Source organism: Ascaphus truei, unplaced genomic scaffold (genome assembly GCF_040206685.1).
Source record: "Ascaphus truei isolate aAscTru1 unplaced genomic scaffold, aAscTru1.hap1 HAP1_SCAFFOLD_1585, whole genome shotgun sequence".
NCBI classification, from domain to species: Eukaryota; Metazoa; Chordata; class Amphibia; order Anura; family Ascaphidae; genus Ascaphus; species Ascaphus truei.
The window spans coordinates 1193-73281 of record NW_027454476.1 but is presented as its reverse complement, the minus strand read 5'-3'; the positions used below and the strand labels follow the sequence as shown (position 1 = coordinate 73281).

The 72089-nt window shown below is 49.1% G+C and overlaps 2 protein-coding genes and 1 long non-coding RNA gene across 3 annotated transcripts; all 3 read right to left on the bottom strand.

Moving 5' to 3' along the window:
* Positions 1–15613: 15613 nt before the first annotated feature.
* LOC142476412 (programmed cell death 1 ligand 1-like) lies at positions 15614–22501 on the bottom strand. The gene is made up of 4 exons (XM_075581793.1): positions 22353–22501; positions 19523–19852; positions 18929–18985; positions 15614–17089 (listed from the first exon to the last, which is right to left on the bottom strand). The coding sequence occupies exons 1-4, from the start codon at positions 22396–22398 to the stop codon at positions 16986–16988; spliced, it is 537 nt and encodes a 178-aa protein (XP_075437908.1). The 5' UTR covers positions 22399–22501; the 3' UTR covers positions 15614–16985.
* Positions 22502–28533: 6032 nt separating this feature from the next.
* On the bottom strand, positions 28534–66102 carry LOC142476413 (CD276 antigen-like). Its single transcript, XM_075581794.1, has 11 exons — positions 65596–66102; positions 62352–62403; positions 60673–61017; positions 59105–59383; positions 58331–58434; positions 44697–44750; positions 37518–37566; positions 33290–33637; positions 32020–32298; positions 30754–30864; positions 28534–29710 (listed from the first exon to the last, which is right to left on the bottom strand). Exons 2-11 carry the CDS (start codon positions 62401–62403, stop codon positions 29640–29642), a joined length of 1692 nt encoding a protein of 563 aa, XP_075437909.1. The 5' UTR covers positions 65596–66102; the 3' UTR covers positions 28534–29639.
* A 2873-nt stretch (positions 66103–68975) lies between these two features.
* Positions 68976–71747, bottom strand: LOC142476411 (uncharacterized). The gene is made up of 2 exons (XR_012791655.1): positions 71377–71747; positions 68976–71184 (listed from the first exon to the last, which is right to left on the bottom strand). It is a non-coding gene; the product is annotated as an uncharacterized LOC142476411 (long non-coding RNA).
* Between the last annotated feature and the right edge of the window lie 342 nt (positions 71748–72089).

Here is a 72089-nt window from a genome sequence, read left to right as displayed (position 1 = left end):
ACACGCACACACGCACACACGCACACACGCACACACGCACACACGGACACACGGACACACGGACACACACACACACTCACACACAGGGACACACACACACACACACACACACACAGACACACACACACACACACACACAGTAGGGGGGGGTGTACATTAGCAGCATGTATAACCCGGGGGTGGGGGGGCCTCACATACCCGCCGGAGCCTCCGCCTCTTCCTCCCCGAAATCAGCCTCCACACCCGCGCGCACCTCCTCCTCTCCCCGTGTCTCCCGCGCTTTCAAACCCCCCCCCCCCCCGGCGCCGCTACAGTCAGCGGAGGAGCGAGTGCCCGGGACACAGCGCGGGAGCGGCCACAACAAGCTGCCTCCCGCCTCAGTTCCACGTGGGAGCGGCCGGACGGGTGAGGGAGCGGCCGGACGGGTGAGGGAGCGGCCTTCACCTCCCCTCACCCCCCTTCACCTCCCCTCACCCCCCTTCACCTCCCCTCACCCACCCCTCACCTCCCCTCACTCCCCTTCCCTTCACCTCCCTCCACCCCCCCTTCACCTCCCCTCCACCCCCCCTTCACCTCCCCTCCACCCCCCCCCCCTTCACCTCCCCTCCACCCCCCCCCTTCACCTCCCCTCCACCCCCCCCCTTCACCTCCCCTCCACCCCCCCTTCACCTCCCCTCCACCCCCCCCTTCACCTCCCCTCCACCCCCACCTTCACCCCCCCTTCACCTTCCCTTCACTCCCCCCTTACAACCTCCCACCACCTCCTCACCACCTCCACCCCCCTTCCCACCTCCCCCACCCCCCTTCCCAACTCCCCACCACCTCCCCCCCTTCCCACCACCTCCCCCCCACCCCCCCCTTCCCACCACCTCCCCCCCACCCCCCCCCTTCCCACCACCTCCCCCCCACCCCCCCTTCCCACCACCTCCCCCCCACCTCCCCTTCCCCCCCTCCTTCCCACCACCTCCCCCCCACCCACCACCTCCCCCCCACCCCCCCCCCCCTTCCCTGAGGCGGAGTCACGGGCCAAAGGACACACAGGGACACAAACACACACAGACACACACACACACACGTAGACACACACACACACACGTAGACACACACACACACACAGACGTAGACACACACACACACGTATACACACACACACACGTATACACACACACACGTACACACAAACACACACACGTATACACAAACACACACACATAGACACACACACATAGACACACACGTAGACACACACGTAGACACACACGTACACACACACACGTACACACACACACATGTACACACACGCACGTAGACACACACACACGTACACGTAGACACACACATGTACACGTAGACACACACACACACATGTACACGTAGACACGTACACACACACACACACACACACATGTACACGTACACACACACACACACACACACACATGTACACGTAGACACGTACACACACACACATGTACACGTATACTCACACACATGTACACGTACACACACACATGGAGACATACACACACACACATGGAGACATACACACACACATGGAGACATACACACACACATGTACACATACACACACACGTATACACTCACACACGTATACACACAGGTATACATACACATAATGTATACACACACACACATGTATACACACACATGTATACACACACACATGTATACACACACACACATGTATACACACACACACACATGTATACACACACACACATCTATACACACACACACATGTGTATACACACATGTGTATACACACACATGTGTATACACACACATGTGTACACACACACACATGTGTACACACACACATGTGTACACACACACATGTGTATACACACACATGTGTATACACACACATGTATACACACACACATGTGTATACACACACATGTATACACACACACACATGTATACACACATACACATGTATACACACACACACACATGTATACACACACACACACACGTATACACACACACACACATGTGTATACACACACATGTGTATACACACACAAACATGTGTACACACACACAAATGTACACACACACACACACACACACACTTATACACACACACACACATACAATGTATACACACAAACATGTATACACACACACAAACATGTATACACGTGTATACACACATGTGTATACACACACACGTATACACACACACAATATATACATACACACAATGTATACACACACACATGTGTATACACACACGTGTGTATACACACACACGTGTATACACACACACGTGTATACACACACACGTGTATACACACACACACACGTGTATACACACACGTGTATACACACACACGTGTATACACACACACGTGTATACACACACACACACACGTGTATACACACACACGTACACATACACACACACACACACACATGTATACACACACACACATACAATGTATACACACAAACATGTATACACACACACACCCCAGCACCACCACATCAGCACACCGGTATCCCATGCCCCCCCTGCACACTGGCATTCTCGGCTCCCCACCATTCCCAGCCCCCATCAACACCATCAGCACCCACACATCGCCACCTTTGCACCTCCCCCATCGGCACACCCACATCCGCACCCCCACATCAGCACCAAACCCTCCCAAATCAGCACACCAATACAATCACCATCAGTACAGCCACAGCAGCACTACCACCGCACATGGGCCGCGTGGACCACTCCCCACCCAAATGCCACACCCACACCACAAACATCCCGGGCAACGCCGGGGCTCTCAGCTAGTATATATATATATACACTCCTATATGCAAAAAAGTGAAATTTTATTGACTCGAGTCAATAAAAGTCACTTTTTTGCATATACAGTAGGAGTGCCTGTCCCTTTTTTCCTTTTTCCGTATCTTTGGACAGTATGCACCCTCCCTTTCCCCTTTTTTTTGTATTTTGTTTCTTTCAGGTAAATTACCCAGCTATGAAAATGTTGCAAACTGTACTTTGGGGGGTAAGTAGTATTACTGTGTTGTTATTATTACTGTAGTATCATTGCTGTAGTATTATTGCTATAGTATTATTGTGGTGGTATTATTACCGTAATGTTGTTATTATTATTAATGTAATGTTGTTGTTATTATTATTATTACTACTCTAATATTATTACTGTATTATTATTGCTGTAACATTATTACTGTATTTTTATAACCTTTTTATTATTACTGTAGCATTAATGCTGTAGTATTGTTATTGTAGTAATATTGCTGTAGTATCATTACAGTGGTATTATTGTAGTACTGGCGCTACCAACCTGTTTGCTGCCAATCCAGATCTAATTTTGTATACAGCTTTACCGAGCCGGCACCCAATCCCAGAATATACGATGTATGTGTTACCCGCGCGTTTCACCGCCGTAATACACAGGACACAGTAATATAACATAGAGGGAATAAGCGCGTCAGACATATACAGTAACATTAGGAAAAGGAGTCCCTGCTCCGAAGAGCTTACAATCTAAGTGCTGAGAGGTTACAGAGACCGCAGGAGGATGTTAACAAAATGTCATTTAACGACAACTTCTTTGGAGTTCTTTATATAATAACGTATAGTAAAAATGTCCTTTTAATTACAAAGTCTTTCCCTGAGCTGGCAAAACGCCCCTTTTTATTCTGAACCCATCTGTATTTCTTTTTGTTGCCCTTTTCCGCAGCGCCGGAGGCGAGGCGCGATCACATGTACCTGTGAGTTTCCCGTCATCTTATAGGGATTCAGGATTATGGGAAATATCCCACCTTACTTTTTTAAATGGGGACACGTGTAATACGTTAAAGGGGTAAAAAACGAGGTTATTTCGTGGGGTAACGGAGTCCTGGCACATTTTTTTTTTTGTTCAGTTATTGCACCTTTTTCTTCTTGGAGTTACGACACCTTTTTGCAGGAAATCAACTAGAAACCCTAATAATATAAATAATAATGATAACAAATAAAATAGGAAATGATTAGGAATGGTTCGGGAGCGTGGATAAATGTCATTGTTTCTTGCGGTGGAAATTAAATTAATTATGTTTATTAATGAAAGACATATGAGGACGAGTCGAGCGTAAGTCGGGCGGGAGGGCGAGTCTGGAAGGAGGACTAGTCGGGTAGAGGGAAGAGTCGGAAATAGAAGACGAGTCAGGCGAGAGGGCGAGTCGGGAAGGAGGACAAATCGGACGAGAGTGCAAGTCGGGATGGAGGATGAATTGGGCGAGAGGGCGAGTCAGGAAGGAGGACGACACGGGGAGAGGGCGACATGGAAAGTAGGGACAGTCGGGAAGGAGGACGAGTCGGACGGGAGGGCGAGTTGGGAAGAGGGCGAGTTGGGAAGAGGGCGAGTTGGGAAGAGGGCGAGTCATGCAGGAGGGCGAGTAGGGAAGTTGGATGAGTCAGGCGGGAAGGCGAGTCGGGCAGGAGGGGCAAGTCAGTCAGGCGGGGCGAGTCGGGCAAGCGGGGCGAGTCGGGCAGGCGGGGCGAGTCGGGCAGGAGGGCGAGTCGAGCATGCGGGGCGAGTCGGGCAGGAGGGCGAGTCGGGCAGGAGGGCGAGTCAGACAGGAGGGCGAGTCAGACAGGAGCGCGAGTCGGGCAGGAGGGCGAGTCGGGCAGGAGGGCGAGTCGGGCATGTGGAGCGACTTGGGCTGGAGGGCGAGTCGGGCATGCGGGGCGAGTCGGGCTGGAGGGCGAGTCAGACAGGAGGGCGAGTCGGGCAGGAGGGCGAGTCGGGCAGGAGGGCGAGTCGGGCTGGAGGGCGAGTCGGGCTGGAGGGCGAGTCGGGCTGGAGGGCGAGTCGGGCTGGAGGGCGAGTCGGGCAGGAGGATGAGGGCTAATCATTCATGCAGGGGGTTAGGAGGGTGTGGTCGCAGTTAACGCTGACACAGGGCATCACGTGGCGCCGGCCCCGGGTAACTGTATATAGTCTGAGCCGCCGTTCTGACGTTTTTTGAACGAAGATTCCCATTGACTCAGTAAGGATTTTTTAGGCTGACTCCGGCCAGAGCGGCGCTTCAGGGTTTGTACAATTACCATCTCGTGTCCAGTCTTAGTAACAATTACCGATTAAGGGCGGTACTGTGCCGGAAATCTGAATTTGTACATGTTGGGGAACAGCTATCGGGACGGTGTTTTACAAAGATTTATACAATACGTGCACTTGTTTATGGTCTAAATGTAACACAGGTTGAACTTGATGGACGGAAGTCTTTTTTCAACCTCATCTACTATGTAACTATGTAACTACTATGTAACTATGTAACTACTATGTAACTATGTAACTACTATGTAACTATGTTTTGTTTTTTTCATTCTTTTTTCTACCGTTTCTGGCAGGGAAATCATTGCAGCAGATGCTCTGGTGAATGAGCCGGAGACGTGTGTTGTGCAAGCAGCAAATGAAATGCGTGAGTCACCGTGGTGATCCTATTACGTCAGATGTACTGTATATGTATATCTTTATTTACTGTATATAGCACCCACAGCTGTACTTAGCGCTTTATCAGAGAGACAATACCGTACAGGGAATCCTGGTACAATAAGTGCAACAAATAAGATTAGACAATAGGAAAGGAAATCCCTGCCCCGGAGAGCTTACAATCTAAGTGGTAAGATGGGAGAGTTGCCGAGACAGCGGGTGAGTGAATAAGTGCTGTAGATGGCAGTGCCTGGCCTTGATGGTGGGTACATGCAGTAGATGGCATTGGTTGGCCACAATGGGAGGTAGGAGTGACTGTGGCTGTGGGACAGTGGCCATGAGTGCAGGCTGTTGGGAGGCTTCATTTAAGAGGAAAGTTTTCAGTTTCATCTTAAAGTTTGGGAGAGAGGGTGCTTGGCGTGTACTGAGTGTGAGAGAGTCCCACAGGTAAGGGCCTGTGGGGGAAAAAAAGTGTGTGTGTGTGTGTGAGTGTGTGTGTGTGTGTGTGTGTGTGTGTGTGTGTGTGTGTGTGTGTGTGTGTGTGTGTGTGTGTGTGTGTGTGTGTGTGTTGAGCATGCACATCTTAAGTGAAACTTCTTTGTCTTTTGTCACTGTTTTGTCACAGAAATTGTATTTGTGATGGTGATGTTTTCAATGAAAAATCAAAACACAATTTCAATGACAAAACGCATAGAAGTGTGACTTAGAACGTGTGTGCTCGACACACACGCCCTGCTTTAGCTATTTGCACTTCTATATTTATACTAACTGAATTTCTTGCGCGTCTCTGTGTGTGTGTCTGTGTGTGTGCCTTTATGTCTGTGTGTGTCTTTATGTCTGTGTGTGTCTTTGTGTGTGTGTGTGTGTGTGTGTCTGTGTGTGTGTGTCTGTGTGTGTGTGTGTGTGTGTGTGTGTGTGTGTGTCTGTGTGTGTGTCTCTGTGTGTGTCTCTGTGTGTGTGTGTGTCTCAGTGTGTCTGTGTGTGTGTCTGTGTGTGTGTCTGTGTGTGTGTGTGTGTGTGTGTGTGTGTGTGTGTGTGTGTGTGTGTGTGTGTGTGTGTGTGTGTGTGTGTGTGTGTGTGTGTCTGTGAGTGTCTGTGTGTGTGTGTCTGTGTGTGTGTGTGTGTGTGTGTGTGTGTCTGTGAGTGTCTGTGTGTGTGTGTCTGTGTGTGTGTCTCTGTGTGTGTGTGTGTGTGTGTGTGTGTGTGTGTGTGTGTGTGTGTGTGTGTGTGTGTGTGTGTGTGTGTGTGTGTCTCTGTGTCTGTGTGTGTGTGTGTCTGTGTGTGTGTCTCAGTGTGTGTGTCTCTGTGTCTGTCTCTGTCTGTGTGTCTGCCTGTGTGTGTGTGTGTGCCTGTCTGTGTGTGTGTCTGTCTGTGTTTCTGTGTGTGTGTCTCAGTGTGTGTGTCTCAATGTCTGTCTCTGTCTGTGTGTCTGCCTGTGTGTGTGTGTGCCTGTCTGTCTGTGTGTCTGTCTGTGTTTCTGTGTGTGTGTCTCAGTGTGTGTGTCTCTGTGTCTGTCTCTGTCTGTGTGTGTGTGTGTGTGTGTGCCTGTCTGTGTGTGTGTCTGTCTGTGTTTCTGTGTGTGTGTCTCAGTGTGTGTGTCTCTGTGTCTGTCTCTGTCTGTGTGTCTGCCTGTGTGTGTGTGTGTGCCTGTCTGTCTGTGTGTCTGTCTGTGTTTCTGTGTGTGTGTCTCAGTGTGTGTGTGTCGGTGTGTCACCTTATGCTGCTGCTGTGGAGTCCTCTGCGCATGCGTACCGTGCGTGCCAAGAGCAGGTGGTCTCTGCGCATGCGCTCCATCTGCACCGAGCATGAGAGGCCTCTGCGCACGCACGCCATGTGTGAGCGCACCTCTGCGGCGAGCGCACCATGCACGGGAGGCCTCCGAGCATGCGCGCCGAGCTACCGTCACTGACGGCCCCTTCTGCCAGCAGTGACGTCACTTCCATCACCATGAAGGCACTTTACTCCAACAGAAATGTTAGTTTGGTATGGGCCAGCAAAGAACTTTCACTTCAAAAGGTTAGGCGAGATAAAGCTGTAGAGGTGACAGGGGGGGAGAGGAGACCGTTATGGGCAGAGCGCGGGAGACGAGCAGGGGCATAGCGAGAGATCAGAGCGGATATGTAGGGAGGAGCGGATGAGGGGAGAACCTTGAAGGTAAGGAGGAGAACTTTGTAGGCAATCCGAAATGTGATGGGAAACTGAGGAGATGGATTTAAGGAGGAGATGCTGTTTTGGGAGAAAGTGAAATGATTCTAGCAGCTGAATGTTGGATAGATTGCAGGGAGAAATTTGTGAGGCAGGGAGGCCTGTTAGTAGTATGTTACAGTAATCCAGACGGGAGAGGATAAGGGCGTGCATTTGAGTTTTATCAGTAGCGTATCAGAGGAAAAGCAAGATCCTGGCAATATTATGGAGGAAGAAGTGACCAGTTTTAGCCATGGCGTGAATTTGAATGGAGAAGGAAAGGCGGGCGTCAAATATCACCCGTAGGTGACAGGATAGCTGGTAGAACCATTTAAGGTGATGGAAAAGGGGATAGGCCAGGTTTAGGGGGAAATATGAGGAGCTCAGTTTTAGACATTACGTTTCAGGCGGCGATGGACCATCCACGAGGATATATAGCCAGGAGGCAATCAGGGACTTGGGACTGGATCGCAGGAGTGAGGGGAGTGGTGGATAGATGTATCTGTGCATATATCATATGTTTAGGGATGATATCTAAGACCAGACGTGTTGATGAGGTCACCAAGTGATAGTGTGTACATAGAGAAATGGAGAGGTCTGAGAACAGAGCCCGGAGGTAGAACCAACAGACGGACCAACAGGAGACGAAGACATGTTAGCAACGGAGACAGAAAATGTGCGATGGGAGAGGTACGACGAGAACCAGGATACAGAGCTTTGATGCAGACACGGATGCATGTAAAACATCCTAGATGTAACCCCCTGTGTCTGCTATCAGCACAGGACATTGCCCCTTTAAGAATTACATTCCACTGGACCATGTGACTGTGCTTAGCCAGTGGAATGACAGTTGGTGACAGTTGGAAAGGGATTGCTGAGGGGACTGGTGTGGCAGTTTGTTTGATATGGTGAGGCTGCGGTAGAACACTCTGCAAGGGCCTGCCCGGTCCGTGGAGTGAGGAGACTGGTGGATATTTCTGGCCAGTACAAAGTACAGTGACACCTCAGGGAGCCCTGCAACAGCTAAGGGGGGAAATATCAGCATTTAAACAGCCAGAGGAAAGAAGGAGATCCCCCTGTATTGTAACAGCCAGAGGAAAGAAGGAGATCCCCCTGTATTGTAACAGCCAGAGGAAAGAAGGAGATCCCCCTGTATTGTAACAACCAGAGGAAAGGAGATCCCCCTGTATTGTAACAGCCAGAGGAAAGAAGGAGATCCCCCTGCATTGTAACAGCCAGAGGAAAGAAGGAGATCCCCCTGCATTGTAACAACCAGAGGAAAGGAGATCCCCCTGTATTGTAACAGCCAGAGGAAAGAAGGAGATCCCCCTGCATTGTAACAGTCAGAGGAAAGAAAGAGATCCCCCTGCATTGTAACAGCCAGAGGAAAGAAAGAGATCCCCCTGCATTGTAACAACCAGAGGAAAGGAGATCCCCCTGCATTGTAACAGCCAAAGGAAAGAAGGAGATCCCCCTGCATTGTAACAGCCAGAGGAAAGAAGGAGATCCCCCTGCATTGTAACAACCAGAGGAAAGGAGATCCCCCTGTATTGTAACAGCCAGAGGAAAGAAGGAGATCCCCCTGCATTGTAACAGCCAGAGGAAAGAAGGAGATCCCCCTGCATTGTAACAGTCAGAGGAAAGAAGGAAACCCCCCTGCATTGTAACAGCCAGAGGAAAGAAAGAGATCCCCCTGCATTGTAACAGTCAGAGGAAAGAAAGAGATCCCCCTGCATTGTAACAGCCAGAGGAAAGAAGGAGATCCCCCTGCATTGTAACAGCCAGAGGAAAGAAGGAGATCCCCCTGCATTGTAACAGTCAGAGGAAAGAAGGAGATCCCCCTGCATTGTAACAACCAGAGGAAAGGAGATCCCCCTGCATTGTAACAGCCAGAGGAAAGAAGGAGATCCCCCTGCATTGTACCAGCCAGAGGAAAGAAAGAGATCCCCCTGCATTGTAACAGCCAGAGGAAAGAAGGAGATCCCCCTGCATTGTAACAACCAGAGGAAAGGAGATCCCCCTGCATTGTAACAGCCAGAGGAAAGAAGGAGATCCCCCTGCATTGTAACAGCCAGAGGAAAGAAGGAGATCCCCCTGCATTGTAACAACCAGAGGAAAGGAGATCCCCCTGCATTGTAACAACCAGAGGAAAGGAGATCCCCCTGCATTGTAACAGCCAGAGGAAAGAAGGAGATCCCCCTGCATTGTAACAGTCAGAGGAAAGAAGGAGATCCCCCTGCATTGTAACAACCAGAGGAAAGGAGATCCCCCTGCATTGTAACAGCCAGAGGAAAGAAGGAGATCCCCCTGCATTGTAACAGCCAGAGGAAAGAAGGAGATCCCCCTGCATTGTAACAACCAGAGGAAAGAAAGAGATCCCCCTGCATTGTAACAGTCAGAGGAAAGAAGGAACCCCCCCCTGCATTGTAACAGCCAGAGGAAAGAAGGAGATCCCCCTGCATTGTAACAGCCAGAGGAAAGAAGGAGATCCCCCTGCATTGTAACAGCCAGAGGAAAGAAGGAGATCCCCCTGCATTGTAACAGCCAGAGGAAAGAAGGAGTGTCACGGTAACTTATGACAGGCTGTAATTTACACCAAATAACTGGGTTGAACTGGTACGAGACTTAGATATGATCAAATATAATTTATTCCTTGAAAAAGGTGAACACACGAGATATACAAATAACAGGCAAAATATGGACACTTACTTAAAGGTTAGGACAAGAAAGCCATCAGGATACAGGATGGGCCATTTCTTCCATAATTCAGTTTCAGATGTTGACATCACAGCAATACATGCAGATCATGAAGTACATGAAGGAACCCATGAAGACATGAAGACATTTGAGTAAGGGGGACTCTGGTTTATATACCATTTCCACCCTTCTCTTACACTCAAGGCGTCGAGCTGTCTAGCACAAATCTCCTTGAAGCCGAATTTGGCTTCCAGGGTAAGTGTGAAGTATCACACTTAAAAACACTCACCCTCTTTATTCTTGCCCCCAGTATAAACAATAGGGCAGTTAACTTTTTGATCACTGGGCTATGTTAATTCCTGCAGGATGCTCTTCCTGCCTATTAACATAACAGATGGAGTCTGCAGTTTCCAGAACAGACCCAAACCCCATATACATTTGAATACATACACATATTAAAGTACCCGGTTCTGGTAGGTCCAGCGGGTCCAAACTTTCCAGACCTTAATGCCGGAACTGGGACACCATATGGTCCGAGTTTCAGCCCGCTAGGACCTTGGGAACCGGAGTTACACAAATATCACATAAACCGTTTCATATTTTTTTATAAAAATCTCCGCTAAAAAGAAATCTCAGCGTTTCACTAAATCCCCATTAAAAACAACGGGCTCCGCCGCCGTGGGTTTCAATGGAACAACTCCGCCGTTGTAGTCAATGGAGTTTCCTGCCATAGACTTTCAAAGGGGAACCGCCGCCATTGAAGTCTATGAGAAAATCCACAAATCTTTACATTCGTCCACACTCCGTCTGGTTGGTCTGAGGGGGCTGGGAAGGGGCATGCATTAAAGCCGGAACCTTGGCTACATGCCACCCAAATCCCATCCCTCTGGGCATTCCAGAACTGGAGCTATGGACTTACACTTTTCAGCATTTTACACTTAGTCATTTTTCCGCCACGCGGCTTTTCCCCCATTGGAATCAATGGCAAAGGTCCCAAACTTTCAAGGGGGTCCATACTCCGTCGGGTTGGTCTAAGAGGGTCAAGGATGGTTCTGCAGCCATGCCGGAGCAGTGCCTACAGGTACCCCAAACCCTGGCCCTCTGGACCCTCGAGTGGGTGGTCGAGTGGGGGGAGGCCTAGGAACTAGGGGCACAAAGAATTTTATTTCTAGGTGCTCAAGAACTGTAGATTCCCACGCCACTTAACATTGAACTTGACTAAAGTGATTTAACTCTTTTAAAGGACATTGTATCCGCTTTGCGGTTTTGCGGTTTGGACGGCAGCCAACTCGTTCCTGGAAAGCACTGTCGAGGAATCTCCATTGAAGTCAATGAGCCCATTGACTTACAATGGGAAACCGCCGCTCCTCCTCTCGGACGCCACCTGCTGGTCTTCACGGGAAACAGATCCAAAACAGCAAGATCCGCCATTGAAATGCATTGAGCTCTAATGGCGGCCTATGGGACTCTGCAAAATGGTGCCTGAAAAGGCGGGAAAATTACACAAAGGGCTATAATCACTAAAGAAATATTAACCCTTGCCCTCCCGGATGGATCCCAGCATGTAGGTGATGCAAACACTGGCATAACGCGATACATTTACACAGGGGAATAAACATTTGGATATTGAAGCAAGGCAAAACACATTACTGGACCTCAGTCCAGTTAACCCCTTGCTTCCCTGATGAGAGTAGAGGGTGGCCAAATGGGGGTGTAACCCCTTTAATCCCGGGCCAAATACTCTCTCTCGTCACAAGGAGATCCCCCTGCATTGTAACATAATATGCATAAGTATAGATATAGGATAAAGGATCTGTCATCTAAATTTAGCATAGGTTGAACTTGATGGACGTATGTCTTTTTTCAACCTTACCTACTATGCAACTAAGTAATGCATTACTGTCCCTCGGGTACTAAAGGGGCTCAGTGTGTGAGTGTGTGAGTGTGTGAGTGTGTGTTTGTGTATGTGACTGTGTGTGTGTGTGTGTGTGTGTGAGTGTGAATGAGTGTGCGTGAGTGAGTGTGTGTAGGAGTGAGTGTGGGAGTGAGTTTGGGAGTGTGTGTGTGGGAGTGTGTGTGGGAGTGTGTGTGTGTGTGGGAGTGTGTGGGTGTGTGTGTTGGAGTGTGTGTGTGGGAGTGTGTGGGAGTGTGTGGGTGTGTGTGTGTGTGTGTGTGTGTGTGTGTGTGTGTGTGTGTGTGTGTGTGTGTCTGTGTGTGTGTGTGTGTGTGTGTGTGTGCATTCTTCCAGGTGTTATTTCTCCAGATAACCCACTTGTTAACCTTCCTCGTTACAGGCAGGTCCGTCCGTGCGAGGACTAACACTCACCCAGTGACCTCCCAGGCCAAATCTCTCTCAGAAGGTCATTACCACATGTATGGGAACGTGGTGCTGGACGCGTCTCAGGCTTGTAAGTTAAACAAACAAATGTTTCTCGTTCCTTTTCTATTTGGGGCGGTGTCAGATGTAACAAGCTTGTTTCATAGGGGGACGTTTTGTACCCCGGGATGTCATTATTTTAGATAGGAGACAAAAATCATGTCCATAGGCACATAATGTGTGTCAAGTCAATCTTCCTCTCGATAATGACCTCATATAACCGCTCCCTATAACTCCTCCTATTACCCCATATAACCGCTCCCTATAACTCCTCCTATTACCCCATATAACCGCTCCCTATAACTCCTCCTATTACCCCATATAACCACTCCCTATAACTTCTATTACCCCATATAACCGCTCCCTATAACTCCTATTACTCCATATAACCACTCCCTATAACTCCTCCTATTACCCCATATAACCACTCCCTATAACTTCTATTACCCCATATAACCGCTCCCTATAACTCCTATTACCCATATAACCACTCCCTATAATTCCTATTACTCCATATAACTGCTCCCTATAACTCCTCCTATTACCCCATATAACTGCTCCCTATAACTCCTCCTATTACCCCATATAACCTCTCCCTATAACTCCTCCTATTACCCATATAACCTCTCCCTATAACTCCTCCTATTACCCCATATAACCTCTCCCTATAACTCCTCCTATTACCCCATATAACCGCTCCCTATAACTCCTCCTATTACCCCATATAACCGCTCCCTATAACTCCTCCTATTACCCCATATAACGCTCCCTATAACTTCTCCTATTACCCATAGAATTGCTCCCTATAACTCCTTTTATTCCATATAACCTCTCCCTATAACTCCTATTACTCCATATAACCACTCCCTATAACTCCTATTACTCCATATAACTGCTCCCTATAACTCCTCCTATTACCCCATATAACCGCTCCCTATAACTCCTTCTATTACTCCATATAACCTCTCCTTATAACTCCTCCTATTACCCCATATAACTGCTCCCTATAACTCCTCCTATTACTCCATATAACTGCTCCCTATAACTCCTCCTATTACCCCATATAACCACTCCCTATAACTTCTCCTATTACCCATAGAATTGCTCCCTATAACTCTTCCTATTGCCCCATATAACCTCTCGCTATAATTCCTCCTATTGCCCCATATAGCCCCTCCCTGAAAAGCACTGGGGTAGATGGATCACTGTGTTGGTGTATGTAATAAGCGAAGCTCGTGTGCGGGACCTGGGCAACCCCCGGTCGGGCGACTCCGGGGAGACCCCAGTGACAGGACTAACGCTGCGGAGGGTCCGATGTGACAGCATGGACCCCTGCAGCAGACACTGTCTCTGGAGCCGCACATTTTTGCTGGTTTGGCCGCGGCTCCTTGGACAACGGGTCTGGCCACATTGGGCGGTATACTTTAACCCAGGGGTGCACAAACGGGGGCGCACGGGCGGGTGCAGAGGTCCCGCGCTCTTCCCCAGGGCATGTAAATTAAATGCCGGGGCACCGCGCAAGGCCTCTGCAACCTCTACTTACCGAGATTCAGCCGGCTCAGGACGCGTCCCCATGGCAACACGGCGTCAAATGACACATGGGGTCATGTGATGTCACGCCACATGACCGATGGTGTCATTTGACGCCGCGCTGCCATGGGAACGTGATGTCAAATGAAGCCGCAGGTCACGTGACATGGCATCACACGACCGCAACGTCATTTGACACTGAACTGAGGTAAGGGGGGGGGGCCGCGAGAGCGGAGGAGAGCAGGCAGGGGGGTGCAGCAAGAAAAGTTTGCACACCCCTGCTTTAACCTGTCGAGGGCCAGGCTGTCCGTTCCACGAACTGACGGGGCATCGGGATGGCAGGAAGAGGGGTGTACAAAGGGAGGGAGGGGTGGGGGGAGAGGTACAAGAAACTAACAGTTCTGTATAAACATCGGGGATGTTTCATCCTGGAATATTATCAGCTTCATGTAGCACGTGGAGAAACAGCAATGCATTGTGGTCTGAATTGGTTATTTAACACTACATCAGGGTGGTCAACTCCAGTACTCAAGGGCCAAAAACCAGCAGGTCAGGTTTTCAGGATATCCCTGCTTCAGCACAGATTGCTCAATCAGTGTCTCAATCATTATGGTGGCCCTTGAGGACTGGAGTTGGCCACCCGTGCACTACATAGATGCTCTGTCCCTGGTCCTTCTCACGGTCACTGTCCTGTTTCTCTGTCCCCGATATTGTCCCCTCTGTCCCTCGTTTCCTGCCCCGACCCTTGTGAATCTCGAGAAGGTATTACCGTCTCGTTCTCTGGTTGTGTTTTCCAGCTCTGGAACTAGACTACGTCAATGTCCCCGAATGTCTGACTACGGACAACGCAGATGTGTGAACGCCTCAACGATCACCTTCTTCTCCAGTGAAATAGAACAAATGTTCAAAAAACCCAGTGCTTCCGAGTGAGCGGCGGAAAAACCAGTGAGAGCTGACCGGGGAAGTCAGGGGAAATAATTAATGTAGATACAACTTAATTATAATGACCTTGGTATACATATTTGCCAAAAGTCTCATATGAATAATTCAGTCCATAGCTCAAATGTAGGGCTATATACACCTAACAATAAGTGGAGTATCTGAGGATAATAGAGTCAATATCTGCCTGTAAGCCTGGTTCTCCTCACCACTTGTAGGCTTTATACCTCTAGAGTATTAATAAATATTTTTCAATCTTCATCCCACGGTCATAGTGAACGAGTAACCACGGGGGCGAAACGCGCAGCGGGTACATTGTTCTGACCCCGTAGGCGCGTTTCCTGCATGATAAATATCCAGGAGTCATTCCAAAGGTTTGGAGAGAAGAAGCGGTGCACGGCAAGCAATGATGGGGCAGATATATATTAAAAACTATTTATTGGAGGCAGTGACATCATGGAGTATGGCCCAAGAAGTTACTGACGCGTTTCGCTTTCGTGGGGCTGGGAATTAGGACAGGGAAACTTCAGTACTCAAGGGCCACTGACAAGTCAGGTTTTCAGGATATCCCTGCTTCAGCACAGGTGGCTCAATCTTCGACTGAGTTGGACTGGAGTTGGCCACCCAGCTTTAGGAGATCTTTATATTTCAGTTATCTTACCTGGAATTATTTCCTGGAATATACATTTTTCACCAGTCCAAAAAATGTTCGATTTAGATCTTTACGCCTGTTTTTTTACTTAAGTAAATGTCTTTGTATATTTACAAATAAACTATATTTGTTTGTTTTTATGTGCGTGATTTGCAATTTGAATAGCAGGCGTATAGTACATGTTCAAATTCTGCCTCGCCTGAGAAGCTTACAATCTAAACTGTGCACCGTGGTCGGTGGGACATTACTATGATTAGCACTACCTTTTCGTTAACAAATTACAGTTCCGATTTTCAGTTTTTAAGAAGATGGGGGAATCATTTGAAATAGTCTCAGTTTTTTTTTTTAAGGCATAAATACTACTGAATGTAAACTGGATTCAGAGACCTTTGCCCAAAAGGTGCAGAATTTCTTGAATTTAAGCACAGCACTGGTCCCTCACCTCAAAAGCTGACCATTTAATTTGGCGCCCTAGATATTAGAAACATTTGGTGTGCATAGTAAGAGGTGAGGAAATATGTATTGTCCCACTGTGGGTATGGAAATTAATTTAAACTGATCCGGGGGTTTCCTTGGAGCTTTTTTGTGTTTTTTTAATGTTTATGGACCTGACTTCCCCTCGATTCCCCTGCTCTGGCCCAGGGCAAAATGGTGGCAGGGACAGGGCCCGGCCGGACAGCCAAGCTGCAATGTCATCTCTGCGTTCTATTCGTGACCTCGCAGCCATGTTTGTAGTCCAGCCGCCATGTTTGTAGTCCAGCCGCCATGTTTGTAGTCCAGCCGCCATGTTTGTAGTCCAGCCGCCATGTTTGTAGTCCAGCCGCCATGTTTGTAGTCCAGCCGCCATGTTTGTAGTCCAGCCGCCATGTTTGTAGTTTTGTTGTGTCAAACCCAGAACACACAAAAATACAAATATTTGGGGGACCACCGGGTCCCCCCTGGACATTGGGGGAGTACGGATAAGCTCCAAGAGGCTCCATGATCAGGTAAGATTCAGTATATTATCCTTATTGACAGAGTGATGGGATTTTGGAGCAATGACACAATATATATCCCCCACGGCTTTTCGCGTCAGTCTTAGGATGGAGTGAGATCAGTTATTCCAGGAATTCCTTCGGGACGTGTCAGCGTGGGAGGCTCTTCATCCCGCGTAGCAAAAAAACAAGATTAAAGCCACGGCGAAGACAATAGAAACCGTTCCCATGACCATCCCGATCTTTACAGGGTAACTATCCAGAGTGTTATCTGCAGAGAGATGTTAGATATGTTTCCAGTTAGAAGACCCCAAATAAATCTTCATTCAATTGCCACATCCCTAATGCCTCAAAGGAATACACCCCCTCTTGCAAGATTCTATACACAAACATTCCCCCCATTTCCCAGTATAAGCGTAACCCCCCTTTTGGAATACTAGGGCCTTAAGGGTTTAACTGTGTGGGCCCACAAAGAGTAACACCCATTCCCCCATCATAGGGCGCTTAGTGACTTATCCCTGCCCTCTTCTGCCCAGTGGTGGCGATGTCATGGCAGGATATATAGAGAGCGAAGAGGAGAGAGAGAGGAAGAGTTAGAAGACTTCTAGAAGATTAGATCCCAGGAGGAGTTGAAGAAATGGGGCCTCACTGTGAATAGTGTATATAGTTTAATAAGTATAATACATAATTGGGATCCCCTTGAGTCCTGTTAGCGTCCCACTTCGATGGCTCCACGCTGCTATAAAGGTTTGCCAAGAGACAGCCTATGCCTAGATGCGGCTCCACAGGTCGCAGCCCCTACACATAGTTGGACCAGCCCCACCGGAGGGGCTCATAACTGACTCTCACTCAGAAGGCCATGTGGTAGCTGTCGGTATACCCGATGGGGCAACTAACCCCAAACATAGAGTAGTACCTGGCCCGACGGGCCCAGTGGATAAAGAGTGCTACCGACGCTATAGAGCACAGGGACACTATAGGTAGCATGAGTTATAAAGACTTAGCACCGTCCTAGCGGGCCGGGATAGGGGCAGCAGCGGAAGCCACGCAAACAGTATAGACACAGGACATGAAGATGGAAGATGCTCTGTACATACTCCATGTGAGACTGTGTCTAAAGGATAATAAAGTTGCAGTTTGAATGAACAAAGTCCCTGGTGCCCATCATAACAAGGAGTTAACGGACATTGTGTCCGAAACGCGTAGGCGGTTGCACACCTTTGGGTGATGTTTATGGAATACAGAATTGTTACTTTTATACCACCTGGCTCCCGGCAGTGCGCGGCTCTCTTTCTTTCTTTGCTACATTTGGAAGGCAAAGTGTCTTCCCCTACGTTATACACGTCAGAGCTGTAGTGACGGTTGGCGCCCAGGAGACAGAATTTGTACGCTCACTAGAGATAATTTTTTTGTATTACTTTGCTGCCACTCCTGTTAACAAGCGGGACACATGTTTTTATCGGAGACGCGGGGTCCTGTGTGCCACACTGAGCATTAGTAATGACACTTCTGAAGCAAGTCAAGTGGGGGAGGAGGTTAGGGGCTCAACGAGAAAACTGGTACGTGAAAAGGAAGAGGTTGATGCACTAAAACATTATTTGCAGATAAGGAGCAGGGGGACCACCCAGTCACAGTTATCACGTCTCTAGATGTGCAGTCCGCTGTCTGCTTTTCTACACTACTCGTGTGTGTCCAATGCAGCATTGAAAATTCTACTGCTGTGTTAGTTCCCACCACCTCTGCTGGAAGGATGTTCTATTAATCCACTACCCTTTCCCATAAAGATCTACATTGCCTGTACTTCTTTGTAGCATGAGAAGGGGAGAGGGATTTAAATGTCTAATCTGTTAAAGTCGATTATTATATCATCAAAATTAAGCGATTTCACCCAAATAAGTGACCCAGGTAAGAATTGAACTCCCAAACATTTGCATTCCATCCCAACACCTACCAAGCAGTGAAACCCGATCCGTTGATGATGTTTGTGAGTTCGATTCCTCCATGAGACAATTAAATACACTATTTATTTTATTTTTTTGTCTTTAGCCTTCTGTGGTTTAAAAATATTGTCCCTTCTAATACCCGTACCAGCACCCAGTACGTTTCTTACCAGCATGCTCCAGGGCACGGGACGGGGCATTATATATCCAATTCTTCATCATTTCAGCTACACAGAGAGGGCAAGAAAAAAGATGTTGATAAAGAAAAGAGGAAGAAACACATAGTTGGACCAGCCCCACCGGAGGCGCCATAGCTGACTCACTCAGAAGGCCAGGTAGTAGCCGTGAGGGTAAAGAAGTGACTAAAAATCCTCGGATAAGCAAGGGTGCACATTTTACACACCTCTAAAAATGAGCACGATGCTAAATATAGCAGTAATAAGTATAACCAGTGTTCGACAAACCTATACATTTGCTCGCCCCGGGCGAGTGGATTTAACCCCCGGGCGAGTAAATATTGGCTCAAGCAGCACACGTTTGGTACTAGGTGGCGAGTAGATTTTTTTGTGTGGCGAGTAGATTTTTTGGTGATTTGTCAACCACTGAGTATCACTATACACACCCAGCAGTCTAAAGGGTGTATTCACTACATTACCATGTTTATAAGTGTGGGGCCATTAAAAAATGGCTGACTACATAATAAGGAGCACACTATGGTGTACAAATCCCCAATAAATTGTTTACAGTCGTTAGCTTCTACATACCTTCCACATTTAGGACCCTATTAACCCGGTCTGTTGTCTTCCCATACTGGACGACACAGGTATAGTTGCCGCTGTCCATCAGGGTCAGGTTAGTTAGGGTGAGAGAAGCGTTTCCCTTCTTCAGTTCTTCCACGGACAGTATAGCCCGAGAATCTTCCACCGTCTCCGTCCCTCTGCTGTATTCAACCAGCCGCCTCCCGTCACGTTCCCACCGCACCTCCAGGTCGTCCAGCCTAATGGGCAGAGGCTTCACCTTGAACAGACATTCTAGCAGGACCATGTTGGAGAGGGAAGATGCAGAAGCTTTTGTGGGAGGTTGAAGACCGCAAGCTGAATAGAAGAGAAATAAAATATCTATAAACAAATAAATATTCCAGCTGCAACAACGGGGGGGGGGGGGGAAACAATTCAGAAAACCGGGGCGAGTGAGAGGTGGGAGGGGGTGAGTGAGGAAGAGAGGGAGTAAGACGGAGGGGTGAGAAATACATTGGAAGTGGGGAGGGGGAAATAGAGGGGGCTTGTGTGATAGTGGGGGGTGATAGTGGGGGGGGGTGAAAGTGGGGGGGGGGTGATAGTGGGAGGGGTGATAGTGGGGGGGTGTGATAGTGGGGGCTTGTGTGATAGTGGGGGGGGTGATAGCGGGGGGGGTGATATTGGAGGGGTGATAGTGGGGGGGGTGATAGTGAGGGGGTGATAGTGGGGGAGGGTGTGATAGTGGGGGCTTGTGTGATAGTGGGGGGTGTGTGATAGTGGGGGGAGGTGATAGTGGGGGGGGTGATAGTGGGGGGGTGATAGTGGGGGGGTGTGTGATAGTGGGGAGGGTGATAGTGGGGGGGTGTGATAGTGGGGGGGGGTGTGATAGTGGGGGGAGGTGATAGTGGGGGGAGGTGTGATAGTGGGGGGGTGGAAGTGGGGGGGGTGATAGTGGGGGGGTGGAAGTGGGGGGTGATAGTGGGGGGGGTGATAGTGGGGGGGGTGATAGTTGGGGGGGTGATAGTGGGGGGGTGATAGTGGGGGGGGTGATAGTGGGGGGGGTGATAGTGGTGGGGTGATAGTGGGGGGATGATAGTGGGGGGTGATAGTGGGGGGGTGATAGTGGGGGGGGGTAATAGTGGGGGGGGGGTGATAGTGGGGGGGCTCGCAAGACCACATAACTCTAGTCCTGGGCCCGGGAAATCTGTCTGCGGCCCTGGCGCGGCATCTGCAACCGTGATGCATAGCGCAGCCGCGGCTGGCAGCACCGTCCCACTGCGGCACACCAGAACGCCCGATAGGGCAATCCGCCTCCGGCTGCTGATAATGACGTGCAAATGATACTGAATCCAACTGAGGCGGTATCATTCCGTCGTGTATCCACCAAAGTCCGTTAAGATTAACGCCACGTCAGTTAGGTTATACTTGGCGTTACTCACATCCAGGCCCCTGACATAGGGCTTTTATGGGGTGTGGGTGGGTGTAACCCCACAGTTAGGGGATATCGTTAACATAGCGTTATTCCCCTCTCCTCTCTTTCTCAACTTGAGCTCCAGACATATTGCAGGGTCTGGATGGGAGTATCGCTGAGACGGGATATACTTACAGATGGCACATAGAGGTGTGTGTGTGTGTGTGTGTGAGCATGTGTTATTTACACACACATAACACACGGAGGTGTGTGTGTAATATTTACACACATTACACGTGTGTGTAATATGTACACACATATAAGACACAGATGTGTGTGTGTATAAGTGTGTATGTGTGTCTGCAATATATATGTACATATAGAACATGGATATATGTACAGCACTGTATCTATGTGTGTATATATGTATATACAGTATACTTACATATAGCACATAGCAGCAGTGCCATTATTCTGATCCTCGCGCACATGTGTGTGTATATGAGTGTATATGTACAGCACTGTATGTATGTGTGTGTATATGAGTGTATATGTACAGCACTGTATGTATGTGTGTGTATATGAGTGTATATGTATGTGTGTGTGTGTATATACAGTATACTTACATATAGCACATAGCAGCAGTGCCATTATTCTGATCCTCGCGCACATGTGTGTGTATATGAGTGTATATGTATGTGTGTGTGTGTGTGTATATACAGTATACTTACATATAGCACATAGCAGCAGTGCCATTATTCTGATCCTTGGGCACGTGTGTGTATATGAGTGTATATGTATGTGTGTGTGTATATGAGTGTATATGTGTGTGTGTATATGTATATACAGTATACTTACATATAGCACATAGCAGCAGTGCCATTATTCTGATCCTTGGGCACGTGTGTGTATATGAGTGTATATGTATGTGTGTGTGTGTGTGTGTGTGTGTGTGTGTGTGTATATGAGTGTATATGTGTGTGTGTGTGTGTGTGTGTGTGTGTGTGTGTGTGTGTGTATATGAGTGTATATGTGTGTGTGTATATGTATATACAGTATACTTACATATAGCACATAGCAGCAGTGCCATTATTCTGATCCTTGGGCACGTGTGTGTATATGAGTGTATATGTGTGTGTGTGTGTGTGTGTGTGTATATGAGTGTATATGTGTGTGTATATATGTATATACAGTATACTTACATATAGCACATAGCAGCAGTGCCATTATTCTGATCCTCGGGCACATGTGTGTGTATATGAGTGTATATGTATGTGTGTGTGTGTGTGTATATATATATACAGTATACTTACATATAGCACATAGCAGCAGTGCCATTATTCTGATCCTTGGGCACGTGTGTGTATATGAGTGAATATGTATGTGTGTGTGTGTGTATATGAGTGTATATGTGTGTGTGTGTATATGTATATACAGTATACTTACATATAGCACATAGCAGCAGTGCCATTATTCTGATCCTCGCGCACATGATGATGTTGGAGCAAGTTGTTGAGTTGCTTTTCTCTGGGTGTCTGAGAGCATTGGACAGAAACTCCCAGATAACGTGCGTCTTGCAACTACTAGCGCCGATAACAGCGAGGAGGAGTCTGCTTTTAACCCCATGGAGAGTCCATTAACCTTTTCACCGCCAGAGGGATTGATGCTTCAGTTGGCCTCACTTAGGAACACTACTGGAGCACTCGGCAAGCACCCAAGTATCAAACAACCTCCACATTGCTACATCCCAAGGTCATCCCTCCCATTTCATTCTTCTTGACCTGGCTGCAGCCTTTGATACGGTTTCCCACACACTTCTCCATCACACACTCCAGTCTCCTTGTGTTCAGGACAAAGTCCTCTCCTGGTCTTCATCCTACCTCTCCAATTGTTTCACTATTCTATAAATTGCTAACTTCCTCTGCTGGTGTATCGCAAGGCTCGGTTCAGGGACCCCTGCTCTGTTCTCTCTCGATACACTCTGTCTTGGTGATCTTATTCATTTATTTGGCTTCAAATATCAGATGACACAACTGTTTGTATCCACTGAAGCTCACATCTGAGGTACCATTCCAGGTGTCCAACTATGTCCTGGTAATCTCATCCTGCAGGGCAGCAAGAGGCCTCAAACTCTGTATGTCCAAAGCGAGCTGCTCATAATCCCACCCAAATCAAGTCCCATTGGGTTCTCTCCGTCATGCTTTATAAGACTACGATCCATTCAGTTCCCCGAGCTTGTTGTTTGGGGGCCATATTTGACGTTCAGTTTCCACTCACCCTAATGCTTTTGGTAATTGTTGCCACTTTCTCCATAACATTGCTAAAATACAACCTTTTCTGTTTCTCTACTACTAAAATGCTCTCTGTTCTGGAATACTGCTCTCTGTAACTCCTCCTATTACCCCATATAACCTCTCCCTATAACTCCTCCTATTACCCCATATAACCGCTCCCTATAACTTCTCCTATTACCCAATATAACCTCTCCCTATAACTCCTCCTATTACCCCATATAACCGCTCCCTATAACTCCTCCTATTACCCCATATAACCGCTCCCTATAACTCCTCCTATTACCCAATATAACCTCTCCCTATAACTCCTCCTATTACCCCATATAACCGCTCCCTATAACTCCTCCTATTACCCCATATAACCTCTCCTTATAACTCCTCCTAATACCCCATATAACCCCTCCCTATAACTCCTCCTATTTCCCCATATAACCCCTCCCTATAACTCCTCCTATTACCCCATATAACCGCTCCCTTTAACTCCTCCTATTGCTCCATATAACCGCTCCCTATAACTCCTCCTATTACCCCATATAACCTCTCCCTATAGCTCCTCCTATTGCCCCATATAACCTCTCCCTATAACTCCTCCTATTACCCCATATAACCTCTCCCTATAACTCCTCCTATTACCCCATATAACCCCTCCATATAACTCCTCCTATTACCCCATATAACTGCCCCCTATTTCTATTACTATTACCCAATATAACTGCTCCCTATAACTCCTCCTATTACTCCATATAACCGCTCCCTATAACTCCTCCTATTACCCCATATAACCTCTCCCTATAACTCCTACTATTACCCCATTTAACTGCCCCCTATTTCTCTTCCTATTACCCCATATAACCTCTCCCTATAACTCCTCCTTTTGCCCAATATAAACGCTCCTTATAACTCCTCCTATTACCCCATATAACCGCTCCCTATAACTCGTCCTATTACCCCATATAACCGCTCCCTATAACTCCTCCTATTACCCCATATAGCCTCTCCTTATAACTCCTCCTATTACCCCATATAACCCCTCCCTATAACTCCTCCTATTGCCCCATATAACCGCTCCCTATAACTCCTCCTATTACACCATATAACCGCTCCCTATAACTCCTCCTATTACCCCATATAGCCGCTCCTTTTCTCAGTATCCTATATCACAAGCTGACACCCATTGAACTCTAATATACTGCCATATTGTCCCCATGATGGTTCATGTAACACCACTTACATTGTGACTTTTTGAGGGGTCAAATGATAAATATCGACTTAAATGAAACCAGCAAATTGTCACACAAAACTTTTTATTGGAAGTTACAATTGAGTTTGGGAAATACACACAACACATCGCTTGTTATTGTATTTAAATGTATTAATCATTTCCGGCACAAAAGCTTGCAATCAAAATCCAGCAGTCTGATTGGTCGTATATCACGTAAATCCAGCTATCTGATTGGCCAGATTTCACACAGTGCCAGCAATCTGATTGGCCGGTTGATGCATTAATAATTCGGCGACATCACACAATTCACAGCAGAATATTCAAATGAATTAAACAATCACAAGAAAAACCATGTTAGAAAAGCAGGCAAGCAAACATTGTTTTCCTTTTGCTAATGGTCTTCTGACATTTTTCCACCTGATGTCATCATTTATTAATCCAGATTTACCTGTCGGTTTGGAGCAAAAATGCTGATAAAATAATGTCACAGGATTTAAAAAATGGCCGACTATGCAAAATTATTTCAACGGGATTGCTATTTAATTATCTGTGTCCAAAGTGCTGGAACTGCAGCTGTTTAGAGGGATAAGTGCTGTAAAAATACAATGTTTCCAGGACAGTCAAAGCGGCCATTTTTAAAACAACCCAAAAATATATATTTTACTTAAAAATGTTAAGCTATGGGATAAGGTGTGACCGAGATGGGGGTAAAATGAGAAACAAGTGTTAATATGAAATGAGAGATTCAATTCACATTCAGTCACCCTAATTGTTAGTGAGAAGACAGTGAAAATTGTCAAGCAGGAAGTAGCATGGCAGGAAAGGCAGGAATCACCTTAGTCAGCATGAAAACTAGTCATCATGGGTTAATAAAATGCACTTGTGCTTGGAAAACGCAATGCTTTGTGGGCCTTGGGCAGCGGCGGGTCGTTTTATTTTGCAGATTTAGGAAGGCGTTGGGCTGAACACTTCTCCACGTCTTTGATCAGCAGGTCCAGTTTTGTGTGGATTACACCAACCTTGTCCAGAACCACGTCAACCTTCTTGTAAAGGTTTGTTTCCGAGAGGACAAAAGGCAGGTCGGCGTCTTCTTCCTTGGGCTTGGTCGGGTCTGCAAGATCACGGACACACAGATTTACAAAGTGACCGCCATATTTTATTATTCAAAACATGCTGAATATACCTCGGATTCCTGCTACGGCAAAGGATTCTGGGAGTTTGGTTTGCATAGTGAGACACTGGGATTTGAACCATGGTCACAAGGAGTAACTCTTTCAGCCCCAGACCTACAACTCCACTGACTATAAATCACAAACAATTGATAAAATCACTTAACTTTTTTTAGGTATTTTTTTAAATTAAATATTTAACATATTCATGGTAAAAAAATGATCTGGTTTTTACCATCTTTATTCCATCACTTTTGGAGATCAGACTGTTTGTCAGACCTCAGATCTACAGGTTCAATTTCTGTTCTTTGTTTGCAAAGCAATTATGACACTATCCCTTGGTCCAGCGCATAAACAGATGTAGACAAGAAACATGAATTCAGTGGACACAGAGAAAAGGGAAATATATTCATGTTTCACAGGATACAAATAAGTAAATCAGTTACTCTTAGGGGGATTGAATCTTTCCAAGACAGACAATTACACTGAGAAGTTGTCCTACTAAGTGGGACTCGTCCTTGACCCATTTGAGTGGTCCATGAGAGTAGATAGCATGTAATGGGGATCTGACCCTTTAGGGGGCCCCATGACGTACAGATCGCCTGGACCGAATCTGGCAGGGTGGGGAAACGGAAGAGGAGGACTCCCTCATCTTCCGTTCGCTTCAACAGTGACGGGCGGTCAAGAGGATCGCTTAGTGCCGGAAGAATCGTAGCCTCCTCCAGCATGCAAAGTGTTAAAGGATGATGCCTCTCTACCGGGATTTTCATTCTAACTTCTTGTCATCGTGAGATGTCCCCACCATGACCTATTTTCTTGTGTAACCTCAATAACATCGAGTGTCTCCATGGGCACTAGAGACTTAGACAACTTGGATCGGACTAGGAACTCATGATGATACAGAGTCAGGTTGGCGATGGGATGCGCTAGGTTGTTCCACTGATAGGGGGTTCAACGTATGTGGTCCACAGTGTTTGAAGATGCCACTTACCATTAACCTCCAGCACTGTCTGCTTCATGCTGCTACCTGAGGCGTAGTAGACGTAGCAGCGGTAGTTCCCGGCATGCTCGGCGGTGACAGAGGCAATGGTCAGGGTGGCGTCCCCCTTCTTCAGAGCCTCCTCAGACATGGACAGCCCCGGCTTGTCGATGGTGATCTTGTTGTCGTACTCGGCCACTTGCTTGCCACGGGTGAACCACTGAACCATGAGGTTCTTCATATCCATCGGCAGCTTCTCAACCTTGAGGAGACATTTCAGGTGCACGGCCTCTCCCGGTTTAACAACCACTGTGGAGGTGTCGGTGATAACCTCAAGTTTGGCGTCTGGATGGGAGACGGAAGGAAGAACCTGAATGAACACAACTGCCCCAAGCATGATCATAATATTATTAACAATATTGTTCTCACTAGGGGCTCACCGTGTCCCCAGGGCTGGGCCGAGAACTTCCTGGCACCACCAGCCCCTCTCTTGTGGATCCTACCCGAGGCACTGGGATATAAATGAGCTGCCCAAGGAGGTGGAACTGGGATTTGAATTCTCCCACTTCAAAGGAAGCTTTTTTTATATAAAGTGTTCTTCCCAGTAACCTGCTCCTCTAAGCCATGGATAGTTACAACATCCGCTGCTTTGATATATTCCAAATATCAGTACATTTAGACTGTAAGCTCCTTGGTTCAGGGACTCCCTTTCCTAATATGGCTGTATCGCTTATCCCCGTTATGTCGCCTATTATTATGTCACGTGTATTACTGCTGTGCAACGCTATGTACATGGATGGTGATAAACAAATACGGTAGAGATATACTATATACATATGTACAAAGCACAATGTAGTTACAATGTATCCTCCAAACGCTACCTTATAACATAGTGATACATCCGCCCTGTGTGCCTGCATATACCAGTTCCAAACCGGAGTACACCCATGTTCCTCTTCACATACTTCTGTATAGAATAGGATACGCTCACACTGTATCTCTGCAAACATCATGCCATATTTAACTGTTTGACGCCTGTATGGTCATGGGGACGGTAGACACCCCCAGTCCCGGTTTTCAACCCCCTCTACCTATAAATACGCGTGCGTTTTCACCCTCGCTGGTGGCCTGAGAAGATGCCCCCAACCCCCCGACCTCCTCCTTCTCTATCACTCTGTTCACTTTAATACACGAGTTTGTATACACAGCCACTTCTCTAATGGTATCCATTCAACTGCCTAAACCAGGGGCGGCCAACTCCCGTCCTCAAGGGCCGCCCACGTGCCATGTTTTCAGCACAGGTGGATCAACCAGTGGCTCACTCATTATGACTGAGCCACTTGTGCTGAAGCAGGGATATCCTGACAACCATAACATGTCGGTGGCCCTTGAGGACTGGAGTTGGCCACCCCTGACCTATACCATGTTAGTCGGGATGAATAATCTCCCCTGGTCGGGGGCTAGAACTTACGTGAGGCATCGAAAGCCAGGAAGAGACATAGAAGGATGAAAACCTTGTGAGCCATATCTCTCTCTCGCTCTCTCTTTTTCTCTCTCTCTCTCTCGCTCTGTCTTCTTCTCCTAGAAGGTCTGAAGTGCTGGGTTCTGCGAGATGTCTCAGCTGATATTGTCTCTGGTGTTGTTTAGGGTGTGTCATGTCAGGCCCTTATCATTACACACGTAGGGTTGCGTGTGGGCTGCATGTCAGTAGATTAGGACATGTTTACCAACTCTTGGCCATCTTCATCTCTACAGGAGGAACAACTTGTCCTAATGTATAATATATTACACCCCCTCCTGGAACATAGCAAGCGTATTTGCGGGGGTCATAGCGGGACGTTATGAGGGGATAGAGGATCGCACGCCGAAACATTGTTTGAAGAATAATGATCTATGTAAATCTAACACCAAAAATATCAAGAAACCCATCAAAGGGACCCCCCCCCCTTCCCAATAAATACAAATAATAAACAATTTCCTTTATTTGTTTGTGAAAAGAACAGAACGAAAAGGAACGATGTGTCTGTGACTTTGAAGACTGACAACGTCTGATCACCAAAAGAATTAGATACAAACCCCCCCAAACGTTTGTTTAATATGGAAATATTAAAAGTTGAAACATTATTTAAAATGACAGATTTTTTTTGTAAAGACATTAATCGCCCCCATTAAACCCAGTAAATAACTATTCCCCGGCCCTCCGCTCACTCTGCCCCTTGTTAAAACATAGTGTACACCCCCTCTGTATCTGGGAGTAGAGATGCTGACCGTATCCCACTGCAGTCGGTGAATATTTGTACCAATGTATTTTAGATGTTTGTACAGAAACGTTTGTTTCATGATTTTCATTTCATTTTTCGACATAAATGAAGATTTCCAAAGGCAGTGAATTTTGCTGAAAGAATAAAATAATGGTCACAATTTCGTGACATGTATGTATGTATGTATGTATGTGCGTGTGTGTGTGTGTATGTATGTATGTATGCGTGTGTGTGTGTGTGTGTATTTATGTATGTGCGTGTGTGTGTGTGTATTTATGTATGTGCGTGTGTGTGTATGCGTGTGTGTGTGTGTGTATGTATGTATGTGTGTGTGTGTATGTATGTATCTTTATTTCTGTATTATTAATGTACATAGTGCGTCACAGCAGTAATACACGCGACAATCATATAACAAATAATATAAATAACACATAATGGGAATAAGCGCTTCAGACATAAAAGTAACATTTAGGAAAAGGAGTCCCTGCTCCGAAGAGCTTACAATCTAATTGTATTCCCAAATCTTACACGTGACCCCTTTTTCTGACCACCACAAACCCGTCTTTATGCCCCAAATTCGATCATTTTTACATCTCAATTCAACAACAATAACATCATCGATATATTGACCCAAATGGTTTAAGGAGGAATTGTAATCGAACAACACGCAGAGGGAGACGCGCAAACAGAAGACGTGAGAACGGGCCGGACTGTATGAAGCGTCTGTTTTATTGACGGATATATCCTTTGAAGTCCCCCACTGTTTGTTAGCTGGTAATAGCAATGTTCTTGGTCACACACTTTATCTTCATGGGACCAAACCAATGGTCTGTAATTGTTTGTTCCAATATGGTGAGCAAACTGCGGGACGCCTCTGGCCTAGGAAACAGACAGAAGGAACAATTCAATGAATGGGTAATACATAGAAGCAAAGATGTCGTCAGCAATAACCTGAATGGGACCGGGGCAATATACTCTTATTTTGTATCACGCAGACAGAGTGCTGAGACGCATGAGAATAATGTTGTCGATACTCTGTCTCGGTGGAGAAAAAGTTGCGTTGTCATACGCAGTTCTACTATAGATTACAGCACGTGTATGTTCAGGGGAGGAGGGTCCCTCACAATTTAAGTGAAGGAAAGCGGAATCAGAGATCTCGTCGCGACCAAGTCACCGCCGGTGACAGGCAAGGGACCCTTTGCCACGACTGCCGGACGCTTCGCCAACCAGGTCAGTTAATTTAAGGGTTAATTTAGCAGTTAGGGCAGGGGGTTAAGGATAGCAGATTTAGGGTAAAGGGTAAAGGTTTTTAGGGTAGGGGATTTGGGTAAGGAGTTAAGGTTTTTAGAGTAGGGGATTTGGGTAAGGGTTTAGGGTATGGGATTTTAGGGTAAGGCTTTGGGCAAAGGTTTTAGGGTAAGGGGTTAAGGCTTTTAAGGATAAGGGATGAGGTTAGTATTAGGGTAAGGGTGAGGTTAGTATTAGGGTAAGGGGTGAGGTTAGTATTAGGGTAAGGGGTGAGGTTAGTATTAGGGTAAGGGGTGAGGTTAGTATTAGGGTAAGGGGTGAGGTTAGTATTAGGGTAGGGGGTAACATTAGTATTTGGGTAAGGGGTGAGGTTAGTATTAGGGTAAGGGATAACGTTAGTATTAGGGTAAGGGGTGAGGTTAGTATTAGGGTAAGGGGTGAGGTTAGTATTAGGGTAAGGGGTGAGGTTAGTATTAGGGTAGGGGGTAACGTTAGTATTAGGGTAGGGGGTGAGGTTAGGGGCTTACATTGACGGCAAAGCAGCCAGTGGAGAGACGTCCCGGTGCCAAGGTGAGTGGCGGAAAAACGTCCGCCACTAAATGTTCTAAACCGAAGTACAGACCCCAGACACACACGGCGGGTTGAATTCTGGCACGAGAGGACATGTTTCCTACCTTCCCTCCAGTGACACAGCTTCATCGTGTAAGCCACCCAGATCCCCACAAACAGAATGAGGGTCCCCAGCAGAACATAGCACGGCCCCCTGAATCTCTCCCTGCTTGGCACTGCAATATAAGAACGAGTGGTTACCCGTGGGGGACCATATCTGACACATTGCTTTATTCCCCTTTCGCTTGGCTTTTATCATTAATCGGATTATTCTATATTACAATGTTATTATTAATAATTATTGTTGTTGGTATTTCATTTATAATTAAAAGAAACAATGCCACGTAGACTTGGAAAAAATATATACATATATTGTTTGTCCAAGGAACATTTTTTTATAAATTTTGGTTTTCATCCTTGTCGCTCATTTTATTATCATGACCCGTGGGCCCTCGATAACGCGCCCCTCGCTCCAGCCCGCCACAGTGATCCCTTCTCAATCAAACGTGGACATCCTTGTATGGAGATCAGACAGGCCACCGCCTTTTTATTAACCAAGAACCAGTGAAAAACTGAGGACAGGTCAGATGGACGCCATACCACAATTAGCCCTAAACAATTTCCACTCCCACTTTTTCACCTCTGCCCCTGACCCGTTGAGCCCAGTAATACTCCATGTCTGCCTTTAAGGATGACCCCCCTGACCCACCGCTGCTGCCCCAGACTTGAGTTCTCCTCCCCCAATGAACCACCATTAGTCCAACCAATCATTCATCCCATGGTCCTCTCTGACCAGTCCGACCACCTCCCGCTGTGACAAACTTTCCGCTATTTAACATTGTAACCGGACTTCCCTGTCATCTTTGATCATTGTTTTTTTGTTGATTTTTCTTTTATTTTTGCTTTGAGTTTCTTCTTTTTCTCCCCCCCCCCTCTTTTTTTTTTAAACACAAAGTTAATATGTTTTGCCCCCCAAACCGTGCGTGACACAACCCAACAACCCAAAAATAGGACCTGAGGGATTCCTGCCAATCCTGCTGGCTTCCGTAGAGATAGGTACGTCCTCCCTCACACCTATACTATATATAGCTAAATGACACAACCCCACCTCCTGCTAAAACTCTCTCCCCACATTAACCCTATCCCTCCCTATAACCATCACCCCTCCTCCGGGGTATGGTGGGAGGGGGACAGCATGGCTGGGAAATAGTTTATATACATTATCTGCAGGGCCTATTAAAGATGGCCACCGCTGTGATTTTCCAGGAACCGGCTTACTAACTCCGGCCGGATGACTCCAGCTGTGGAATGTGCTGCCGGCAGGTACATACCTCTCAGGATGGTACAGGTGGTGTCTGTGTTGTGTAGTCGTGAGTTGGTGACGGAGCAGCAGAAGGTTTGATCTCTCTTCACCACCAGTAACAGATAACTCTTGACTTCAAACAGCTCCTCCTCACCCGGGGTATATATGGTGCTCAGGGCCTGGAAGGTCCCCTGCTTACCATCGTGCCATTTTACCAGGGCAGCAGGGTATCCTCCGTCTGTGTGACATCGTAGTAGGACAATTGGGGTCAACATCATTGTCTCGATCTGGGGGAACCTGTAGGCTGCTGAAAGTAACAAACACAGGGATCCTGTAAGGATATCTATAACTGCATACTGTACAGTTTTGTACTCTCACGTGTATTTATCTATTTATATCTTCACTCAAAACTCTTTGTCACTCGATGTACCCAACCATGAATCCACCCACTCATCTACTAATGGATCCACCCTCCCATCAATCTATTTACTAATACCCTAAGCAAGCTACCGACTCATGGATCCACTCGCTCATCCACCCTCCCATTGATTAACTTACTTATCTATAAATCAATTCCCTCTCCTACGGATCCAGTTACTCACCCACTAAAAAATCCACCTATCAAATCAAGCAATGCACCCATCAACTCACCAATTAACCATCTCTCTCCCGTTAACCAACTTACCTCTATCCATCCATGTGCCACACCATATAAGAACACATTGGAAGAATGGCTCACATGTTAAGTCACTGGCGTTTGAGGTAGGAGATTCTGGTTAAGTACAACTTGCCTGTGGCTATAGGTTTTTCAGGGTAGGAATAAATTGCCACTGCAATATTCTGATATGTTAATTGTTGGCTATGTGTGGTTATCTATCTACAGTATCTGTCTGTTGATCTATCTAAATATTGATCTTTCTATCCATCCATCTGTCCAACAATTATATGTCAATCATCTACGTATCAACCAATCTGTCTGCCACTAATACCAATGTATCCAGTAGTCTGTCTCTTACTATTTTCAATAAAAATAATAATAATAATAATATTCACCTACATGGCATGTATTGATCAATAGTTCATAATCTTTGCTTATACATCCATAAGTCATCTACATATATCTCTTCTATCTGTCAATATATCAATGTTTTCATCAGTCTATATCTTACTATTTCAAATAATAATAATTATATTCATTAATCAGTACATCTGTCCATTTCCTGACCAATAAGTAATCACTCTACATATCTGTCAATCTATCGTCTGATCGATGTATTATCTGATTGTGTCTCACCCACCTCCAACTTCCACGTCCATGTCCCTTATAACAATGCTCTTGTTGTTAATGAGAGACAGACAGATGTATCTCCCTTCATCTGCCCGCCTCACGCGCCGCAGAGTCAGCGAAGCGTCCCCCTGGTGGATCAGAATTGGGAACATCTCTGTCCGATTGCGCACGTGGCCGCTTTTCACCGGGAATCTCATCCCGTAATAGTGGTAGTAGTAAATTGGAACGTAAATGCGGCCTTCCCGGTGAAACCAGTACAGAGAAAACCAGGAGGCACCTCTCAGCTTTGTCACCTTACATGGCAGAGTGAGGTCAACACCGGAGATGGCATAAACCCTTTGTGGTTCTTTTGGGATATCTAGGAGAGACAGGAAGAAAGACATTGTTAGCGCCACACACGCTGCTAGTTGGTTACCGTGAAAGTTTAGTAGCCTTATAATAATATACTTATTAGGGTCACCCGTACTGAGGTCTGTGTCCCAGCGTAAAGGAACGTTGTTTGAATTATCTGCACCATTCTCAGCTTAACTCCTTCCTGTACACTATAACTCCTCCTACTGCTCAATATAACCGCTCCCAATAAACGCTCCTACTGCTCAATATAACTGCTCTCTATAACTCTTCCTATTGCCCCATATATGGAAAGTAGGCTAAAGCGCTCAAATGCAGGTGCAATGAATAAAATAAGCCAAACCACTAAACCAGGGTACTAATAAGAATAATATAGTACTTAATGTGCAATAGTATGGGTACTATCCTCCTGAAGACAGGTGGTAGATGGTACAAGCCCACTCACCCTCAGTCTCATCGGCAGGTTCCCCTGAAAATAAGCAATACTCACATCCTGGTGGTAGGTAGGCAAGCTGTGAAGCTACAATTATGCAATAACAGGAAAAGGGAGACCAAAAAGCGCACCAGCAAAACATGTGGTTGCGGCAAAAGATATGTGGGTAGAACGATTAGAGCTCTTAAGGTCAGGATGTTAGAGCATTTAAGGCTCATAAGATTGAAAGACACTAATCATCCTGTTTCCAAACACTTCACAGAATGTGGTCAGGGAGGAACAAGTAATTTTTCCTTCCTGGGAATTGAATTAGTTCATTGTAAATTTAGAGGAGGGGATCATGTCAACCTTCTGAACCGTAGGGAGGCGTATTGGATTTTCACTCTCCAAACGCGCTTCCCTATGGGTCTGAATATTGACTGGCAGTTAACCCATTTTTTGTAATATGCTAATTTTCATGAGTTATTTACACTTCAAGTCAATTTTGCTTAAACGACAAATGGATTGATCAAATTAGCCCTGTAAAGTTTCTTAAAGTTTCATATAGTATACAATACACTTGTTTTTGATGTCTTATGTTGATGATAGTTTTATTATACAATGTTTTATATGTACTATATGTGGACATATTTCCCTGGTTCCTAGGTTCTAGATATACATTATATGTTATGCAGTATTCATGTATTTACATGTTTTTCAAGTTATTTAGATGCTTTAAATTACTTTACTTTTCGTAAATTTGTGGCTATATGTTTTATACCTTTATTTTCCCTTTATGTCTTAGCATAAGATGTAAGTTATTATTGTTGTTTTTACATTTTCCCTTTGAATAGAATGCTTTTCTTCTTCTTTTTTCTATTTTTCTTAAACTTTTGATTTTAGTTTTGTTGATGTCTGCATCGCCGCAATGCGCATGCACAGTGATTAGCACTGCGTGTATGCGTCATAGGGATGTTTATTGTATCAGTGGGTCAGTGATTCTCTATGGCTTGCCCTTAACCAAGATGGCCACACTGCCTGTGGGACTTCCTTTGCCCTTAGAACGGCACTGGGTCGCTCTGCGCATGCGCGATGACGCGCGTAGCGTCATGACGTCATCAGGTTCCGTTTTTTGGCGCGAAACGGCCCACAGGTAAGAGGGTATTTAATGGATGTTATTACATTGTGTTTTATCCTTGAAAAAGAACGCTGTGACGTTCGAAACGCGTTGGATGGGTCTCTTGTCACATTAAAGTGCCCTTTTAATCATTTTTTCGTTTTGGGTCCTTCCTGCTCCGTTTTTGCTGGTGCGCTTTTTGGTCTCCCTTTTCCTGTTATTGCCCCATATAACCTCTCCCTGTAACTCATCATATTACCCCATATAACCGTTCCCTATAACTCCTCCTATTATCCCATATAACCCCTCCCTATAACTCCTCCTATTACCCCATATAACCCCTCCCTATAACTCCTCCTATTACCCCATATAACCTCTCCCTATAACTCCTCCTATTACCCCATATAACCTCTCCCTATAACTCCTCCTATTGCTCCATATAACCTCTCCCTATAACTCCTCCTATTACCCCATATAACCTCTCCCTATAACTCCTCCTATTACTCCATATAACCTATCCCTATAACTCCTCCTATTACCCATATAACCACTCCCTATAACTCCTCCTATTACCCCATATAACAGCTCCCTATAACTCCTCCTATTACCCCATATAACCGCTCCCTATAACTTCTCCTATTACCCCATATAACCGCTCCCTATAACTCCTCCTATTACCCCATATAACCTCTCCCAATAACTCCTCCTATTACCCCATATAACCACTCCCTATAACTCGTCCTATTACCCCATATAACCGCTCCCTATAACTCCTCCTATTACCCCATATAACCGCTCCCTATAACTCCTCCTATTAGCCCATATAACCTCTCCCTATAACTCCTCCTATTACCCCATATAACCGCTCCCTATAACTCCTCCTATTATCCCATATAACCCCTCCCTATAACTCCTCCTATTACCCCATATAACCCCTCCCTATAACTCCTCCTATTACCCCATATAACCGCTCCCTATAACTCCTCCTATTACCCCATATAACCTCTCCCTATAACTCCTCCTATTGCTCCATATAACCTCTCCCTATAACTCCTCCTATTACCCCATATAACCTCTCCCTATAACTCCTCCTATTACTCCATATAACCTATCCCTATAACTCCTCCTATTACCCATATAACCACTCCCTATAACTCCTCCTATTACCCCATATAACAGCTCCCTATAACTCCTCCTATTACCCCATATAACCGCTCCCTATAACTTCTCCTATTACCCCATATAACCGCTCCCTATAACTCCTCCTATTACCCCATATAACCTCTCCCAATAACTCCTCCTATTACCCCATATAACCACTCCCTATAACTCATCCTATTACCCCATATAACCGCTCCCTATAACTCCTCCTATTACCCCATATAACCGCTCCCTATAACTCCTCCTATTAGCCCATATAACCTCTCCCTATAACTCCTCCTATTACTCCATATAACCGCTCCCTATAACTCCTCCTATTACCCCATATAACTGCTCCCTATAACTCCTCCTATTACCCCATATAACCACTCCCTATAACTCCTCCTATTACCCCATATAACCTCTTCCTATAACCCCCCCCTATAATTTCTCCTATTACTCCATATAACCTCTCCCTATAACTCCTCCTATTAGCCCATATAACCTCTCCCCATAACTCCTCCTATTACCCCATATAACTGCTCCCTATAACTCCTCCTATTACCCCATACAACCGCTCCCTATAACTCCTCCTATTACCCCATATAACCCCTCCCTATAACTCCTCCTATTACCCCATATAACCCCTCCCTATAAATCCTCCTATTGCCCCATATAACCGCTCCCTATAACTCCTCCTATTACCCCATATAACTTCTCCCTATAACTCCTCCTATTACCCCATATAACCTCTCTATAACTCCTCCTATTGCCCCATATAACTGCTCCCTATAACTCCTCCTATTACCCCATATACCCCTCCCTATAACTCCTCCTATTACCCCATATAACCGCTCCCTATAAATCCTCCTATTAACCCATATAACTGCTCCGTATAACTCCTCCTATTACCCGTATAACTGCTCCCTATAACTCCTCCTATTACCCATATAACTGCTCCCTATAACTCCTCCTATTACCCATATAACTGCTCCCGATAACTCCTCCTATTACCCATATAACTACTCCCTATAACTCCTCCTATTACCCCATATAACCTCTCCCTATAACTCCTCCTATTACCCCATATAACCGCACTGAGTGGTGATGCTGACTTGCTAAGAGACAAAGGTCCCTCCTGCATAATAATGTGGAGCAAGCAGACTTGACTTTGTCTCCCATCCAATGTGTGTTTTGTTGTGTGCATCTGCCCCTTACCTGCACTGCAAGCCAATATCACCATGAACAAAGCAAAGATCCCTTTCATCTGTAGAAGAAATATTATTTATAAAATGGGGATAGGATTTGCATGTAACAAGAGTAAGAAATGTTACCATCCTTTTCATTTCTCATGTTTTCTGGAACACACAAATAAAAAAAAGTGCTGGCGTCTAATGCAAGCAGTATATATATATAACAGTATACGGGCGTGTGTACCTGTGTAAGTGTACTCTGTGTGTGTCAGCAAATATATATACATATTAGCTGATATACCCGGCGTTGTCCGGGATGTAAATTCGTAATAGGTAGTATTACTTATAAATGGTGGAACAATAGGTGACTATTTGTTGTAAAGGTTGGATAATAATGTTGAAAAGAAAGATGGAAGAAAATGTAATACGATGTTGTATAAAAATGGTTTATTGTAAACACACCACAGTACAATGTATATTTTGGTGACATAAGTGATGTAAAAATGTGAGGCGTGTGTCCTGCTAGGGTGTGAGCGTGTGTGAGGCGGCGGGTGGGTGTTCAGTACGGGTGGAGCGTGGGTAGTGAGTGCTGGCTGTGGGTCGGGGTCCTGCTAGGGTGTGAGGCGAGTGCGGGCGACAGCTGGTCAGTGATGTTGGTGAGTAGTGGCGGGAGGCGGCAGGTGTGTGTCGAGTGTGTGGGGTGGGTGAGAGGCGGCGGGTGTGTGTTCAGTGCGTGCGGCGGCTGTGTGGCGCAGGGGTGTGAGCGGTGGGCGGGTGAAAGGCAGAAGGGCGGGTGGGCGAAAGGCAGAGGCGGGAGTGCGGCCGAAAGGCGGTGCAGGAGGGGAGGTGAAGGGGGGGTGAGGGGAGGTGAAGAGGGGAGGGTGGGGGGGAAGGGGAGGGGGGGGTGAGGTGAAGGGGGGGAGGTGAAGGGGGGAGGGGAGGTGAAGGGGGGAGGGGAGTTGCAGGGGGGAGGGGAGGTGAAGAGGGGGGAGGGGAGGTGAAGGGGGGGGGAGGTGAAGGGGGGGAGGGGAGGTGAGGGGGGGTGAGGGGAGGTGAAGGGGGGGTGAGGGGAGGTGGTGGGGAGGGGAGGTGAAAGGGGGTGGTGAGGGGAGGTGAAGGGGGGGGAGGTGAAGGGGGGAGGGGAGGTGAAGGGGGGGGGGAGGTGAAGGGGGGAGGGGAGGTGAAGGGGGAGGGGAGTTGAAGAGGGGAGGTGAAGGGGGGGAGGGGAGGTGAAGGGGGGGTGAGGGGAGGTGAAGGGGGGGAGGGGAGGTGAAGGGAGGGGAGGTGAAGGGGGGAGGGGAGGTGAAGGAGGGGAGGTGAAGGGGAGGGTGGTGAAGGGGGGGAGGTGAAGGGGAGGAGGTGGTGAAGGTGGGGGAAGGGTGAAGGGGGGGAGGTGAAGAGGTGAAGGGGGGGAGGTAAAGGGGGGAGGTAAAGGGGGGGAGGTGAAGGGGGGGAGGTGAAGAGGTAAAGGGGGGGGAGGTGAAGGGGGGGGAGGTGAAGGGGGGGAGGTGAAGAGGTGAAGGGGGGAGGTGAAGGGGGGGAGGTGAAGGGGGGGAGGTGGGGGGGAGGGGAAGTGAAGGGGGGGAGGGGAGGTGAAGGGGGAGAGGGGAGGTGAAGGGGGGGAGGGGGGGAGGTGAAGGGGGGCGGAGGGGAGGTGGAGGGGGGGGGAAGAGGGGGGGAAGGGGAGGTGAAGGGGGGCCAGAGGAGAGGTGAAGGGGGGGGAGGTGAAGGGGGGCAGAGGGGAGGGGGGGCGGAGGGGAGGGGAGGTGAAGGGGGAAAGGGGGAGGGGGAATGGGGGAGGGGGAAGGAGGAAGGGGGAGGGGGAAGGGGGGAAGGGGGGAGTGGGAAGGGGGGAGGTGGGGGAGGGGAAGGGGGGAGGTGGGGGAGGTGGCGGAAGGGGGGAGGTGGCAGAAGGGGGAGGTGGGGGAAGGGGGAGGTGGGGGAAGGGGGAAGGTGGTGGAAGGGGGAAGGTGGGGGAAGGGGAAGGGGGGAGGTGGGGGAAGGGGAAGGGGGAGGTGGGGGAAGGGGAAGGGGGGAGGTGGGGGAAGGGGGGGGGAAGGGGGAGGTGGGGGAAGGGGGGAGGTGGGGGAAGGGGAAGGGAGAGGTGGGGGAAGGGGGGGGGAAGGGGGGGGAAGGGGGGGGAAGGGGGGGGAAGGGGGAGGTGGGGGAAGGGGAAGGTGGGGGATGGGGGGAGGTAGGGGGATGGGGGAAGGTGGGGGAGGTGTGGGAAGGGTGGGAGAAGGGGGGAGGTGGGGGAAGGGGGAGGTGAGGTGGGGGGGAGGGGAGGTGAGGTGGGGTGAGGGGAGGTGGGGTGAGGTGAAGGGGGGGTGAAGGGAGAGGTGAAGGGAGGTGGAGGGGGGGTGACAGGAGGTGGAGGGGGGGTGATGGGAGGTGGAGGGGGGGTGACGGGAGATGGAGGGGGGTGAGGAGAGGTGGAGGGGGATGAGGGGAGGTGGGATGAGGGGAGGTGGGATGAGGGGAGGTCAAGGGGGGGTTAAGGGAGGTGAAGGGGGGGTGGTGAGGGGAGGTGAAGGGGAAGGGGGAGGGGGGTAGGGGGGGAAGGGTGGGGGGGAAGGGAGGGGGGGGAGTGAGGGGGGGAAGTGATGGGGGGGTGCGGTAGGCAAGGGGGATAGGTAAGTGACAATTAATGTATCATGTGGGCGCTTGCTCCCCCTTCACCCACTGTTTGCCGGTCGTCTGTCTCCCCCCGAAACCTTCCGTCTGTTGTGGATGTCTGCAGACGGGGGCGCGTGCATGCATTGGCCGCTCCCTCACCCGTCCGCCCGCTCCCACGTGGTTCTGAGGCGGGAGGCAGTGTGTTGTGGCCACTCCCCCGGCCGTCTGTCCACTCCCCCGCTTTGTCCCGGGCGCTCGCTCCCGTGCGGCCGCTCCCCCGCTGACTCTAGCGGCCGGGGTGTGAGCTTGAAGGCAATGCGGGAAGGGAGGGCAGAGGCGCAGGGGTTGGAGGCAGCGGGAGGCACAGGGGTTTTGCGCTGGGAGGGGAGGCACAGGGGTTTTGCGTGGAAGGGGAGGCACAGGGGTGTGTGCAGGGAGGGGAGGCGCAGGGGTTGGAGGCCCCGGCGGCAGAGGTGTGCGCTGAGAGGGGAGGCGGTGGTTTAGTTACTTACCTGGGCGGGAGGTGTGTGTGTGTGTGTGTGTGTGTCACTGTTAGACCACACCGGCTAATGAGAGGTGTGCGGGGGCGGGCGGGCGGGCCAAGGGAGCCATCTCATTGGCCTGAGGCGGAGTGACAGGCCAAAGGTCCAATGCGATTGCCCCTAGACAAAGGGAGACACAGGACAAACAGACACGCATATAACGGTTTGAGAAATATATATATAGATATACAGATGCAACTGCTGGTTGTAGACTGCTTGCCAAGGAAAATTCTTGACCATCTCGCAGTAATTCGTGAGATGGTCCACAGCAGGCAGTAATGGCCCATCGGATTAACACAGCGGGGGTCCCTGCATTTGAATGGGACTCGCAGCCCGTTAGGATTCACTCAGTGTGCATTGAAAATGTACTATAATATAATATATATTATATATATATATACATATACATATATGCAGCTGCCGGTTATAGACTGCTTGCCTCGTGAATTCTGCCCTTAAACCCATCTCATGCTTCGAGATTCCTGCAGCCAGACTAATGGCCCATCAGATTAACACAGTGGGGGTCCCTGCATTTTCAATGCACACTGAGTGAATCCTACTGGGCTGCGAGTCCCATTCAAATGCAGGGACCCCCGCTGTGTTAATCCGATGGGCCATTACTGCCTGCTGTGGACCATCTCACGAATTACTGTGAGATGGTCAAGAATTTTCCTTGGCAAGCAGTCTACAACCAGCAGTTGCATCTGTATATCTATATATATATTTCTCAAACCGATATATATATATATATCAGTGTGTTTAGGCTTTGAATCAGTGTTAGTTTGTTTGTTTGTGTGTGTGTCTGAGTGTGTTAGTGTGTGTATCAGTGTGTTAATATGTGTGCACATATTTGTGTATCAATGTGTTAATGTGTGCGCATATCAGTGTATCTGTGCGTAAGTGTGTTAATGTGTGTGTCTATCAGTGAATCTGTGTATCAGTGTGCTAATGTATGTGTATCTGTGTAACAGTGTGTTAATGTGTGCGTGTGTGTATCAGTGAATCTGTGTATCAGTGTGCTAATGTATGTGTATCTGTGTAACAGTGTGTTAATGTGTGCGTGTGTGTATCAGTGAATCTGTGTATCAGTGTGCTAATGTATGTGTATCAGTGAATCTGTATATTGTTTAATGTGTTTGTGTCAGTGTATCTGTGTATCAGTGTGTTAATGTACTGTATGTGTATCAGTGTATCTGTGTAACAGTGTGTTAATGTGTGTATCAGTGTATCTGTGTTAATACAGTATGTGTGTATCAGTGTAGTGGTTAAAGAGCATCAGGTGTTAGTAAAAGGGAGTCAGAAACCTAAAAATGGCAGTCAATACCATTAACCCCTTCAATAACAAAGGGGCCAGCATTGCTCTTCGTGTTATTATATCGCTCTGCGGGTTATTATATCGCTCTGCGTGTTATTATAGTGCTCTGCAGGTTATTATATCGCTCTGCATGTTATTATATCGCTCTGCGTGTTATATCGCTCTGCGTGTTATTATATCGATCTGCATGTTATTATATCGCTCTGCGTGTTATTATATCGCTCTGTGTGTTATTTTATCGATCTGCGTGTTATTATATCGCTCTGAGTGTTATTATATCGATCTGCGTGTTATTATATCGATCTGCGTGTTATTATATCGCTCTGCGTGTTATTATATTGCTCTGCATGTTATTATATCGCTCTGCGTGTTATATCTCTCTGCATGTTATTATATCGCTCTGCGTGTTACTGTATATCACTCTGCATGTTATTATATCGCTCTGAATGTTATTATATTGCTCTGCGCGTTATTATATTGCTCTGCATGTTATTATATTGCTCTGCATGTTATTATATCGCTCTGCATGTTATTATATTGCTCTGCATGTTATTATATTGCTCTGCATGTTATTATATTGCTCTGCATGTTATTATATCGCTCTGCATGTTATTATATCGCTCTGCGTGTTATTATATCGCTCTGCGTGTTATTATATCGCTCTGCATGTTATTATATCGCTCTGCATGTTATTATATCGCTCTGCATGTTATTATATTGCTCTGCATGTTATTATATTGCTCTGCATGTTATTATATTGCTCTGCATGTTATTATATCGCTCTGCATGTTATTATATCTCTGCATGTTATTATATCTCTGCATGTTATTATATCGCTCTGCATGTTATTATATCGCTCTGCGTGTTATTATATCGCTCTGCGTGTTATTATATTGCTCTGCGTGTTATTATATTGCTCTGCATGTTATTATATTGCTCTGCATGTTATTATATTGCTCTGCATGTTATTATTTCGCTCTGTGTGTTATTATATCGCTCTGCATGTTATTATATCGCTCTGCGTGTTATTATATCACTCTGCATGTTATTATATCGCTCTGAATGTTATTATATTGCTCTGAATGTTATTATATTGCTCTGCATGTTATTTTCTCTCTCTGCATGTTATTATATTGCTCTGCATGTTATTATATTGCTCTGCATGTTATTATATCGCTCTGCATGTTATTATATTGCTCTGCGTGTTATTATATTGCTCTGTGTGTTAGTATATCGCGCTGAATGTTATTATATTGCTCTGCATGTTATTATATTGCTCTGCATGTTATTATATTGCTCTGCATGTTATTATATTGCTCTGCATGTTATTATATCGCTCTGCATGTTATTATATCTCTGCATGTTATTATATCTCTGCATGTTATTATATCGCTCTGCGTGTTATTATATCGCTCTGCGTGTTATTATATCGCTCTGCGTGTTATTATATTGCTCTGCGTGTTATTATATTGCTCTGCGTGTTATTATATTGCTCTGCATGTTATTATATTGCTCTGCATGTTATTATTTCGCTCTGTGTGTTATTATATCGCTCTGCATGTTATTATATCGCTCTGCGTGTTATTATATCACTCTGCATGTTATTATATCGCTCTGAATGTTATTATATTGCTCTGAATGTTATTATATTGCTCTGCATGTTATTTTCTCTCTCTGCATGTTATTATATTGCTCTGCATGTTATTATATTGCTCTGCATGTTATTATATCGCTCTGCATGTTATTATATTGCTCTGCGTGTTATTATATTGCTCTGTGTGTTAGTATATCGCGCTGAATGTTATTATATTGCTCTGCATGTTATTATATTGCTCTGCATGTTATTATATTGCTCTGCATGTTATTATATCGCTCTGAATGTTATTATATTGCTCTGAATGTTATTATATTGCTCTGCATGTTATTATATCGCTCTGCATGTTATTATATCGCTCTGCATGTTATTATATCGCTCTGAATGTTATTATATCGCTCTGTGTGTTATTATATCGCTCTGCGTGTTATTATATTGCTCTGCATGTTATTATATCGCTCTGCGTGTTATATTGCTCTGCGTGTTATTATATTGCTCTGCATGTTATTCTATTGCTCTGCGTGTTATATTGCTCTGCGTGTTATTATATTGCTCTGCATGTTATTATATCGCTCTGCGTGTTATTATATTGCTCTGCATGTTATTATATTGCTCTGCGTGTTATATTGCTCTGCGTGTTATTATATTGATCTGCATGTTATTCTATTGCTCTGCGTGTTATATTGCTCTGCGTGTTATTATATTGCTCTGCATGTTATTCTATTGCTCTGCGTGTTATATTGCTCTGCGTGTTATTATATTGCTCTGCATGTTATTCTATTGCTCTGCGTGTTATATTGCTCTGCGTGTTATTATATTGCTCTGCATGTTATTCTATTGCTCTGCGTGTTATATTGCTCTGCGTGTTATTATATTGCTCTGCATGTTATTATATCGCTCTGCGTGTTATATTGCTCTGCATGTTATTATATCGCTCTGCGTGTTATTATATTGCTCTGCATGTTATTATATTGCTCTGCGTGTTATTATATCGCTCTGCATGTTATTATATTGCTCTGCATGTTATTATATTGCTCTGCGTGTTATTATATCGCTGGCCCCTCCGGTAGGAAAGAGGTTACAACTTGCATTATTTTCAGTACCAGTTCTCAGAAACCAGGCAGGACTCTCTCTTACCTTACAGTTACGTCCACATGGAACCCAGATCTTAAACCTGACTGGCACATATACCTAGAAAGCAGTGGTACTGCCAGGCCGCCCGTAATGTTTAATGCCTTCTCCTTCGACAACCTCCAAGGAAGATGCTTTGCCAGTAACCATGGCAACCAGATAGAACATAGACCATAGAATCGGTATTGGCTGTTGCTAGGCAACCGATAGCTCATCTCTGTTCTTTGTTTGGCTCTCTACTCTACCTGGGGCATCTGTTTGCAATTAGCGGCCGTGAGTAAATATTTCATGGGAAACATCCCATTTAATGACATTATTCAAGATGAGAGAGAACCAATCTCCGACGTGGAATGGCGGATGCAATAGACATATTTAAGAAAAGGAAAAGTTAGACATCTTTTTAGAAAGGGACGTTATATAGGGCTGGGCCGGTTTAACCATTAGACAAACGAGGCGGTCGCCCAGAGCTGCAAACTTTGGGGGGTGGCAAGAAACTGGGGATCCCGACAGGTCCGGTTTCCAGGATGTCCCAGCTTTAGCACAGGTGTCTCAGTCAAAGCTTGAGCCTCTGATTGAGCCGCCTGCGCTGAAGCAGGGACGTATTGAGCCACCTGTGCTGAATCTTGGACTTATTGGGCCACCTGTGCTGAAGCTGGGACTCATTGAGCCTCCTGTGCTGAAGCTGGGACTGATTGGGCCACCTGTGCTGAAGCTGGGACTGATTGAGCCTCTTGTGCTGAAGCAGGGACTGATTGAGCCACCTGTACTGAAGCCGAGACTGATTGAGCCACCTGTGCTGAAGCTGGAACTGATTGAGTCACCTGTGCTGAAGCAGGGATATCCTGAAAACCTGACCTGCTGGGCGAGCTTGAGGACTGGAGTTGAGCACCCCTGGCATACGGCGTGGAATATGTTTAAAATTGTCCTTCTCACCAGCCCCCCGCCCCCAAAGTCACCCTCCCCGCCCGCTGGTGGCAGCGTTAAATCACAGATCAGATCGGATCAAGAATCTAATCCTGGGTTAATCCCGGATCTTTCTTTAATCAATTATTCGTGCCCAGGGCGGGGGTCCGCGGGAGGGGGCCCCGTCTGTCCTCTCCCCTCCGTTTATTTCTCCTGGCGTGAGCCGTTCTTTCCCTTAAAGCAACAATTCTGCTTTTTTTTGTTGTTGTCGCCGTCGTTGCGTTTCGGGCTTGAAGCCGGGGGTCTCCGGGGCGGAACCGCGTTCTTTTCGGCTTCGGGGACGCCCTGCTCCCCGAGATACGGCCCTCCTCCGTGGGGGGGGGGGGGGCGCCGGTTGCAGCCGCGCTGAGAGTCTCGCGGGCCAATCGGAAGCCGCGATGTCGTCCCTTCTTATTGGGACCTTTACACCTGCACCGCTGATACCGGCGCCCCCTACGGAGGGTCTGTATCTCGGGGAGCAGGGGGTCCCCGGGGTTGAAATTAATGGGGTTTAACGGTTTAACGGAGGGGAAATCTGTGCCGCGGGGGATCTTCTTCAAGGGCCATAAAAAGAGTAACCCGCCCCCACAAAAACATTGCCTGGGGTCACATAACCCAGGGGCGCGCAATCTTCGTGAGCCGCGCTTGCCTGCCCACCAGCCGCAGCGTTCGCGCCCCCCCCCCCCCGCCCTCCAAGGACTCTGCATCAAATTACGTTCCGTGACCCCACCAGGCAGTGCTTGGCCTTGATGGTGGGTAAGTGCAGTAGATGGCAGTGCCTGGCCTTGATGGTGGGTACATGCAGTAGAAGGCAGCGCCTGGCCTTGATGATGGGTACATGCAGTGGAAGGCAGGGCCTGGCCTTGATGGTGGGTACATGCAGTAGATGGCAGTGCCTGGCCTTGATGGTGGGTACATGCAGTAGATGGCAGTGCCTGGCCTTGATGGTGGGTACATGCAGTAGATGGCAGTGCCTGGCCTTGATGGTGGGTACATGCAGTAGAAGGCAGCGCCTGGCCTTGATGATGGGTACATGCAGTGGAAGGCAGGGCCTGGCCTTGATGGTGGGTACATGCAGTAGATGGCAGTGCCTGGCCTTGATGGTGGGTACATGCAGTAGATGGCAGTGCCTGGCCTTGATGGTGGGTACATGCAGTAGAAGGCAGCGCCTGGCCTTGATGATGGGTACATGCAGTGGAAGGCAGGGCCTGGCCTTGATGGTGGGTACATGCAGTAGATGGCAGTGCCTGGCCTTGATGGTGGGTACATGCAGTAGAAGGCAGCGCCTGGCCTTGATGGTGGGTACATGCAGTAGAAGGCAGCACCTGGCCTTGATGGTGGGTACATGCAGTAGATGGCAGTGCCTGGCCTTGATGGTGGGTACATGCAGTGGAAGGCAGCGCCTGGCCTTGATGGTGGGTACATGCAGTGGAAGGCAGCGCCTGGCCTTGATGGTGGGTACATGCAGTAGAAGGCAGCGCCTGGCCTTGATGGTGGGTACATGCAGTAGATGGCAGTGCTTGGCCTTGACGGTGGGTACATGCAGTAGATGGCAGTGCTTGACCACCATGGTAGGTAGGAGTGACTGTGGGTGTGGGACAGTGGCCAGGAGAGCAGATTATTGAAATGCTTCATTTAAGAGGCGAGTTTTAAGGTGTTACTTGAAGGTGGAGAGAGAAGGTGCTCGTGCATTCTGTGTGTGAGGGAGTCCCACAGGTAAGGGGAGGAGAGAAGGTGCTTGGTGTATTCTGTGTGTGAGGGAGTCCCACAGGTAAGGGGAGGAGAGAAGGTGCTCAGTGCATTCTGTGTGTGAGGGAGTCCCACAGGTAAGGGGAGGAGAGAAGGTGCTCGGTGCATTCTGTGTGTGAGGGAGTCCCACAGGTAAGGGGAGGAGAGAAGGTGCTCGGTGTATTCTGTGTGTGAGGGAGTCCCACAGGTAAGGGGAGGAGAGAAGGTGCTCGGTGTATTCTGTGTGTGAGGGAGTCTCACAGGTAAGGGGAGGAGAGAAGGTGCTCGGTGTATTCTGTGTGTGAGGGAGTCCCACAGGTAAGGGGAGGAGAGAAGGTGCTTGGTGTATTCTGTGTCTGAGGGAGTCTCACAGGTAAGGAAGGGGCAGAGAGGGGAAAAGCTTGAAGGCGAGAGAGAGAGCTGTAGAGGTGGAGAGGAGACAGTCCTGGGTAGAGCGCAGGAGACGGGCAGGGGCAAAGCGATGGGACCTGTTTTGTTTTGCACCACATATACCAGGATGGAGCATAGTGAGAGATTAGGGATGGGAGGTAAGGACGGGCAGAAGGGGGTAAAGCCTTAAACGTGAGGGGGAGACTTGTGTACGTGTCTGTGCCTCTGTGTGACTTTAACTAGTTAATTTACTGCAGTGTCACACTGCCAGTTACTCATTGTACACGGATTTAACGAACTTATCGTGGCGTTTGTTTGTTTGCGTATTGAGAGGTTAGAGCGTTCTTACACCGCCTGTCCCATTTATTAGACTATAAATTGTATATTTTGTATTAAAACCCCTCTTTTTGCATAAAATATAGGGGTTCTAAATGAATAAGATAGCAGTGTCAGTATCCCGTGTACAGGTTACAGAGGCAGGGTAACAGGGTAACTCCCCTCAGTATGTGTACCGGTTACAGAGGCAGGGTAACCCCCCTCAGTATGTGTACAGGTTACAGAGGCAGGGTAACCCCCCTCAGTATGTGTACAGGTTACACAGGCAGGGTAACCCCCTCAGTATGTGTACAGGTTACAGAGGCAGGATAACCCCCCTCAGTATGTGTACAGGTTACACAGGCAGGGTAACCCCCCTCAGTATTTGTACAGGTTACAGAGGCAGGGTAACCCCCTCAGTATGTGTACAGGTTACAGAGGCAGGATAACCCCCCTCAGTATGTGTACAGGTTACACAGGCAGGATAACCCCCTCAGTATGTGTACAGGTTACACAGGCAGGATAACCCCCCTCAGTATGTGTACAGGTTACAGAGGCAGGGTAACCCCCCTCAGTATGTGTACAGGTTACAGAGGCAGGGTAACCCCCTCAGTATGTGTACAGGTTACACAGGCAGGATAACCCCCCTCAGTATGTGTACAGGTTACACAGGCAGGATAACCCCCCTCAGTATGTGTACAGGTTACACAGGCAGGATAACCCCCTCAGTATGTGTACAGGTTACAGAGGCAGGATAACCCCCCTCAGTATGTGTACAGGTTACACAGGCAGGGTAACCCCCCTCAGTATGTGTACAGGTTACACAGGCAGGATAACCCCCCTCAGTATGTGTACAGGTTACAGAGGCAGGGTAACCCCCCTCAGTATGTGTACAGGTTACACAGGCAGGATAACCCCCCTCAGTATGTGTACAGGTTACAGAGGCAGGATAACCCCCCTCAGTATGTGTACAGGTTACAGAGGCAGGGTAACCCCCCTCAGTATGTGTACAGGTTACACAGGCAGGGTAACCCCCCTCAGTATGTGTACAGGTTACACAGGCAGGGTAACCCCCCTCAGTATTTGTACAGGTTACAGAGGCAGGATAACCCCCTCAGTATGTGTACAGGTTACACAGGCAGGATAACCCCCTCAGTATGTGTACAGGTTACACAGGCAGGATAACCCCCCTCAGTATGTGTACAGGTTACACAGGCAGGGTAACCCCCCTCAGTATGTGTACAGGTTACAGAGGCAGGATAACCCCCTCAGTATGTGTACAGGTTACACAGGCAGGGTAACCCCCCTCAGTATGTGTACAGGTTACAGAGGCAGGGTAACCCCCCTCAGTATGTGTACAGGTTACAGAGGCAGGATAACCCCCCTCAGTATGTGTACAGGTTACACAGGCAGGGTAACCCCCTCAGTATGTGTACAGGTTACACAGGCAGGATAACCCCCTCAGTATGTGTACAGGTTACAGAGGCAGGATAACCCCCCTCAGTATGTGTACAGGTTACAGAGGCAGGGTAACCCCCCTCAGTATGTGTACAGGTTACAGAGGCAGGATAACCCCCCTCAGTATTTGTACAGGTTACACAGGCAGGATAACCCCCCTCAGTATGTGTACAGGTTACACAGGCAGGGTAACCCCCCTCAGTATGTGTACAGGTTACAGAGGCAGGGTAACCCCCCTCAGTATGTGTACAGGTTACAGAGGCAGGGTAACCCCCCTCAGTATGTGTACAGGTTACACAGGCAGGATAACCCCCCTCAGTATGTGTACAGGTTACAGAGGCAGGGTAACCCCCTCAGTATGTGTACAGGTTACACAGGCAGGGTAACCCCCTCAGTATGTGTACCGGTTACAGAGGCAGGATAACCCCCCTCAGTATGTGTACAGGTTACACAGGCAGGGTAACCCCCTCAGTATGTGTACAGGTTACAGAGGCAGGGTAACCCCCCTCAGTATGTGTACAGGTTACACAGGCAGGGTAACCCCCCTCAGTATGTGTACAGGTTACAGAGGCAGGGTAACCCCCCTCAGTATGTGTACAGGTTACAGAGGCAGGGTAACCCCCCTCAGTATGTGTACAGGTTACACAGGCAGGGTAACCCCCTCAGTATGTGTACAGGTTACACAGGCAGGATAACCCCCCTCAGTATGTGTACAGGTTACACAGGCAGGGTAACCCCCCTCAGTATGTGTACAGGTTACAGAGGCAGGGTAACCCCCTCAGTATTTGTACAGGTTACAGAGGCAGGGTAACCCCCTCAGTATGTGTACAGGTTACACAGGCAGGGTAACCCCCCTCAGTATGTGTACAGGTTACACAGGCAGGATAACCCCCTCAGTATGTGTACAGGTTACAGAGGCAGGGTAACCCCCCTCAGTATGTGTACAGGTTACAGAGGCAGGGTAACCCCCCTCAGTATGTGTACAGGTTACACAGGCAGGGTAACCCCCCTCAGTATGTGTACAGGTTACAGAGGCAGGGTAACCCCCCTCAGTATGTGTACAGGTTACACAGGCAGGGTAACCCCCTCAGTATGTGTACAGGTTACAGAGGCAGGATAACCCCCCTCAGTATGTGTACAGGTTACACAGGCAGGGTAACCCCCCTCAGTATTTGTACAGGTTACAGAGGCAGGGTAACCCCCTCAGTATGTGTACAGGTTACACAGGCAGGGTAACCCCCCTCAGTATGTGTACAGGTTACACAGGCAGGATAACCCCCTCAGTATGTGTACAGGTTACAGAGGCAGGGTAACCCCCCTCAGTATTTGTACAGGTTACAGAGGCAGGGTAACCCCCTCAGTATGTGTACAGGTTACACAGGCAGGATAACCCCCCTCAGTATGTGTACAGGTTACACAGGCAGGGTAACCCCCCTCAGTATGTGTACAGGTTACAGAGGCAGGATAACCCCCCTCAGTATTTGTACAGGTTACAGAGGCAGGATAACCCCCCTCAGTATTTGTACAGGTTACACAGGCAGGATAACCCCCCTCAGTATGTGTACAGGTTACACAGGCAGGATAACCCCCTCAGTATGTGTACAGGTTACACAGGCAGGATAACCCCCCTCAGTATGTGTACAGGTTACAGAGGCAGGGTAACCCCCCTCAGTATGTGTACAGGTTACACAGGCAGGATAACCCCCTCAGTATGTGTACAGGTTACAGAGGCAGGATAACCCCCCTCAGTATGTGTACAGGTTACACAGGCAGGGTAACCCCCCTCAGTATGTGTACAGGTTACACAGGCAGGATAACCCCCCTCAGTATGTGTACAGGTTACACAGGCAGGGTAACCCCCCTCAGTATGTGTACAGGTTACAGAGGCAGGATAACCCCCCTCAGTATGTGTACAGGTTACAGAGGCAGGGTAACCCCCCTCAGTATGTGTACAGGTTACAGAGGCAGGGTAACCCCCCTCAGTATGTGTACAGGTTACACAGGCAGGGTAACCCCCTCAGTATGTGTACAGGTTACACAGGCAGGATAACCCCCTCAGTATGTGTACAGGTTACACAGGCAGGATAACCCCCCTCAGTATGTGTACAGGTTACACAGGCAGGGTAACCCCCTCAGTATGTGTACAGGTTACACAGGCAGGGTAACCCCCTCAGTATTTGTACAGGTTACACAGGCAGGATAACCCCCCTCAGTATGTGTACAGGTTACACAGGCAGGGTAACCCCCCTCAGTATGTGTACAGGTTACACAGGCAGGATAACCCCCTCAGTATGTGTACAGGTTACAGAGGCAGGGTAACCCCCCTCAGTATGTGTACAGGTTACAGAGGCAGGGTAACCCCCCTCAGTATGTGTACAGGTTACACAGGCAGGATAACCCCCCTCAGTATGTGTACAGGTTACAGAGGCAGGATAACCCCCCTCAGTATGTGTACAGGTTACACAGGCAGGATAACCCCCCTCAGTATTTGTACAGGTTACACAGGCAGGGTAACCCCCCTCAGTATGTGTACAGGTTACAGAGGCAGGATAACCCCCCTCAGTATGTGTACAGGTTACACAGGCAGGATAACCCCCCTCAGTATGTGTACAGGTTACACAGGCAGGATAACCCCCTCAGTATGTGTACAGGTTACACAGGCAGGATAACCCCCCTCAGTATGTGTACAGGTTACACAGGCAGGATAACCCCCTCAGTATGTGTACAGGTTACAGAGGCAGGATAACCCCCCTCAGTATGTGTACAGGTTACAGAGGCAGGGTAACCCCCCTCAGTATGTGTACAGGTTACACAGGCAGGGTAACCCCCCTCAGTATGTGTACAGGTTACACAGGCAGGATAACCCCCTCAGTATGTGTACAGGTTACAGAGGCAGGGTAACCCCCCTCAGTATGTGTACAGGTTACAGAGGCAGGATAACCCCCCTCAGTATGTGTACAGGTTACACAGGCAGGATAACCCCCCTCAGTATGTGTACAGGTTACACAGGCAGGGTAACCCCCCTCAGTATTTGTACAGGTTACAGAGGCAGGGTAACCCCCCTCAGTATGTGTACAGGTTACACAGGCAGGATAACCCCCCTCAGTATTTGTACAGGTTACACAGGCAGGGTAACCCCCCTCAGTATTTGTACAGGTTACACAGGCAGGGTAACCCCCCTCAGTATTTGTACAGGTTACACAGGCAGGATAACCCCCCTCAGTATGTGTACAGGTTACAGAGGCAGGGTAACCCCCCTCAGTATGTGTACAGGTTACAGAGGCAGGATAACCCCCCTCAGTATTTGTACAGGTTACACAGGCAGGATAACCCCCCTCAGTATGTGTACAGGTTACAGAGGCAGGATAACCCCCCTCAGTATTTGTACAGGTTACACAGGCAGGATAACCCCCCTCAGTATGTGTACAGGTTACACAGGCAGGGTAACCCCCCTCAGTATGTGTACAGGTTACACAGGCAGGATAACCCCCCTCAGTATGTGTACAGGTTACACAGGCAGGGTAACCCCCTCAGTATGTGTACAGGTTACACAGGCAGGATAACCCCCCTCAGTATGTGTACAGGTTACACAGGCAGGATAACCCCCCTCAGTATGTGTACAGGTTACACAGGCAGGATAACTCCCCTCAGTATTTGTACAGGTTACAGAGGCAGGATAACCCCCCTCAGTATGTGTACAGGTTACACAGGCAGGATAACCCCCCTCAGTATGTGTACAGGTTACACAGGCAGGATAACCCCCCTCAGTATTTGTACAGGTTACAGAGGCAGGGTAACCCCCCTCAGTATGTGTACAGGTTACACAGGCAGGGTAACCCCCCAGTATGCAGAATAGGGAATCCCCCGGGTCTGATACTGTTTCCTGGCGCTGGAGGGAGCTGCAGGTGTGTGACTAGCACAGACTGGGGGGGGGGGGGGGGGGTTATAGACAGAGGGACAGTCTACGGGTCTCTGGTGCAGGAGGGGTTAATGCCTCTCCCAGCTGCTGGTGACAGTGTAAGCCCGTTACATGTGCATATGTGTGCGGAGATTACACACACAGCCACACACAGCCACACAGACACACAGCCACACACAGCCACACAGCCACACACACACACACACACAGCCACACACAGCCACACACACACAGCCAACACACACACAGCCACACACACACACACACAGCCACACAGCCACACAGCCACACAGCCACACAGCCACACAGCCACACAGCCACACAGCCACACACAGCCACACACAGCCACACACAGCCACACACAGCCACACACACACAGCCAACACACACACAGCCACACAGCCACACACACACACACACACAGCCACACACACAGCCACACAGACACACACACACACACACAGCCACACACACACACACACACAGCCACACACACAGCCACACACACAGCCACACACACAGCCACACAGCCACACAGCCACACAGCCACACAGCCACACAGCCACACAGCCACACACACAGCCACACACACACAGCCACACCGCCACACAGCCACACAGCCCCACAACCACACAGCCACACACACACAGCCACATAGCCACACAGCCACAGCCACACCGCCTCACAGCCCCACAACCACACAGCCACACACACACAGCCACACACACACACACACACACACACACACACACACACAGCCACACAGCCACACAGCCACACCGCCACACAGCCACACACACACACACACACACACACAGCCACACACACACACACAGCCACACACACACACACACACACACACAGCCACACACACACACACACACACACACACACACACACAGCCACACACACACACACACACAGCCACACACACACACACACACACACACAGCCACACACACACACACACACACACACACACACACAGCCACACACACACAGCCACACACACACAGCCACACACACAGCCACACACACACAGCCACACAGCCACACAGCCACACAGCCACACACAGCCACACACAGCCACACACACACAGCCACACACACAGCCACACACACACACAGCCACACCGCCACACAGCGGGGTCTGTTACTGATCTGTGAGAGATAGCTCTCTGCCACTCCTACACCCCATACACACAGCCACACACACACACACACACAGACACACACACACAGAGACACACAGCCACACAGCAGGGTCTGTTACTGATCTGTGAGAGATAGCTCTCTGCCACTACTACACCCCACACACACAGCGCTCTGCCACTGCTACACCCCATACACACAGCGCTCTGCCACTGCTACACCCCACACACACAGCGCTCTGCCACTGCTACACCCCACACACACAGCTCTCTCCCACTACTACACCCCACACACACAGCGCTCTGCCACTACTACACCCCACACACACAGCGCTCTGCCACTTCTACACCCCACAAACACAACGTTCTGCCACTACTACACCCCACACACAGCGCTCTGCCACTCCTACACCCCATACACACAGTGCTCTGCCACTGCTACACCCCACACACAGCGCTCCGCCACTGCTACATCCCACACACACAGCGCTCTGCCACTCCTACATCCTACACACACAGCGCTCCGCCACTCCTACACCCCACACAAACACAGAGCTCTCCCACTACTACACCCCACACACAGCGCTCTGCCACTACTACACCCCACACACACAGCGCTCTGCCACTTCTACACCCCACACACAGCGCTCTGCCACTACTACACCCCACACACAGCGCTCTGCCACTCCTACACCCCATACACACAGCGCTCTGCCACTGCTACACCCCACACACACAGCGCTCTGCCAATGCTACATCCTACACACACAGCGCTCTGCCACCGCTACACCCCACATATAGCGCTCTGACATTCCTACACCCCACACACACAGCGCTCTGCCACTGCTACACCCCATACACACAGCTCTCTCCCACTACTTCACCCCACACACACAGCCCTCTGCCACTGCTACATCCCACACACATAGCGCTCTGCCACTACTACACCCCACACACAGCGCTCAGCCACTACTACACCCCACACACACAGCGCTCTGCCACTGATACATCCTACACACACAGGGCGCTGCCACTACTACACCCCATACACACAGCGCTCAGCCACTACTACACCCCACACACACAGCGCTCTGCCACTGATACATCCTACACACACAGGGCGCTGCCACTACTACACCCTACACACAGCGCTCTGCCACTACTACACCCCACACACAGCGCTCTGCCACTCCTACACCCCACACACAGAGAGAGCTCTTACCCCCATACACAGTGCCCCACACACCGACCTCTTACACCCCACGGACAGCGCTCTCATACCCCACGCACAGCGCTCTCATACCCCACGCACAGCGCTCTCATACCCCATGCACAGTGCTCTTGCATTACTACCCCCCCCCCCCCCCCACACACACACACACACACAGAGCTCTTACAGCACACACACGACGATCTTATATTAATAAACCCCCCACATACAGCGGTCTTACACTACTACACCTTCCTCCTCCCCCCCCCCCCCCACAGACACACACACACGCAGACACACACACGCAGACACACACACACGCAGACACACACACACGCAGACACACACACACGCAGACACACACACACGCAGACACACACACACGCAGACACACACACACGCAGACACACACACACGCAGACACACACACACGCAGACACACACACACGCAGACACACACACACGCAGACACACACACACGCAGACACACACACACGCAGACACACACACACGCAGACACACACACACGCAGACACACACACACGCAGACACGCACACACGCAGACACGCACACACGCAGACACGCACACACGCAGACACACACGCAGACACGCAGACACGCAGACAGACACGCAGACACACACGCAGACACACAGACACGCAGACACACACACAGACACACACACAGACACACACACAGACACACACACAGACACACACACAGACACACACACAGACACACACACAGACACACACACAGACACACACACAGACACACACACAGACACACACACAGACACACACACAGACACACACACAGACACACACACACAGACACACACACACAGACACACACACACAGACACACACACACAGACACACACACACAGACACACACAGACACACAGACACACAGACACACACACACAGACACACACACACACAGACACACACACACACACAGACACACACACACACAGACACACACACACACACACAGACACACACACACACAGACACACACACACACAGACACACACACACACACACAGACACACACACACACACAGACACACACACACACAGACACACACACACACAGACACACACACACAGACACACACACACACAGACACACACACACACAGACACACACAGACACACACACAGACACACACACAGACACACACACAGACACACACACAGACACACACACAGACACACACACAGACACACACACAGACACACACACAGACACACACACAGACACACACACAGACACACACACAGACACACACACAGACACACACACAGACACACACACAGACACACACACGGCTCTTATACTTAAATAACTATTCTAACAAAAATAAGAATAATGACAAATAACAGCGAAAATGCCTTTCTATTAATAACATGCCGGGCTGTGCAGGGAGTTAGATATCTGGGTGAATACTAATAGTTATAGAACTGGACAAGGACACGTTCCTGCCCCGTGCATCCCAGGTACAGGTGATTGGGGGGGGGAGGGGGAGGGACTGTAGCACGTGGTCAGAAGATCCTCAGAAATTCCCCCCAAAAGAATATTGTGGAGGTCAGGAATAGTCAGGAATCATCAGAATAAGTTCTGTAAGACAAAAGGAAGAGTGCCAAACTAATTGTATATTAAAGGTACAATTCACCCCAACCCCAACCCCTTGTCTTCTATGGAACCTACAAAGGGCTAGAACAAGATGGCCGTTGCCACGTTACATGCGTTAGAGTAGCAGCGCTCTTTTTAGGCTGCGTCCATGCCGTGTTGGTGCTGAGTGGGCATAGCGCGGTCAGCACAATCAATTATAATCTGTCCGGCCATGCTCACACCGCGCGCGGGACCGTGCGCTAGGTGCTTGCAGAGACAGATCAAATTGTGTTTGAGGCGCCCTTAAGGGTCACATGACCTCCTCATGAGCTCCTCCTTATGAGCGCGGTCAGCGGCACAGGGGGGACGCAGCCTAAGGCCTGGGACATAGTGAATAAAACAGTGCGGAGACGCGCTGAGGCTCAGGGAAAGCGGTGCTTTCCCTGGCCTTACACAGCGCACTGTCAGGGGGCGGGTCTGGGGGCGGGCCAGTGGCGTCACAGAGCTGGTTCGCCCTCATTGGGCGAACCGCTCACGTGACCGGCCCTGCGCTCCGGCAAGCGCCAAATTTGAAATCTTCCTGAGACCCACGCTTCCCCAAGCGTGCGGACGCGTGCGCGAGGCCCTGCTAAAGCCGCTCTCATTGCGGCTGCAGGGGCTCAGTGCCGAGCAGGAGCACGGGTCAGCGCATAAGCGCTGACCATGCCCGAGGCCTTAGATGTTGAACTAATCTCTCTACTTTCCCATGTCACCCATCTCATTAACATATCCTAAACATTGGGACGTCCCCCTTTCATTTACATATGCACATTAAAGGGATAGAGAAGGTGCGCGAGCTTCCTGGCTCTCAGAAGAACCCCTCACCCCTCACAGTACTGTTACTTACCCTGTTACTCACCCTCCTTACAGCCTCCAAATCTTCATCCTGCGTGCCACCCACAGGCACGCTAATACCAAGGCCGTGCCCAGCAGAAGATGACCGCTAACCCTATAACTATCCTCCCAGCGTGCTGTAATACACAGTATGAATGAGAGGGTACAGGTGTTACCTTCCTGATCCTATAGCTCCCACCCTACAGAGTTATTTATTATGAGTGAGATTCTGATTATGAGGGTGACCCCATTTAAGTCTCTTGGGGAAAAGGGCCACTGATGTTTAAGAAAGTGATCCTATAAAAGTGTATGTGTGCACCTATGTGTAACAGGACAATCCTATTGAAGTCTATGGGAGCACCTGTAGTCTATAACAGATCCTATTGAAGTCTATGGTGGAACCTGATGTGTGTAAGAGGGTGACCCTATTAAAGTCTATGGGGGAATCTGATGTGTGTAAGAGGGTGACCCTATTAAAGTCTATGGGGGGAATCTGATGTGTTTAAGAGGGTGATCCTATTGAATTCTTTATGGCAACTTATGTGTCTCAGAGTGTGAGCCTATTGACCAGGGTGATCCTACTCAAAACTGTAGGAGTACCTAGGGTGTGTTAGAAGGTGACCTTGTGTTTAAGAAGATAATTCTGGTGAAGACTATGGGAGCAGCGGATGTATAAAAGGAGTGGTGCTGGTGTGAGGTGATATATATGGGTAAATGATGTGTACAGGATGGAGATCTAGATCCTAGTCAATCAATCAGAAACAGAGGATGAAGATACCCCATTGAATAGCAACACAAGGTGTGTACCTCTTAGGGTGGTACAGGATGTGTCTGTGTGGTGAAGTCGGTAGTTGGTGAAGGAGCAGCAGACGTTTTGATCTCTCTTCACATCTAGTACCAGATAACTTCTGACCTCGAGCAGCTCCTCCCCATCCGGGGATTGTATGGTGTTCATGGCCTGGAAGGTCCCCTGTTTCCCATCGTGCCACTGTACCAGAGCAGTGGGGTATCCCCCCCTAGCATGACATCGTAGCAGGACACTGGAGCCCAACACGATGGTCTGCATCTGGGGGAACCCGTAGGGCGCTGGAACGAGAGTCAGAGAACCGGATTCTGTGAGAGAGTCCAACTAAATAGAACGTTTCTGTCCTTTTATAGTTTGGGTCAGGTGATGTTGCTCATGAAAAATGGACTATTCTCATTGTGCTTATCTATCTGTGACCCTCCCTGCCCGGCGTCTAGGGAGATTATATTGGGGTCTATTGTATGGCTACTCCATGTGGGTTACCTATACTCAGGGGCTGGATTCAGCTGGCTGGGCGAGGAGGTAGCTAGGTTTGAGAATAATGGGCGCCAGTAACTTTTGAAGTACAAATATCATTTATTCGTGTTCCCAAGCACAGGGACCGCTCATACACTTATTAATAATGTTGTATGGTATTTTATAACAGACAGACATGAAGACAGTTCTTCCATCAGTGCCCACTCTTAACTTAACTTAACTTCTCAACTTTGACCTAGTTGCTACCGAGTAAATGGGGGACCCGGCCCCCCGTACTGCTTCAGAACCATCACCGGTATCACTCTGATTATTTGGGGGCCCCTACGGGAATCCTGGTGGGTCTTTCTTACTTGACCCGGTACCTGATGCCTGATTGGGAACTGCCACTAACACACAGACTGCTGAGGAATATTAGCGCCGATCCGCGGTTAGAGTTGATCCACCGGCACCCGAGAGTCATGTTTTCTGAGGCCCTCTATGGCGTGCCGTATTCCATTCCTTCTTTCAGGGTTCCTAACTTACCGGGTGCTGTCCCTATCATACAACATAATAAACAAGGGGGCCTGATCTATATTATTATGTGATAAACATTGCCCATCTACTGTCCCCGAGGCTCCTTTCCTCATGTCTTCCTGGAACCTAACCTTCTAAAATAGTTCCTCCTCCTTATATACCCCCGCGTGACGTCTGGATCCCCATAGCAACCCAGGGTGGGGCCCAGCATATAATAGCCATGTTAGTAACCCTTTAGGGAGGGGTGTATATCTCTATCTGTGTATCTATCTCTATAATCTACCTATCCATCTACCTCTACATATATATATACTAGAGTGTTCAGTGCTATAGGCTGTGCAGTGGGTACTAATATATTTACTGACCTTCTACTCCAGGGGGGCTCAACTGCAATCCTCAAGGACCACCAAGAGGTCAGGTTTTAAGGATATCCCTGCTTCAGCACAAGTGGCTCAATCAGTGGCTCTGTCGAAGACTGCACCACCAGTGCTGAAGCTGGGATATCCTTAAAACTTGACCAGTTGGGGGTCTTGAGGACTAGAGTTGAGCACCCATGTTATAGTCTGTCCATCTCACCCACCTGAGACCTCCACCACCAGCTCATTCATCGCAACGCTCTTGTTCTTCACGAGGCACAGGCAGATGTATCTGCCCTGGTCGGCCACCCCTACGTGCAGGAGAGTGAGCGAAGCGTCCCCCTTCTGGATAAGATCTGGGAACATCTCCATCCGGTTATGCAGGCTCTCTACTTCGGGAGCAAGGCCCCAGCCGTGGTGATGGTAGGAATAAATCGGCACATGTTTGAGGGACTGAGGTTGGTGGAACCAGTACAGAGAAAACGTTGCGGTCCTACCCGTCCGGGGCACTTTGCACGGCAGAACCGCGTCCGAACCAGAGAGGGCGCTGACTATTTCTTCAGTGGCATCTGGAACATTGACTTCATTTTTACGCCTTATTGTCTCTGCTAGGTTCAACTTTTATTAACCCTTTCACTGCTGGAGAGCGCACCAGGACGATTTTAGGGATGGAGAAAAAAGATTCTCTCTCCCCAATCCTCCCTCTCTCCACCATCCTGTCTCTCTCTCTATCCCCCAATCCCTTCTCTCTCTCCCCAATCCCTTCTCTCTCTCTCTCCCCAATCCCTTTTTCTCTCTCCCCAATCCCTTTTCTCTCTCCCCAATCCCTTCTCTCTCTCTCCCCAATCCCTTCTCTCTCTCCCCAATCCCTTCTCTCTCTCCCCAATCCCTTTTCCCTCTCCCCAATCCTTTCTCTCTCTCTCTCCCCAATCCCTTCTCTCTGTCCCCAATCCCTTCTCTCTCTCTCTCCCCAATCCCTTTTCTCTCTCCACAATCCCTTCTCTCTCTCTCCCCAATCCCTTTTCTCTCTACCAAATCCCTTCTCTCTCTCTCCAATCCCTTCTCTCTCTCCCCAATCCCCTTTCCCTCTCCCCAATCCCTTCTCTCTCTCTCCCCAATCCCTTCTCGCTCTCCCCAATCCATTCTCTCTACCCAATCCCTACTCTCTCTCCCCAATTGCTTCTCTCTCCCTCTCCTCCCTCTCCCCCTCACTATCCCCAATCCTCCCTCTCCCCAATCCTCCCTCTCCCCCTCTCTATCCCCAATCCTCGCTCTCTCCCTCTCCCCCTCTCTATCCCCAACCCTCCCACTCTCCCTCTCTATCCCCAATCCTACCTATCTCCCTCTCCACCTCTCTATCACCAATCCTCCCTCTCTATCCGCAATCTTCCCTCTCCCCGTCTCTATCCCCAATCCTCCCTCTCTATCCGCAATATTCCCTCTCCCTCTCCCCCTCTCTATCCCCAATCCTCCCTTTCTATCCCCAATCCTTCCTCTCTCCCCCTCTCTATCCCCAATCCTTCCTCTCTCCCCCTCTCTATCCGCAATCCTCCCTATCTCCCTCTCCCCCTCGCTATCCCCAATCCTCCCTCTCCCCCTCTCTATCCCCAATCCTCCCTCTATTCCTCTCTCCCCCTCTCTATCCCCAATCCTCTCTCTCTCCCTCTATTCCTCTCTCCCCCTCTCTATCCCCAATCCTCCCTCTCCCCCTCTCTATCCCCAATCCTCCCTCTATTCCTCTCTCCCCAATCCTCCCTCTCCCCCCTCTCTATCCCCAATCCTCCCTCTCTCCCTCTCTCCCCAAGCCCTTCTCTTTCTTTTGATGTGTTCTCTCCTGCGATGGGAAACAGTAGCGCTGCTTTATAAAGGGTCGCTTCCCCTGGGACCGCTGAGGTACACTTACCTGCACGGCGAGTCACAATAACGAGAATCAGTGCAGGGACCATGAGCCTCATCTGTAAGAAGAGAGACCGTGCAGGAGGTGGAATCCAGACACAAACATGGCGTTTATTAAAGGAGACGGGGACCTACTGTATATCATGGGCCTGGTCACAGGTACGCAGAACGGTCACCTCTCACTGATTGTCTGTGAGTATCTCTGACTTGGAGTCAGTCTCACTGATTTTCTAGCATCAATGGAGTCTCACTAATATATAAAAAAGTACTTTCCCCCAAAAATGCTCATTTTTGATTGTATGTATGTATGTGTGATGGTGCTATGTGTGTGTGTGTATGTATATATATATATATATATATATATATATATATATATATATGTCTGTGAATTGCCTGTATTCCCCTGCTCATGTAATGTAACCATGTATTGTTATATGGACATACCGATACCTGAAAACAAGAGGTAACTCTCAATGTATTACTTCCTGGCAAAACATTTTTATAAATAAATAAATAAGTATATATACATACACATACATAACACAAACACACATGCATGCACACAAAGCACAATCATACTAGATACACACAAAGCACAATCATACTAGATACACACATACATACAACAGATACATACAGTAGCGACATCTTTTATTGCACTAAATGCCGGCGGCATGCCGGGATCTACCCCAGCTGCCGCCAGTAATAACCGCACGCCGCCGCCGCCGCGTTTCCCCCACGCACCCCCCCTCCACTTCGCGCGCAATTTACCCCCACTTCCGGACCCCGAACCCGGCTTCTGCTCTGCCCCTCTGCTTCCCCGCACCCCCGCTTACCTTAATTTGATCTCCAGGGGTGTCGGGGAAGCCTGGGGAAGACGGGGAAGCCGGGCGCGCATGTGACTGTGACGTCACAGTGCGCCGCCACGCGCCGCGGCTACCCGCTTCCCAGACGCATGCAGCCGGCGGCTTTTACTCGAATAAAAGCTGCCGCTGCTGTACACACATAGCCATCAAACATGCATGCATCTTACTATATATTTCTGAAAGCATTGTATGTTTCTCTGTCTGCACTGTCCCTAGCGGCAATCTCATTTGTCCCTTGGCCTGCCCGCCCCCGCACACCTCTCATTGGCCTGAGGCGGAGTGACGGGCCAAAGGTCCAAACACACACAGCACCTCAACTTCCACACCCCCCACCCTCCCTCTCCCGGTGCCCGAAATAATTCGGCACGGTGGGTCCCTTAGTCCCGGAGTCCCGTTGTCCGGTTGGGCCTGCGCGGTTGATGGGGGAGAGTGTGATCACTAGGAGCCGTTGGTGCGGCTGCTGTGGCGGCCGCTTGATCCCCTCCTGCTCGACGGATGCAGTGCCGCCTCCATCACAGCAGGTGGTCGGTGGTGGTTTGGCGCCAGGTTAAGTGTGCTCGGGTGGGAGCGCGTGTCTCCCGCGTGGCGGGTGGGGGCTCCGGCCGTAATCGGGGGCGGGTGCGCAGGTTCCCCCCGCGCGGTGCAGCCTCCAGCACAGCAGGAAGGCTGTGGTGGTGTGTTTGGTGTGTGGTGGGTGGCGCCGGGGGAGCCTCTGACTAACGGCCTACCCACAGGCCCTTCGTGCCGGGGACCGAGGTGGGGGGGGGGGACAAGCACCGGGACAGAATAACGCTAAGCCCACACCACTCACCGCTCACAGCCGCCCCACACGCACACAGCCACTCTGCTGTTCTCCTCACCCCGCGGGATGGGACGCCGACCGCCGCCAACCAGGGTGAGGTGGGTGAACGGTCACGCGCGCCGGAGAACGAGGTGAGGGAGGGGGGACAAGCGTCGGGAAGATTTGCGGAGCGCCGCCTTCTCCTCCTCACCTGCGGGACCGGGGAGGGGCGAGGGGGGGGGGAAGGAGTGCCGGGGACAGGGTGACCCCAGCGCCGGAGACAGGGGGGTGGGAAAACAAGCGCAGGGGACAGGGTGGGACAACCACCGGGGACAGGGGAGGGAGAATGATGAGGGCCGCAGGGGGGGGAGAGTGATGTGGGGTGTAGGGGGGGAGAGTGATGTGGGGTACAGGGGGGGGAGAGTGATGTGGGGTGCAGGGGGGGAGAGTGATGTGGGGTGCAGGGGGGGAGAGTGATGTGGGGTGCAGGGGGAGAGTGATGTCGGGTGCAGGGGGGGAGAGTGATGTGGGGTTCAGGGGGGGGGGGAGTGCCGTCTGGTGCAGGGGGGAAAGACTGATGTAAAGTGTCCCGGGGGGGAACCGAGCTGGGAAGGGGGGGGGGCAAATAAAGCTAGGAACGGGGGAGGGGAGCGGAGACAGAGGGGGAGCAGGAAAATGTACTCCCGGGCAACGCCGGGTATATCAGCTAGTATATATACAGTATACATAAACACATAGCACCGTCAAACATATATATATTATATATATATATGTCTGATGGTGCTATGTGTTTATGTATATATATGTATGCATGTTTGATGGTGCTATGTGTGTATGTATCTATGTTGTATGTATGTGTGTATGATGGTGCTATGTGTGTATCTAGTATGATTGTGCTTTGTGTGCATGCATGTGTGTTTGTGTTATGTATGTGTATGTATATATACTTATTTATTTATAAAAATGTTTTGCCAGGAAGTAATACATTGAGAGTTACCTCTTGTTTTCAGGTATCGGTATGTCCATATAACAATACATGGTTACATTACATGAGCAGGGGAATACAGGCAATTCACAGACATTTCATGGACAGATACAGTTAGACAATTGGGTACAGGGGATAAAGAGCTGGTGAGTTTCAGATTGCAATAGCTTTAACATCACCAAACATCAGCGAACGGCTCACACCCTTTAGCTGCGCCAAAGGCTGCCCGCCTTTGAGGCGACGCAGATGTATACGATAGTATTTTGTGTGTTTGTATGATGGCATTGAGGCCATTATAGAAGTAACAGGAAGGGGATTTAAAGTTCTTTTTCCAAATGAGAATTGGGAAGAACAAAAATGAATGTTTTAGATTTTTAGGAACGCGATGTTTCCCTTCTTTTCCCCAAAAGCAACGCGTCGCTGAACCCCGTGACAACCAAAGGGTTAGGGCCTGAGCCATTAAAACACCAAACCTGGAGAATTAACGACTATTTTAAAAAAGGACGATGGGTGGCCTTTATTTAACCATCGATTCGGTAAGCAGGTGCCATGAATACCGGCAGTCGGTAATGAGAGGGTAACATTTGGTGAGACAAAGGCCTACGGCTCCCGCTCTCACCTTACATCCTGCCGCACCCAGGATCCCGGGAAACGGATTGGTACTTATGATAGCGGCGGTAGTGATGCTTCCCTAAGAGATGTAACCGACTCTGCCTGGCATACACTGAGGATGCTCTGGCAGTAACCATGGCAACCAGGTAGCATCCAGACACAGCAGCGTTGCTAAGCAACAGTGGTCCACATCTTCTGGCTAAACGTGGTACAGGATATAGTGGCTAGAGAAGAAGTAGTGGCACCGTGCCTATTTTTTCTTTCGTACATTCATTAAACCCTTTCCCTGCCAAAGGGTCGAGCTTCGCAAAAAAAGAAAGTGAAACTCTAAGGGGCTTATATGTATGTGTGTGTGCGCGTACAGTATGTGTGCGTGTGTGTGTACAGTATGTGTGCGTGTGTGTGTACAGTATGTACGTGCGTGTGTGTGTACAGTATGTGTGCGTGTGTGTATGTACAGTATGTGTGTGTGTACAGTATGGATGTGCATGTGTATGTACAGTATGTGTGTGTGTGTGTACAGTATGTGTATGCGTGTGTGTGTATGTACAGTATGTGTGTGTGTATGTACAGTGCGCGTGTGTGTGTGTGTGTATGTACAGTATGTGTGTGTGTATGTACAGTATGTGTGTGTATGTACAGTATGTGTGTGTATGTATGTATGTCTTTATATCATACTAGCTGAGAGACCCGGCGTTGCCCGGGATGTAAATGAGTAATAGGTAGTATTATTTATAAATGGTGGAACAATAGGTGACTATTTGTTGTAAAGGTTGGATAATAATGTTGAAAAGAAAGATGGAAGAAAATGTAATACGATGTTGTATAAAAATGGTTTATTGTAAACACACCACAGTACAATGTATATTTTGGTGACATAAGTGATGTGAAAATGTGAGGCGTGTGTCCTGCTAGGGTGTGAGCGTGTGTGAGGCGGCGGGTGGGTGTTCAGTACGGGTGGCGCATGGGTAGTGAGCGCTGGCTGTGGGTCAGGGTCCTGCTAGGGTGTGAGGCGGCGGTGTGTGGCGAGTGCGGGTGACAGCTGGTCAGTGATATTGTTGCGTAGGGGCAGGATGCGGCAGGTGTGTGTCGAGTGTGTGGGGTGGGTGAGAGGCGGCGGGTGTGTGTCGAGTGGCGGGTGTCTGTTGAGTGCGTGCGGCGGCTGTGTGGCGCAGGGGTGTGAGCGGTGGGCGGGTGAAAGGCAGAAGTGCGGGTGGGCGAAAGGCAGAGGCAGGAGGGCGGACGAAAGGCATTGAAGGAGGGGAGGTGAGGTCGAAGGGGTGGTGGAGGGTGGTGAAGGGGGGCGGAGGGGAGGTGAGGAGGATGGGTGGTGAGGGGGGCGGAGGGGAGGTGAAAGGGGGGCGGAGGGGAGGTGAAAGGGGGGCAGAGGGGAGGTGAAGGGGGGGCGGAGGGGAGGTGAAGGGGGGGCGGAGGGGAGGTGAAGGGGGGGCGGAGGGGAGGTGAAGGGTGGGTGAGGGTAGATGAAGGGGGGGTGGAGGGGAGGTGAAGGTGGTGGGAAGGGGGGGAGGTGGTGGGTAGGTGGGAAGGGGGGGGAGGTGGTGGGAAGGTGGGAAGGGGGGGAGGTGGTGGGAAGGGGGGGGAGGTGGTGGGAAGGGGGGGGAGGTGGTGGGAAGGTGGGAAGGGGGGGGGGGAGGTGGTGGGGAGGTGGGAAGGTGGGAGGTTGTAAGGGGGGAGTGAAGGGGGGTGGAGGGGGCGGTGAATGTGGGGGGTGAAGGTGGGGGTGGAGGGGAGGTGAAGGTAGGGGTGGAGGGGAGGTGAAGCGGGGGTGGAGGGGAGGTGAAGCGGGGGTGGAGGGGAGGTGAAGCGGGGGTGAAGGGGAGGTGAAGCGGGGGTGGAGGGGAGGTGAAGCGGGGGTGGAGGGGAGGTGAAGGGGGGTGGAGGAGGGGAGGTGAAGGGGGGAGGTGAAGGGGGGGTGAAGTGGAGGGGAGGTGAAGGGGAGGTGAAGCGGGGGTGAAGGGGAGGTGAAGCGGGGGTGGAGGGGAGGTGAAGGGGGGTGGAGGAGGGGAGGTGAAGGGGGGAGGTGAAGGGGGGGTGAAGTGGAGGGGAGGTGAAGGGGAGGTGAAGGGGGGGGGTGGAGGGGAGGTGAAGGGGAGGTTAAGGGGGGGGTGGAGGGGAGGTTAAGGGGGGGGTGGAGGGGAGGTTAAGGGGGGGTAGAGGGGAGGTTAAGGGGGGGTTGGAGGGGAGGTGAAGTGGAGGGGGGGTGGAGGGAGGGGAGGTGGAAGGGAGGGGAAGTGGAGTGAGGGGTGGGTGAGGGGAGGTGAAGGCCGCTCACTCACCCGTCCGGCAGCTCCCACGTGGATCTGGGGCGGGAGGCAGCGTGTTGTGGCCGCTCCCCCGCTGTGTCCCTGGCGCGCGCTCGCTCACTCCGCTCCCCCGCTGACTGTAGCGGCGCCGGGGGGGGTGGCGGGGAAGTGAGTGAGGGAAGGTGAAGGGGGGTGAGGGGAGGTGAAGGCCGCTCACTCACCCGTTCGGCAGCTCCCTCACCCGTCCGGCAGCTCCCTCACCCGTCCGGCAGCTCCCTCACCCGTCCGGCAGCTCCCACGTGGAGGGGGGGGGGGTGAAAGCGCGGAAACAGGGAGAGGCGGAGGAAGAGGCGGAGCCTCCGGGACCGGTGGGGAAGAGAGCGGGAGATGTGCTGCTAACACTGTGAGCCCCGCTAATGTATGTAACACCGTGTGTGTGTGTGGGGGGGTTGTGTGTGTTTAGTGATGTGTGTGTGTGTATAGTGATGTGTGTGTGTGTGTATAGTGATGTGTGTGTGTGTGTGTATAGTGATGTGTGTGTGTGTGTGTGTATAGTGATGTGTGTGTGTGTGTGTATAGTGATGTGTGTGTGTGTGTGTGTGTGTGTGTATAGTGATGTGTGTGTGTGTGTGTGTGTGTGTATAGTGATGTGTGTGTGTGTGTGTGTATAGTGATGTGTGTGTGTGTGTGTGTGTGTGTGTGTGTATAGTGATGTGTGTGTGTGTGTGTGTGTGTATAGTGGTGTGTGTGTGTGTATAGTGATGTGTGTGTGTGCGCCCCCTTCACTCCGCCTCAGGCCAATGAGAGGTGTGCGGGGGCGGGCGGCTCAAGGGAGCAATCTCATTGGCCTGGCCCAAGGTCCAATGAGATTGCCGCTAGGGACACGGGGAGGGGCACAGGGAGACACATACAGACCCGGACACATAGAACACTTTCAGAAATATATAGTAGATCCAAATCATAAACAGGCAGCATACAAATTAAATGGAGATATATTGGGGGAATCCTTGATGGAGAAGGCTTTAGGAGTGCTTGTAGACAGCAGGTTTAGCAATAGTGCCCAATGTCATGTGGTAGCTGCAAAGGCAAACAAGATCTTATCTTGCATTAAACAGGCAATGGATGGAAGGGAAGTAAACATAATTATGCCCATTTATTGGTGGTATACAATTATACAATTTGCATATTGTTAATGTATTTGTGTGTTTATACCATTAACACCTGTTTAGATAAGTTTCTCATACTATCCTATTGGATGAAAACTAATTGTTAAACAATTTTCACATTTATGTTAAGTGTTTTGTAATTGCATGTAACAGATTTTGAATTGGTAATTGCACCATGATGACATAATAGAAAGGTATAAAAAGGATTCCCCCCCCCCCCCACCCCGTCTGCGGAATTACCGCACCCCTGAGGAAGCAAAACGCGTAGGATTAAAACGCAAGGTATACTGGGACTGCTGTGACCTCTCCTCTCTCTACACTGTTACGGGAACTCGACCCGCCCCCCATCGGTGACAACATGGGCCGACTGCGCATGCAGACGGGAACTGCGGGAGACCAGTGCCGAGGAGTGGAGTCTCCGGACAACAGACCACTGGACACAGAGTGGTCAAATTGCTTTTATTTGTCGGGGAACATGTGTGTTTGTTCTTACATTGTTCCACTTACATTTCACATAAAGCTGCATTTCCGCTATGTCCTTCCTTCCTCTCTCCTTCTCGTGTACTTCAAACTGGATATCTTCTCGCCGCGCTGTTCTAATAAAGTCTGACCCCAGACATTACAGTGTAATAAAGCGGTTTATTTGCAGGTTGTGCTTTTGCAACCTGCCAATAAACCGCTTTATTACACTAATGTCTGGGGTCAGACTTTATTAGAACAGCGTGGCTAGAAGATATCCAGTTCCACGTTAAACCACGTGGCAGAAGTGGGCTCCCAGCCACTCTCCAACTGCCGGCACCTTCCAAAGAATAAGGACACCCACTACAATTATCTAAAAGGAGTGCGGTAAGATCCCAAACCTTTATTTTGTCTCCTCATATACCACGGACCGACGTACCACAGCCCACGTCTGGGACCCACTTGGACATAACACTCGCACCACGGGAGTTGAACATCTGCAGTCTTTATTAGCACTTTTATATACTGTGCTAGCATCGTTTCCTGCTGTTTTTATTTTCACATGTACCTGGAACTAACGTTTGCACTTTGTATTGGCTGCTATCCTGCCCTGGAGATGCTGAAGAGCTGCATCTTGCCCGAGGTTTTCTGTATAAATTATTATCACTTTTGTCCTTTTCATGGGACCTTAGTCACTTGATTGAAACTGAACTGGCGGTCGCTTTGCACTCGTTCTTTTTCGTTTAAATCATTCTTTAGCTGCATTTGTGCCGCAGATTGACACGCCTGCCTGCCGCCTTAACAACCTCTAATGCTGCAACCTCTTTCCTTTCAACAGGGATCCTAGGAACACTGGGGTTCCCCCGGGCACCCCTAAAGGGTTCCCTGACATTTTCTGGTCATTTGAAAATTGTATCAAATACAGAAGAATTCACAATGCATCTGATCTCAGACGCGCTATTAGAGAGGGTTGGGGTTCCTTACAATGTATCTGATCTCAGATGTGCTATTGGAGAGGGTTGGGGTTCCTTACAATGTATCTGATCTCAGACGTGCTATTAGAGAGGGTTGGGGTTCCTTACAATGCATCTGATCTCAGACGCGCTATTAGAGAGGGTTGGGGTTCATTACAATGCATCTGATCTCAGACGCGCTATTAGAGAGGGTTGGGGTTCCTTACAATGCATCTGATCTCAGACGCTATTAGAGAGGGTTGGGGTTCCTTACAATGCATCTGATCTCAGACGCTCTATTAGAGAGGGTTGGGGTTCCTTACAATGCATCTGACCTCAGAGTTGCTAATAGAGATGCTTGGGGTTCCCCAGAATTTCACTTGGGGCTCCTTAACCAAAAACAAAGGTTGGAAACCCCTGCTCTGGTTCATCCTTACAAGGACGGTTTGTACGGTAATTACCAAGTCATCTGTAGCTACAGTGGGCACCGGGGCAGCTGCTTATAGGGGGTGAGGTGGCACATGCAAAGGTGATCAGACAATGCTACTGTGGAAGTCATACATGCTACCAATGGGCACCCCATGTCCACAAAGAGTCAGCACATTGATGCAACAACTCTCCACGTCTCCTTCCTTCTCCTCTCTCTGGTGGCGAGCGGAGATCACGTACAACACTAGGGCCACCGCCAGGAGAAGACCCACAACCCCGGAAACGGCCAACGAGGGGGTCACTGCTTGCTCGTTGGCGCTTGGATCTGGAGAAAGGAGAAGACGGGCGTGTTAGGGATGCGGACACACACGGGTGTAGGGTCACTGAGATGTCAGCCTCCGAGGCCTGATGTCAGGGAGAAGAGGAAGAAGGAAGGAGAAGAGGAAGAAGGAAGGAGAAGAGGAAGAAGGAAGGAGAAGAAGAAGACGTTTGAAATATTTTCTGCTCTTTTACTCACCCAGTGCTAACGCTTGATTTCCCAGAATCCCCTGGGCCACAAGGAAGCAGAAACAACTCTTTGCCATGTTAAGCCTCATATTGCATTAGGAACTGTTAATATAACACGATGAGGCAGCATTAGCACGTGCCGTGGCTTCCCAAACGTGACCATATTAAAGGCATAACGGTAATAAACAAGTGATACATTGCGATAGACGAAAGGTTTTAGTAAAAGAAACAAGCACTAAATCAGGTCAGCTTGTGCTTATAATTACAAGCGCTTTATGTAGGATTCGCTGCGCGGGGGAAAATGGCCGCCGGCGCACAAGCATTCGAACATTGCCTGCTTCCCTGGTATGTTTTTCCAATGTTGCAGTTCCCTCTGGTAGGGAAGGGGTTAATAACGGGCCTCTGCCATTGCTAGCTGCTGATCTCCTAATGCACCCGAGACTGATCACTGCACTAATTCCCTAACGCAGGGCGCTCAACTCCACGCCTCAAGCAACCCCCCCCCCCCCCCCAACAGGTCAGGTTTTCAAGATATCTCTGCTTCAGCACAAGTGGCTCAGTCAGTCCTAGCTTCAGTACAAGTGGCTCAATCAGTCCCTGCTTCAGCACAGGTGGCTCGATCAGTCCCTGCTTCAGCACAGGTGGCTCGATCAGTCCCTGCTTCAGCACAGGTGGCTCAATCAGTCCCTGCTTCAGCACAGGCGGCTCAATCAGTCCCTGCTT

Coding starts and splice junctions, on each gene's coding strand:
- LOC142476413 (XM_075581794.1), bottom strand. CDS start 62,403: ATGAGGCTCATGGTCCCTGCACTGATTCTCGTTATTGTGACTCGCCGT. Junction 37,567..44,696: donor CATGTGGACGTAACTGTAAG/GTAAGAGAGAGT, acceptor TTTCTTCTACAG/ATGAAAGGGATCTTTGCTTT. Junction 32,299..33,289: donor CATGGACGTGGAAGTTGGAG/GTGGGTGAGACA, acceptor TGTTACTTTCAG/CAGCCTACAGGTTCCCCCAG.
- LOC142476412 (XM_075581793.1), bottom strand. CDS start 22,398: ATGTGCGCGAGGATCAGAATAATGGCACTGCTGCTATGTGCTATAT. Junction 19,853..22,352: donor ACTGCTGCTATGTGCTATAT/GTAAGTATACTG, acceptor TCTTCTATTCAG/CTTGCGGTCTTCAACCTCCC. Junction 17,090..18,928: donor CCGTGCCCTGGAGCATGCTG/GTAAGAAACGTA, acceptor ATCTCTCTGCAG/ATAACACTCTGGATAGTTAC.